The 72,089-nt window shown below is 38.1% G+C and overlaps 2 protein-coding genes across 2 annotated transcripts; one reads left to right on the forward strand and one right to left on the reverse strand.

Moving 5' to 3' along the window:
- The first annotated feature begins 1,381 nt into the window (after positions 1-1,381).
- Positions 1,382-37,185, forward strand: xpo6 (exportin 6). The gene is made up of 25 exons (XM_081370923.1): positions 1,382-1,856; positions 3,287-3,377; positions 11,461-11,573; positions 12,642-12,839; positions 12,924-13,083; positions 13,209-13,286; positions 17,025-17,505; positions 17,595-17,721; positions 25,796-25,905; positions 26,012-26,120; positions 26,216-26,308; positions 26,725-26,794; positions 27,857-28,016; positions 29,071-29,163; positions 29,260-29,407; positions 30,729-30,875; positions 30,959-31,130; positions 31,773-31,928; positions 32,103-32,217; positions 32,299-32,377; positions 32,797-32,889; positions 33,543-33,704; positions 34,960-35,058; positions 35,731-35,961; positions 36,461-37,185. The coding sequence occupies exons 1-25, from the start codon at positions 1,854-1,856 to the stop codon at positions 36,560-36,562; spliced, it is 3,390 nt and encodes a 1,129-aa protein (XP_081227049.1). The 5' UTR covers positions 1,382-1,853; the 3' UTR covers positions 36,563-37,185.
- Positions 37,186-41,964: 4,779 nt separating this feature from the next.
- Positions 41,965-53,984, reverse strand: LOC308684638 (butyrophilin subfamily 1 member A1-like). The gene is made up of 9 exons (XM_081355898.1): positions 53,903-53,984; positions 53,091-53,170; positions 52,614-52,967; positions 52,253-52,522; positions 51,857-51,964; positions 48,410-48,577; positions 47,983-48,027; positions 46,033-46,059; positions 41,965-43,285 (listed from the first exon to the last, which is right to left on the reverse strand). Exons 2-9 carry the CDS (start codon positions 53,146-53,148, stop codon positions 42,759-42,761), a joined length of 1,557 nt encoding a protein of 518 aa, XP_081212024.1. The 5' UTR covers positions 53,149-53,170; positions 53,903-53,984; the 3' UTR covers positions 41,965-42,758.
- Between the last annotated feature and the right edge of the window lie 18,105 nt (positions 53,985-72,089).

Here is a 72,089-nt window from a genome sequence, read left to right on the forward strand (position 1 = left end):
ATGCATCTTAATGATTAGAAGTACTCACACTACATTTATTCAAAATCACAAATATATATATATATATATATATATAAAAAAAACTGCTATCCATTGAGAAAGCCATTTGTATGTGTTGGAGCTTATGTCAAACGAAATCACTTCGTATTGACCATGGCAAATTATAATAGTGGAATACCACAAGATTAAGGAAATTAAACAAATAAATGATAAAAGAAAAATTGAATTGAGATAAACATCTAAAAGTACAATTCTATATATATAAGAAAAACGAATGTAACTGGAAAGAAAATAAATGTATTGTATAAATGGGGTCTTTATACAAGAAACTACATAGGACTCATCTAGATTAAGAAGCTCTGCTATTAGAGGATGCATTTGTGCAATAATGAGGCAATACCTGCACACATAGTGCATACTGTACTCAACATGTGTCTTGTTGCGGCAGGTTTCATCCGGCCCGAGATTAAGATTTCACTTCCGGTAGTTTAATGGTTTGAGCGAAAGCACCTAATAACTAGTTCCTAATTACAGTTTTCTGTCGAGCACATTAGTGTCTTCCTCCAGGGGCGCTTGACGGCTCACGACGCCGAGTCCCTTATCGAGACACTTCAAAACTCAGAACGTTTCATGCCTTAATTGGAGATATTTTCATCATTTAAAGTATAATAATTTAATTAAAATGATTATAAATATACATGATTGACATGCGAATGGAAATTTTCATCTGAATCAACTATGAAAGCATTTAAAGTACAAGCCGGATTAGCAATCACAAACGACTGTGACTGGGGGATTCTGACCAGCGCTGAGAAAAGTAACACGCACCACGTGACGTCTAAAGCGAAAGAAAAAGGTGTTTAAAATGAAACTCTTTTTTAAATGTTTTCATCTACTTTTAAAAAAAGTCATCTAATGTCCTGCAATACATTTTAAAACGTTTAAGTAGATTTTGGTATGATCTTGTGTAAGTTGTGTAGGTTGAAATTTTTGTTCTAAAATAAATAAATAAATAAACAGAAAAACAAAATAAATAAATAAATGCAAATCGTACACATAAATACAACTGTTACATTTTTTCGGAGCTTTTTTGTTTGTTTTTTGTCCAAAAAACCTTTATGTATAATTTTAAGTGTTTTATCATTTATAAAATCGAAGACATTTTGGTTTGCAAAGAGTCCACTTCTTCTCATATATATATATATGATATTTCCCAATAAAATAAATAATTGCAGAATGTATTGTTCGAAAAAAATAAAAACCTAACTAAAGACCCATCGCTCCTGACCAATTAGAGACGACTTCGACTCTTTAAGCCCCGCCCATCTAAGTAATCGCTCTTCCACACTATTTTCCGTTCTACCCTTTCATTTCTAATTCTGTGAAGAAGATGTCACTTCCGGTAGGTTAATGGGCAGAGGAGAGGAAGCTACGAGAGGCCTGCACGGAAAGAGAGATCCCACTAACCCAAGGAGTGGCACTGTCAGACTTTCTGAGGGCTCAAATTAAAGCTCCTAGTCCCACACAGCGCTAACACCACCCGAGGCGTGAAGAATAGAGTTCTGGCACATTTTCAAGACCGCTGTTTGGTTGATCTTCTCTCTGTTTCGCAGTAGTTTCATGCGCGTTGTCTCCGTGTATCCGGGCAGCGTCAGTTCCAGTCTCGCGCTAGATCAACAATAATAACAAGTGTCCCGGAGCCCGAAGCCGGGGTCCACCGGGCGTGTGCGGGACAGTGATGCGGGGTTTCGGTGCTTCCAGAAGGTGATACACAAAGGCCCCATAGGAAGCATGAGCGAGCAGATCCAGATTCACCTCATATCATAGCCGCATAAAAGCTCAAGAGCTCGGGCATGGTGAGTCAATATTAAATAAAAAAATATGTATATGTATAAGACACTTACTTTTATATTTGATCCAAAATTTCTCTTATGTAATCGTGAACTTTCTATATGTGCACCAATGCCTGGAGGTTGCATTGCTTTTGAAGCGTTATTGTGCTTCTTTGTTCATCTGTAAATTATCATACGACATTGTGTTAGAAGCTCTGATTTGATTTAAGCACCTGTCAGAAACACTTAATTTTATGTGCGTATTTCCGTAATGTGAAATGTGATTCTTATATTAGATTTTGAGACCTATAGCAGACATAGATCTGTCAGATAAGAAGGAAAATCAAATGCATGAGGTATTCTGTCTTTAAGGGATGAAACCAGATGCTAGTCTCATAAATGAAAGCACTAGGCTATTTCTCCTGCGTGTGAATGTAACGGTGTGTGTCCTCTCGAGTTATTGACAGTCTGATGAGTATGAGGAAATCAGAGGCATTCTTCTGCTGTCCTGTGACGTCACACACTGGAGCAATGCAACGTGTTGTGACTCATACGAAGAATTCAAACCCCGAGCATCCTCATCGTCGTCTTCATCATCGTCAGCCCACTTCCTGCATTCATCTTTCCTTTTACTTTTCAGAGCATTCTCACTCTTTTTGTAGTATTCTTTTTTGTTTTTTTGAGGCTGCGAGTGCACTGAAAAGGGAACTGTTAAGAAAACATAACATGATGCATCTTGCTTAGTATTTATAGAACAAATAACCCAATAAAATAAATTAACCCCCCAAAAATAAGTATTTCCATAATTTTCTCATCCTCATAATGGTCCAAACCTGTGTGCTTTTCTTTAAATTAAAAGATGTTTTGAAGAACAAACAACACAGAAACATTTTTCCCAAAACATCTTTTGTGTCCCACAGAACTCAGTCATACATGACGTGGGGGTAAATAATGCCAAACTTTTTATTTTTGAGTGAACAATCATTTTATGAGCTGTTAACAATTTCACAAAACATAAATAATAGTTACGACGACAACAACAGCGTGAATACAACCAGAAAAGCAGAAAACAGTCCAAAGCAGGAGGCTAACAATTTGGGAGCTTGCAAATCAATTGTGAAAACATTTGAGGAATATATTGGGGAGTCTAAAATGGGACTTTATGTATATTAACAGTAAAAAAAAATCATTGTATTGCGGATTCACAGTTCAATTATATGTGATTAGAGTGTTTGATGCATTGCATGGTTGCATTAAAAGTTCAGACTGAAATGCCTTATTTTGTCATATTTCATCTTTCTCTTCTGCCCTTCCCCCATCTCTCTCTCTCTCTCTCTCTCTCTCTCTCTCTCTCTCTCTCTCTCTCTCTCTCTCTCTCTCTCTCTCTCTCTCTCTCTCTCTCTCTCTCTCTCTCTCTCTCTCTCTCTCTCTCTCTCTCTCTCTCTCGTCTGCAGGCGTCAGAGGAGTCCTCCTTACGGGCTCTGGAGAGTCTTATGACAGAGTTTTTTCACAGCTGCACCACTAATGACCGCAAGAGAGAGATCGGTGAGCATACGCCTGACACCGGCCTTCACACCCTCATCATTTCCTGATTTGCAGAGTCATCCTTTGTGCTGTTATTAGCTGAATAGGCTTGTTATGTCTGTCTCGTATCAATAGACGTCCTTTTTTCTCTTCTGAAACTCAAACATACTGAAATGTTAACATGTGATCGCCTACATTCACTTTAATGATGCCTATTCAGTGTTTGAAAAATTGTCTAGTGTGGTGCGCTAGGAGGAGGACAGTTGCTGTTAAATCTAAGTGGCAAGACAAGTAACGACAAGTGTTAAATTTGGTGAAGTCTGTGAAACTTGCCACTGTTTCTGTCTGTGTGTAGCACCTACCGCTCTGCAGGTACACCTGAAAAAATACACATATGCTTTTCACACTATAAACGATGGTCTGTCTTTTTACTGGTAAGATGCTATTCAAACAACAGTACCAAAATATTTTTTTTCTCTGAATGACGAGCATTAGAGGATGATCACACAGAACATGATTTTGCTCCTAAAAACATGAGATGCATAATCGTTACTATAGTATCACAGTTAGTATAGTACGCAATAGTACTTGCAGAGCTGCGGTGCTGATGAAAGGAAAAGAAGGCAGGGTCTCAAGCATAAGACGTGGCAAAATGGTCAGACGTCCGTCTTTCATGTTTACATAGAAAAACAATTAAAAGCAGCAGAGCTTTATGACTGGCCCAAAGCAGGCTTCTTACGTCAGCACATTCAGACCTCGTACATGCTCATACTGGTAAACTTAATTTTTTGTTTACACACAGCATCATACCGGTAATTTACTGGTATCGTTACAACAATTTTTTTGTTAAAATTCAAGCTTAGATACCTTTTCTATTCCAGACCCCAAAAACAAAATCCAGACTTTAAAAGAGGGCATAATTAGTCCACTTTGAAGGCACAGCTGCACAAAAACAGAAAGACTGTAAAATATTACTGTTGTTGGTTCTGTGACAAATTGCTTGTGTTCCTTTATTGTAAATGTTTATACTTGTAGTTCGGTTCTAAAAACATTTAGTCCTGGTCCGAATAGTGTTCAGATTGCCATTTTTATCGCCAAACAAAAGATACCGAACTTAAAGGCATAGTGATGTGTTCACAACCCGATCGGTCGTCTTTTATGACGTATTGCCTATTTTGAAAGAGAACTTCCCGAACATCCAAAACGATGCTGTGCTGTGCTTAATGCACTCGCTGTATGTGCGTAGCTAAATATAATGGTATTTTGACCAGCTGAGAATTCGTGAAGAGCTTAAAAATGTGTAAAGGAGTCAAAACAGCGGCAGGAATAACGAGAAAAAACGATATGTGTGAGCATTCTGTCCTTTTTAGCATCTAGTCTTCCTGTTTTTGGTTTGTTTAGGCCTACATGTCTTTGGTTCGTGTCGTTCATATTTCAGTCGAACCGCACCAGAGTTTGTTTGGAAGCGGACCGAGACTCTTCTTTTCAGGAGTCTCAGTCTGCTTGTTTGGTGGCACCAGGGTTCAGATGGCAGCGTTCACACTTAGGCCTCGTTTACACTGCAGGTCTTGATGCCCAATTCTGATTTGTTACCTTTATCCGATTTATTTTTTTATTTTTTTTTTGACTGTCCGTTTACACGTTCTTTCAACTGTGACCCATGTCTGATTCATGTGTTTACACTTCCCATGCTATCTGAAACATCGCACATGCTTAAAGGGTTAAATTGTCTTGCACAGATGGATGGACGCGAAATAAGCTGATTTTGAAATCACCATGATTTTGAGGCGAAGGAGGACGAAATGTTGCACATATGCTTCAGTTATTGTGTGTGAGAGAGATCTCAGGACTGGTGGGAGCATATTGTGTTTAAATATTGGCTTTAAAAATTGGCTTTAAAGGGCACCTATTATGACTCTTATCACAAGATGTAAAATAAGTCTCTGATGTCCCCAGAGTATGTATGTGAAGTTTTAGCTCAAAATACCCAACAGATCATTTTTTACAGCATGTTTAAATTATTTTTTGGAGCTCAGAAAAACATGCTGTTTTAGTGTGTATCCCTTTAAATGCAAATGAGCTGCTGCTGGCAGCCCATAGGGCGGAGCCTCGCGTGCTCACGCTCAGAGCCAGGACAATCTCATCTCATAATATCAGAACAGAAACTCTCAGTTGCGGTGTTCATTTCGACTTGGGAGTCGGACAATAATGCCTACAGAGCCAGAGAATATATGCTGTATGGAGATAGAACAGGTATAGTTTAGTTTAATTATGGTTATAACTTAATTGTCATCTGCTTTTATCCACTATTAATACAAGCCTGCTGTAGCAAAACCCGTCCGAATGATGACCAAAATATACTGACGAGTTCAGTGAAGTTTATTGTACGTCACACAAAAGATGAGCGTTAGTTTTATTCCAGAGAATCTCTGTAAGAACAGCTGAATAAACACAGTATAAGAAGTGCGCATTAAAGTCTTATCCATAAACTCTCTCTCTCTCCCTTTCATTATCAACAACATACACAGCGAAGTACACAAAACACTCGTTACAACTAACAGTAAACAAATATATACACACCTTTTCAGTGGGTGCTAAATAAACTGGTAAACCTTATATCCGTAAAATGACTCGATGAGCTGTCATAAAGTGCACGCTCGCACTTTCATTTCTGCCGTGATCAGTAACGGTAGGCCTGTCGCTCCGGAGACTGATTTGGATCACAAACAGTACAGATCCATCCTTGAGTAACAACGGGAGTAAATGAAGACTGCTATGTTCATTCTTACATCCAACAACAACAACAACAACACACCTCAATCGCTTTGGAGACATTCTTGTCTACAGCTGCTCAAGCGTCGAAACTAGAGGTCGACCGATAGTGGATTTTACCGATAACGATAGCTAGGTTGGGCCATGCTTGCCGATAACCGATTAATCAACCGATAGTTTTTAAAATTGATACTGGATAAGAACAAATTGCACCTTGATCATTCATGTTAGTTTGATAGTGCATTAACTATGGTTAACAAATAAAAACCTTAATTTAAAAAATGTATTAGTACATGTTAATTAACAAACAATGAACAATCCTTATACAGCAGTTATTAACCTTAGTTAATGTTACATATGGAATTTTATTGTAAGTGTTATCACTTGAAGGGCTTGCATAGACTAGTCGAGTAGTCGGTAGATCGACTACTTCAACCACTAGTCGACGCTGTCGGAAACAATCGACTACTCGAGTGTCCATTAAACATAAATTAATTAAAAATGGCGAACGTCACCAACAGACAACACGCGTCAGATGTGTGGAAGAATTTCATCAAGGATGACAAAAATATTGCAATTTGGCCAACTCTGCAAGAGGCCGTTATTGCTTCTAAAAACGTGTGGAAAGCGTGCGCGGCCGTGCCGCTGTCTCCTACAAGCACTTACGCTCCCGTGGCGTCTGTCGTTGCTATGCAACCAAACTGCGCTCTACATGATGACGACGAAGAAGTATCATTCAGCAAAGGATTAATTTATTTATAGCCCTTGCATTAGCTTTACTACTAGATATATTTCTGGAGATGAGAAGGAAAAACCCGCCTGGACAAACTAGCGCACCACGTCCGTTGCTTTCATTATGAGCGTGCTCGCCGCGGCCGCGCGCCTACATTTGAAATAACGACCTTGAGAGCGGAAAAGACGCGATATGTGAACGGCCCCGTCTGAAATGAAAGGCAAGAACTGCTATTTATTTGGCTTTAGACTGTTACATGAAAATTTAAAAATGAAATGTCATAATTATAATGTTTTGAGAGTTTACTTATGTAATTGTTGCATTAGGCTATGAATTAATAAATGTTTATTGATAAGATCTAGCTATTTCATTTACAGTAGCATAAACGACGAGTAGTCGAGTAACTCGAGTATTGTTTTGATAAGAAATCGACTAGCAGAAATCTAATCTAAATCTAATCCCTAATCACTTCATATAAATCCAAACAGTCATGCTTAAAGGGTCATTTCACCCATTTGAACATTGTTTTTTATTTAAAGTGGGTCATATATGTAGTCGAAATGTAAAATAATTTTTGAATTCGGTGCCTTCGTGAACGAGAAAAGACAAAAAATAACTTCAGAACGCATTTGTATGAAAGACAACAACTCCCACAATGCACCACATTGCACAGCTCCGCAAGCCACTCCCACTAATCCAGAAAGCGCATATCTGATAAGAGAAATCACTCTTCCGTCTACAAGGCTAGCTACTACCAGAGCTTGAAATTCATTTCACATTCACACAAAATGTCTAGTTAGTTGGCGAACTCATATAGTGCATTACTCCTCGTTTGTATTTCTTTCGAAAAGGTGAATTATTGCATGGTACCTGGATGTTCAGTCAGAACATATGCGGTGCGAGACTAACTTAGGATAGTTCTCAACACAAACGTCCGTGTCCTCGTCTGATTCAGAGATTTCGTCCAGGAGAAATTGTCATCGTTGAAATTCTTTGCCGCAGACGGACTCTATCTCTGTGTTCGTAGCGGTTCGTAGCTGCATTGTGAGATCACCGGCGCCACCGGTCCGCCCTAACCCGAGCCAGTCCGGGCTCCTCGTCCGCGGCAGGCAGGTCTTCTGCCTCGGCTGCTCTTCGCTATAATGCGGCTTGTAAAGGTAGCCACAAACACCTGATTCAAGCATCAGACTTCCGAAATCCTCTTCTTCTATATCATATTGAGCACTCTCCTCCGCTATTGTCATAACTTTACATCTGTCTCCACAGCGCCTGTTAGCTTAGCTACAAACAAGATGGAGGATATTGCTTTCAGTTTCAGAGAGTAAAGTCCCACCCACTGATCTGTAATAGGTCTGTAGCGTGAGCGCGCCCCACCCTGGGAAAGATGAGAAACTAGTGTCTGTAGTCTTAACAGAAATCCCCCCCTCTAACACTTCCTCCTACAATGACGCAAAATGACGATTTTTGCGTCATTGTAGGAGGAAGTGTAAGAGGTAAATAACAGATTTCTCCCATCTCAGGGGAAAATGAGAGAGTGTTGCACGACCATTCAATAGTATGACTGGGTTTCTAACAATGCAAAGCTTAATGCAAATGGGTGAAGTGTCCCTTTAAAGATGGCCAACTTTAAATATCTACAATGCCAGAGCATTGAAATTGACATAAATATTACATGTATAGTCTCACACTTTTGCTTCTATTTTATAAACACTTGATGATTATCTGATCAAAATAACAAAAATATGTATTAAAGTGATGATGAAAAAAATAACCGAAATCGAATGCTTTTCTGATTTGTTTATATGTTTCTATCGGCTGTATAAACATATCAGTTTGCTATCTTACGTCTCTAGCTTTAAATATGCAACTTCTTTGCATATTTAATGCATAAAAGTGACCAGCTGGATATGAACTAATGCAAATAGATGGTAACAATTGTGACATTAAACATTCGGGTCGGACTTACGTTTATTTTTGTCAGTGTTTTAACCGCTTGAGGTACTAGAGTCCTCTCAGCCTCGAAGGCAAACAAACATCCTGTTGTGCTGTTCTTTCTCTACTAATGCAGCATTTAGTCAACAAATTAATCACTTTATAATGATATGACAAAATGTACTGTATACTGTACATACCTTTTAGCTGTCGGTGCTTTAAACGCGCATGTCAGCGCTCTCCACGCAGCGTGTGCTCTCAGTGCAGCACGCAGCATCACGTGTCGAAATAAACAACACGAGGCATCAGTGATAGTTTTTATTACACCTCTAGAGGCCGCTCTTGTACTGCATGATGCCAGCAGAGCCTTCTCAGCTCTCTCTTACTGTGTAATGAATGACAGCGCGCTTCTCAGCCGTTCCAGCAACGGACGCAACCAGGAAAAACTATCGGTATGCATTTTTGCCGATAACGATAGTTCCACCAATCAACTATCGGTGCCGATTAATCGGCAAAACCGATGAATCGGTCGACCTCTAGTCGAAACAATGGCAGACTCTGTGTCCAGCTCACTCAGGGCGGGTCTGGGCTCAAACTGAAGTGTCAATCAACCGTCGTGGGCGGGGCCTGTGCAAAGTGACGTCACATTGCGCCGAATCTGAGAACAGCTCGTTCTGAGACAGTGCTTATGATTTATGGGGATTATAAAAAAAGCACTGGGTGGATTTTTATCATTATAGAGTGGTTTTGCTCACACACTGCCAACACACATTTATGTTCAAACACCATGTAAAAGTGAATTTTGCATAACAGGTGCCCTTTAACGAGGAGCAGTGGGTCCGAAATTTTGTTGTGTACAACAATGTGTTGTGTCGGTGTTTGTTCACATTCCTCTCCTACGACGACACAATCTTTCGTTGGGCCATCCGTCCCTTTGCAGATGCACGTCAGGGTTTCCCTCATCATTAAACCGTGGAGACGTTGCCTAATGCCTCAGAAAATCCGATCTGCCTGTTTACATGACAGTCGCATTTGACTGTCGGAGCCCCAAATATCTATGTATCTAATATCTGTTTTTTTCCTGTTTACACTGTCATAGAACACATCGAATCTGTGTCACATATGAGCAAAAAATCAGAATTCGGTCACATTTCACTGACAGTGTAAACGAGGCCTTATTCAAATGAACCGCGCTAACAGAGCAATCGCACCAGGGTTCGTTTCAATCCAAACATGCCAAGTGTGACCACACTCTTAAGTCGCTTTGTGTAAATGCTCATGAAAAACAAAATATTGAGTGTTTTAATGCAACAAAGCCTGTAAAACTCATAAGTGAAACTCAAATAAAAACAAATGATCATGCGACCCCTTTAAGGTGATATTTCGTGGGTTGGAGACACTGATCTATATAATGACATTTATGTCATAATAATGTCATTTTATATAGATCAGTGGTTGGAGAACACATTCATGACATTTAGTTTTGTAAAATGCTTGGTATTTTGGTTTGTTTGGGAGCATTTGGCCAAAGATTTAGTCCAAATCCTGTGCCCAGACATGGTGCTTTGAAACTCAGGACATGTAGTTCAATGTATGGTCATTGTACGTTTCTCAGCAGTGACATTTCTGGAGAAAATAACCCTTTGTGAAACTGGTCAAAGTAAATAGACTGCCTGTGAATCAGACCCAGAATAAGTCACGCATTGCACCGGAAATGTTCAGTTTCAAAGTCCAGGGTTGATGGTATCTAAGATCTTAACACATGATGCCTCGTGTTATATTGTTTTACTTTTTTTGTAAATGTATTATTGATTTTTTCAACCCAAATATGATGACAAATGTATCCCTTTGAAATGGCTTGATTTATGTTAATCTCTACTTTAGACTACATAATCCAGTCCATAACGCAATAGAAAAATAAAGAAAAATGTAGGCTAGTTTTAGGAAGTTTAATTTATGAAGTGTGAACCAGATATTTACTGAAGCATTTTGTCACATTAGCGCATGTGGAAGTCGAGTGTACTTGTTGTCTTTTTAGAGCCTACATCTATATGATCTTTCACCCTGTTTCACACCATGTTTTCAGACAAAACCAGATGTTAAAAACTATCAGATGCGGCCCAGTTTCTCAGTTCCTAATTGTCACGAGAGCTGTTTTTCAAAATCTGCCATATTTAATGGAGGCAAAAAGGTAGTAATGTGCAGTGTTAAGTGTTCACTTCCAAGGGAACACAACAAGCGTATTGATTCAAGCCTTTAGATAAAACATCTATCAAATTTATATATGTAACTAATTAAATGATTGTGACGTAACTCTAACTAACCAACACACTGTAATTTGAACTCGACTGGTTTTTGAAATGCGCATATGTGTAGGTGTGCAACAAAGCTATGTTTTCTTTTTCATGCAAATATGCAAAACTCTGTGTACAAGAAGCATTTGTTAACTTTGAACCTGAATTGAGTTCAAGTTGTGGGAACAGTAGTTTGTACGAGCCCTCTTCATTGCATTTGAGTTCAACACTTGTGTTCGTCATTGAAGGAAGTTTCTGCTGAGTGTTTGTTTGGTGTTAATTGCAACAAACATTAATATTTCACTGCGTGCTTTGTTTCAATTAGATAAGAATGTGTTTTGTAATGAGTGTTTTGTGGTGTTGCTTATTGCAGAAGAGCTGCTGAACAGTTTCGCGGGGCAGCCCGGCTCGTGGAGGCACTGCCTCTACTTCCTCTCCAACAGCAGAAATGAATATGTCATGATGTACAGCCTTACTGTGTTCGAGGTAAAACTAATTTCAGTTCATTATCTCAGGTAGATTAACTTGCCAAGTCCATGTTCGAGTCATACACTAATGTTCAAAAGTTTGTTGTCAATTTTGGAGTCCTCTCTTCTGCTGACCATGGCTGCATTATTTGATAAAAAATACAGAAAAAATCAGTAATATTGTGAAATATGATTACAATTTTAAACAATTGTCTTCTATTTGAATATATTTTAAAATGTAATTTATTCTTGTGATGAAAGTAGAATTTTCAGTAAAATGATGTATAATTATTCTAATAAATCATTATAATATGCTGTTTTGCTGCTCAAGAAACAATTATTGTTTATAAATGTTGAAAACAGTTGTGTAATATATTTATTTAATATTTATAGAGATTCAAAAGCATTTATTTGAAATAGAAATCTTTATGAATTGAACATTATGAATTTAATGAACATTATGAATGTCATTCCTGTCACTTTTAATTTAATGTGTCCTTATTAAATTAAAAAAAATATATACATTTATTTTAAATGTATTTTATTTATTTTCATCTTCCTGACCACAAAAATTTAAACGGTAGTGTATTTCACCACAAAATCAGAAGGGAACAAATGTAAGAAATTTATTTAGCCTTTAGGATTTTTTGCTTTTTGTAAATTAGTTGTATTCACCCCCTAATTATCTTCACTCTATTTTCTTTTTTTAAAAGAAGAGATTATCATTATAATGATATATTTAAATCGTACCATGTGAACTGCATAGTAGCATTTATTTGTACTGCATTTATTTTTATTCTAATTTTAATTAAAAAAAAAAGTTTCCTTTGGAGGATTTTTTTTCATTAGTACAATAATGCCAGTCTTTTAGTTTTAAATTTTAAGGGGAATTGGCATGATGATAATATCACAATGAAAATAAACACACCTTACTGGAAAAAAAAACTAATAGGCTTAATTTTCTTGAAATTTGACCTGGATATATTTGTGTAATTGTCCTAAAATACAATATGCAAGCACCGGTATCCTCTGCTGTGTTTATGATATGAGATATGATGACAGTAAATTTGTCGCTCGTCCTCTGCAGAATCTTGTGAACAAGATGTGGGTCGGTGTAGCCAGTGAGGACAAAGCAGAACTTCGGAGCTGCTTGCCCAAGCTTCTGCTATCCCAGCATGCACTGCTGCCTTTCTTCATCCGAAACAAACTCTGCAAAGTCATCGTTGACATTGGACGCCAGGACTGGCCTATGTTCTACCATGACTTCTTCAGCAACACCTTACAGGTACCTGTTACTCTTTACTGCTGTTACTATTGAATCATATAAAGATGAACTGAACTGGCTTCATCTTTGTGGTGTGTGTTGCAGTTAGTGCAGTCGCCGTCTCTCGCGCCGCTGGGTTTGGTTCTGCTCAAGATGACCTCAGAAGAGCTGGTCTGTCCCAGAGAAGACTTGAGCGTCGCTCGTAAAGAGGAGCTGAAGAAACTCCTGCTGGATCAGATCCCCACCGTACTGAACCTTCTGACTGGTGAGACAATCATAACTGTTTCATTGAAAGTATATGTGGGTGTAACTATTCTTTAAGCACTGGAACCTGTATCATGTGATTAGGCTGATGCAGTTTCATTTTTAACAACTCTCTTTTACTTGCAGGTATTCTGGAGACGGTGTGGGACAAACACAGTGTTACAGTCACCACTCCCCCTCCATCCCCCACGTCAAGAGAGTCAGGTGAGCTTCTGCTTTCCTCTTTTGCCACTGGGCCACTTTGAAAAGTGAGGTCTACATCAGTGGTACCAATTAGTGCTCAAAATCTCACATTTTCATACGAATTCATTAGGGGTGGTTAATCTGTCTGATTTCCCGATTCGATTCGATTACGATTATTGAAGTCCCGATTCGCTTACAGTCGATTTTCGATTATTAACGATTCTCGATTAGCGATTATTGATTTTCCATTTCACAACAGTAAGCGAAAATACACTACAAAGTGATTGCAGTATTAAAAAAAGTCAGCTGCTGAATTACTTAAGTCTTTTATTGAGTAACAACAACTCAAAGCACTTTCTGTGTCGTGTAGTTATAACTTCAGAATTATCTGTATGTAGCTTATGTTCTGTAGAACACAGAAATGAATACATCATCACATTGTGTTGTGACTCATCAAGTTGAACTAAACAATAACAAATATATTAAAGGCTTATTTCTTTAGGAAGTAGATCAGAACCAACATACTGTAGAAATTGGACAATTTTCTTCTAGAAAGACAAGGTGTTCAGGTGGAAGAAGACTGCAGGTTGCAGTCGAAACATGTCAAGGTAAAGAAAAAGTTTTTTCTCCACCTGAACACCTTGTCTTTCTAGAAGAAAATTGTCCAATTTAATCATTAAGAAGACAAAATGAACATTTTTGAACAACTTACTGTAGCTTCAATTAGTAACATACAAAGCCACTCTTATACACAACTAAATAATAAAGAGTTCTGACTTGAAATGTTTGCTGTATACTACAATCAAAAACAGCTTATACAAAAAAAGTGAATGAACATCTGCAGAGAGCACAGTCAAAATGTAACTTTTTGTGACTGAAATTGCACATATTGCAGTATAACGTACGTATAACAGATCGGTTTACACAGTGTACTGATGTGAAAACTAAACAATACAGAAATCAGCTCTCATACAAAAATACTAAATAGGTAACAATGAAATTGCCAATTCTACATACGTTAGCTTTTAGCTCATACGTTCGAATTTGGCGCTCAGCCATCATGAGTCTGTTATGTATGTGCGCGACTCTGTTATGTACGCGCCACAGACTGTCCGCGCACTGCACGTCCGCGTATAGTGCCGCCTTTTGCGTTCCGGCAATATTACGTTATTAGAAAAAAAAATGTATATATTTTTTTTTAGAAAATTTTCGATTTTTTGACATTTGTGAATCGATTCAGAATCGTCCACGTCCGCATCGCGATGCATCGAAGAATCGATTTTTTCCCCCACCCCTAGAATTCATGCAAAATTGCCACCTAGTTGTTTTCTTGTGAGATTTGGTTGGGAAAAGTGTTTGAAAAATTGCTTGTCTGCAGCTTTTGCTTGTTTTTTGCCACTACATAACATACATTTGTGCATGTTCTATAATCCTGTAGCCTGAGCAATTTAATAGTAAAATTATTTTTCAATCATTTTTTTTTCCATCAAGTAATCAATTAATAAAACATTTAAATCTAATTTATATTTAAACTAAATTTAAACTAATTTCATTAGTAAACCTTAGCTAAAACAGTTCTGATGCCTAACAAAATTGTTGGAATTTAATTAACTGAAATTTTATTAGTGAAATTTGAGTACATGTATTAATAAATAAACCTTTCTATTTATTTATTTATAAACATTTATGCTGTCTTCACTTGCTGTTGGAAATGTCCTATTTCCCAGTTCTGAAGTCGTAAATTACGAGCTTGTCGCATTCAAGTGCTTAGTTGTCGGAAAGAATAGGAATCGTGGAGGACGCCTGTTTCATAGTGAATGTTATTAAAAAAAGTTGTACAGCCCAAATGTATTGAAGATATTTAATTTTTATGAACATTCACTGTGCTTTCTATGACCGAATTTCGGTCCAATACATGCTATTTTCGCTGTGTATAAAACATACAATATGCTTCAAGCAGTCACAGCAGCAATTGTTCTCCCCTCAGCCATTATGGCATGGATAACTCGGAAACTCAAAATTTGTATCTCAGTTTCCTAGTAGTAAATATGGCTTGACAGAGCGTTCATGTCCAGTTTCTTACTAGGAATCTCGTATTTACAATAATTCCGATAGCATGTGAACACAGCATTACTCAGAGTTTTCAATCAATTTTCGTAATTGATTTTCGGTTTTGATTTTGGCTTCCAGCGATTATAAAAACAAGATAATTAAGGTAAAATGATCATTGTGCGGCTGCTGCATCCCGTCCAGCGCACCTTCCTTTCCTATACCCAGCGGTGCACTTTAGCTCCTCCCTAAAAGCCCTAACTTAATATCCATATCAGCTAAATAAGTAAGTGTTGTAAAATGCAGTCTAATGTTGCTAAACTGCGTGACATGTTTTATATTAAAGAGAGTTATTAAAAGAGCATTAAACCGCAAAATAGACACTGTTCCTCAGGCGACTTTCTGTGTGTACGCTCTGAATTGGTCACGGATGAGAAAATGGGCTTCGGATACGTGCCCAGATGCATACACACAAAAATGTCAAAATGCCTTTTTGAAGAGTATTCGTGTAAAAACATTGGATTATTTCTTATTATGGGTTATGGAAACGTACACAGTCGAGGAAAAAAAATGCATGTGTAACAGTGTTGAATCTGTACATTAGCTAAGAACTAAGAAAATAGACAAATTAAACAAACAAAACAAAAACGGACAAAAAACAAAACAGACAAATTAATACAACAGAACGAAAATACAAATTAAATGAGCACAAGTTTTTTCAGGAAGATGTACTAACAGTGGTATTCAGATCAGTAATGACCTGCCCTACAGCAAAAAAAAAGAAAAGTATAATCAAATGTAAAATAATATTTCATAGTCTTACACAGTATAGTTTATCCTTATTAAAGCTACTTCAGTTTCTACTAGTTATTCGGTCAAGATCAGTGAGTAATATTCCTTTGTCATTTGTTGTTTGATTAACATTAATGACAGACAGCAGCAGGTTTATTAGGCTGCTGTCCCTTTAACGGTACGTTCACACGGTGCGTCAGCGTCAAAGCTTGACGGAAGGCGTGGCTGAAGTTTGGCACTGACGCCATGGTCATAGCAGCGTCAGCCAATGAAATTTAAAATGTATCCTCAGTTTGCTGCTCTTGAACAGGATGAACGTGATTGGCTGCCGCCTGGCTACTGTATTTGCATAGAGCGATCCTATTGGCTGACGCTTCCGTCTGCAGCGCTTCACTGGCGTTGCTCGCGGCAGAAGTTGAAAAATTCTCAACTTCTGCCGCGAGCAACGGCAGTGAAGCACCGCCGACGGATCCACAATTCCTTTCGTCAACGCTTGACGTCACCCATTCAAAGTCAATGGGAAGCGTTGACGCTGACGCCCCGTGTGAACGTACCGTAAGAGTGTATTGCTGATGTTTACTTGTCTTACGTAATTGTTTTCAGGACCTTTTTCTTACATTAGTTAACCTGGTATTAGTTTTTGCTGAAGTATTGAAAATTGTGAAATTTCACTGATATTTAAAATTACTCATATCGTGAAATAAGGCAATCATATCGCCCTCCAATTATTCAAATATACATACATATTGTGATTTCAACATTGACCAAAAATAATCTTGATTATGATTTTTGTCATAATAGAGCAGCCCTAGTCACCAACCAATACTGATATGATAACCACAAAATGGTCTGTCTCTAGTTGAAACTTGCCAATGAATGATTGTTGTGTTAATTGTTGTCGTTTGTCATGTTCTGTAGGTGTTTTGGGGGGCAACAGCACACAGATGATCCTGGAAGCTGAAAGTGCCGCTCTGTGTCTGCTAGCGCTGGAATGTTTGGCTCATCTCTTTAGCTGGATTCCTCTCTCCACTTCTATCACTCCATCCCTCCTCGCTTCTATTTTTCATTTCGCTCGCTTTGGATGCCAGCAGCCAATCAAAACAAAACCTCTGCCTACTTCGAACGGAGACTCCGCCCCTGGAAATCTCCCAGCCAATGGCGGCAGTGGACACGGCAGGACTGGTCAGATGGTGGGCCAATCCGATCGCGCCAGGCTGGGCGTCATGGCCATGAACTGTATCAACGAGTTAATGTGCAAAAACTGCGTCCCTGTGGACTTTGAGGAGTTTCTGCTACGCATGTTTCAACAGACGTTCTACTTACTTCAAAGACTCACAAATACACACTCACACAGCAACACACACACTATCAAAAGCAGATTGCAAGAATTAGATGAAAGGTAAGAGATAGATGCACTTGACTCAAACATTTAACTCATTGATGCTGCTGCTTTTTAACCCTCTCCATCTGTCTGTCTGTCTCTATCAGCTATGTGGAAAAGTTCACCGATTTCCTCAGGCTTTTTGTTAGTGTTCATCTGCGGAGGATCGAATCTAACGCCCAGTTTCCTCTTGTGGAATTTCTAGCTTTGCTCTTCAAATACACCTTTAACCAGGTAAAACTCTTTCATTTAATGTTCCTGGAAGCACCAACTCTAACACCATATTCATGTCTAATGATATTTCCTTTCCTGTACTTTGATTACCCAAACTTTCCTTGTTCCTCTTAATTTTTGACACCATCACCATCCTTTTTTTTTTTATTGTTTTTAACATATTTTAATGCACATACCTTGTTTTAGAGGTATTTTCAATAATGGTTTCCTGGTAATAGTTACATTTCTGTTGAAAAAGTCTAGACTGGGAGTAGGGCTGCACGATATATCGCACGATATTGTTATGCGCATCTCGTCAGTAAAGCCGGTTCCTTGATTAGTAGTAAATCACCATCACCTGCTTTCAGATGAAGCGGCATTTACTACAAAGAGCCGTAGTTAACTGACAAGCTGAGCCATATCGCATTAATATCGCGGACGTATCGTCAGCGATATTTAAAGCGATATGGCTCAGCTTGTCAGTTAACTACGGCTCTTTGTATACAGCAAAAACTCCACACTCAATATGGCTACGTTCACACTGCAGGCTGAAACGACCCAATTCGGATTTTTTTGCCCCTATGTGACCTGTATCTGATCTTTTCATGACAGTCTGAACGACACAGATCCGATCTTTTCAAATGCGACCCAGGCCACTTGGGTATGTGGTCCCAAATCCGATATATATCCGATCTTTTGAAATGCGACTTGAGTCTGAACGGCCAGGTCGCATGTATCCGACCCGCACGTCATTGATACGCGAAAAATGTCATTATTCTGCATTGAAGTAACGTTAGCAGCTAGCCGTCGGTTTGAAAACGGACTGCATATTCGTCGAGCTGAGGTAAATCTGCCGAACGGGTCGACCTCGACGAGCCCGTTAATTAAAAAAAAAAAAAAGCCCACGGCCATTATTATATACGTTATGTTAACTTATTTATGCTGAATCTGATATTAGATAGGTCAGCGGCTGCTGTCTGGCTCTTGTGTAACGGTCGCTGCGTGCGCTCGTGTGTGTGTGTGTGTGTGTGTGTGAGTGAGAAAATCACAGTTAGTTAAAGCAGAGACGGGCTCTGGTTAAAGTTTAGCTACTTCCGCAAACAACAAGTGACGTCGTTGACCGTTGAGTACTCTTCTGCGCATGCGGGTCACTTCTGGGTCATTTCACGTTCACACAGGAGATCACAAAAGGTCGCATTTAATTGGAAATGTGAACGGCCTTGCAAAAAAATCGAATTTTTAAAAAAAATCGGAATTGAGCATTAACCCTCTGGGGTCTGGGCTGTTTTTGGGGCCCTTGAGATGTTCTGACATGCCCTGACATTTGTGCTTTTTTCAGTTGCTTATAAACATATTAATGGCAAAGGTGTAAATTCACTCTATAAAGCACAAACAGGGCTACCATAATATGTGAGCCATGTGTATGTACATGTTTTCATTTTTGAGAGAATAATGTTTATGCGTGGTTATTGAAAAAAATAAAAAATAAAAATTCTGAAATAAGGCCACAAAACACATAGTAAATATGTGTCAATAAGACTTTTGACAAATGGATGTCCTCGCCTAGTGTTTTTTCTTCAAAATTATGTGAAAATAGTCTTGCTTTATCGTTCACATAAAACCATACATTGATTTAAATTGATGTAAAACAGGTTTTGCTTGGAAAGCCAATATGCGAGGGGGAGGAGTAGTTTACACCTTAGATTACAGTGTCCCACCCACTTTGCATAATGATGAGCCATTCACTCAGGTGTGAAACTGACTGAGCCACAATACAAGAACAACAGATATATTTAGAAGACTTATATTGACCATTTAAGATTTTGCTTACATCTATCTTGTAAATATGTTTTGCTATTTTATTAAAAAGGTTACAATTACAACAATAATTACAATTTCAACAATATTTCAAGTGTACTCTTTCTTTGTAAAAAAAAAAAAAAAAGATTATAGGCCTACATTTTATCTATGTATTCATATTTCAGTCGATTTTTACTCATCTCAGTAGCAATTCAGTTTGCTAAAACATCATCATTCATTCACACACGCGATTTAAATTTAACTTCTGGCAAAGATGAAGTTGACGATAGGCTATTGACTCGCGATCTTCGCAGTAGGCTAGTGTTTTGGATGGTTTGTTTAGAACCAGCTTTCTGTAAATATATTTCACATTTTTTAGACATGTGAGGCGAGTATAGGCTACGGTCTGGTTCATGATGATCTCCAGTTCAAGCACCTTATGTTGTGATTGCTAGCCTATATTTACTTTAAATCCAGGAAATTTGTTAATGAAAAAATTATTAAAATTAAGATACAATTGATACAAAACGAAATTCGTTTTAAAGAAAGGATTTGTACTTTCTGTTTTGAGGTCTCTGTGAAAGTTTGAAAGTCTTTTAGTGCTTTTTTTAGAGCGCTCGCGTCCATAATGGAAAACTGTCACGTAATATTGTTTTTTCCTCATAAATGCGAACACGAAAAATAAAAGACAAAAGACTTTTAAGTAAAACTTACTCTGAAATTGTGTTCTCGGCGGAATTCGCTCTTCAAAATGCTGCCGTTCGTCCTCTGAGGAAAAGGTGCATTCTTCCTCGCTGTCCAGAATCATCTGAAGGGAGTCTTTATTACCGGAGAAGCGTGTCATACTCAAAACGCGATGAACTATCAGTCTGAAGTCTGATGAACAAACTGTGTTTTTATGGCATTGATCGGGGGGCGTATGCGATGCATACTAGATCAGGTAAACTATTTACATGTGAATCGCGCCGGGGGCGGGGCGGCTGCAGCTCATTTAGAGATAATGAAGGGAGAAGGAAAAACGGTACCTCTCCTTGCTTTCAAAGGGATTACATGAGTTAAAAACATTTGTTTTTTATATAAATTACTTCATTTAAAAGAGGAGATTTCAAGCTTCATAAAGACATATCTCACGTGCCTGTGTGAGAAGTATTCGCTGAGTTATGATTCATTTTCGGACGCGTTTCAGAATTGACTACACGGACAGAGAGAAGGCAGAACTCGCTTCGTGATTATTTTTCTTTATTTGGCAAAAAGCACAACATTTTGTTTTTATTGTGAGTATACACAAAAATAATACACATTTAACAGAATCGATTGATGTATGAAACTTGTTTTATAAAATCAAAGTCAAAAGAGTATTTGGGGTCTCAATTCAACTCATAAGGAAAAAAGCGAGCAGATCACGCCGGCGTGATCTCCGACCTCTGAGGGTTAAGTCCTGCAGTGTGAACGTAGCCTATGAGTCCACACTCAAGAGTGTTAAAGTTAATGAGATAATTAAGTGATATTAAACCAAAAGATGTGCGTTATCATGACTGACATTAAAGGGGTCATGTCTTTTGACATGCAAGAGGTTATTGTACTATTAAAACATCCTGTAAGTTTCACAACTCAACTTCCTCATTAGTCCAAAACAGCTTTCATTGAATCCAAGCTTAGAAAACGACTTGTTTCGGATTGTCAAAGTATGTCCACGAAATACCGCCTCTGTAGAATCAGATCATTGCGTCTTTGGCCCCGCCCACTGGCGCGTTAGTGAGATGAAGTGAATAGTTAGTGAATAGATGGAGAAAAGAGAGATGCAGGATCACTGGAAAGATATTGTTAGTTTCTAAAGGATCCTAATGCTAGGAAAGTGGTTATTTATTTTCAACTATGTGAAAGTCTCAGTGGATCATTATTATTTTGTTCTGTACATTTCATTGTGGATTCTTTGGTAAATCAGTCGCAATTTGACGCAGGCTTGGCAAACAGACTGTTACAGAAAGATACAGACCCAACAGTAATGCGACAACATGTTAATAACAGTGTTCATTTTAATGCCTGATCTGTGATCAGTGAGTTTTATATGTGAGGGTTCATTCTCAGATGTTCTTTCACGAAATCCTTTATTGCTGCTTATACATCAATAAATCAAGCCAGTGACTAAACAGTCAACTTCACACTGTACCTTTTAGTACCATGAAAATAATTTCTTATTTAAATTGTGATTAAAGGTTCTCTAAGCGATGTCAGGAGACGTTACTTCTTGTTGACATTCGAATTATTGTCAAACAAAACGGAGGCTGGCTAGACCCTCCCTCCTCCTCATCCCGTCTCCTCCCTCCTCCCCTCCCTTCCCTTCCCTTCCGGCATAAAGGAAAGTCAAAATAGTCACTACAAAGTTGTTTTACTGATACCTGATACTTCATTCAATGTGTAATGTCGCCAAGTTAGATAAATGCTTTTATATATTGCAGAACAGAATACAGAAAAAGTTGTGTTGGTTTAGCGAACATGAACGTCAGTTTAGAAAGAAAAGTGGATTTACCTGTTCTGCAAAAACAGAGCAACTGAATGTCAGATAGTAGCTAATCCCTTCTGCCGGCGGAGTTCTCGCCACCTTTCAAAGGTTTTTCCGATGTAAATTCGGGACTTTGCGCGTTCCTTATCCTTGTCCCTCTTGCAAGTTGTTCTGTTCATCGAAACGTCGTCTCTTTGGTCGTGTGTCGGCCATAATTCAAACTAGTGATCGACCGATATATCGGCCGGCCGATATATCGGGCCGATATTTGCGTTTTTTACGTGAATCGGCATCGGCCGATACACTGCTGCGTTCGCCGATAGTTTTTTCCCGGCAGACTGGCGTCCACAGGCAGCTCTGTGTTGCTGGAGACGCTGCACTGCCCCTCCCCCACTAACAGAGTGCTGGAATCTGCTCTTCAAGACAACGATAAGTTTTAAACTTCCAAAGCATCTTTTAACTGTTTAACTTAGCTGAAATATTGACATACACTTTGAAAGTGTTAACACGTAGCTCTATATGTACTTGCAACTATAGCTAAGCAAGTTTGTGGGTCCAAATGGAAAACGCGAATGCCGAATGCCTCTATAAAACTGCTTGCCATTGTATTTAGGGAGCTGCAAATAGCTAAGTTGTAGGCTATTCGTATGCGTATGGAAGCTGTTACGAACACTGGTCATAGGATTAAGTAATGCCGACGTTGTTCCGTGGTATTTGTGGGAGTTTTATTCAGCGACCACCTGGCAGAGGTTTGGACGCGTGTGGTGTGTCTCTCTCCAGTGTTTCCCCACACATAGACTAATTCGTGGCAGTGCGCCACAGAATCAACACCGGCCGCCACATATTGCGTTTTTTTGCGGTCGCCAAAGCGAATTTTTATCTCGCCAAAGCCTTATTTGATCGCTGAGTGATGTTGATGACTGAAAACTGCGCTTGTGACAGGTCGCATGTTGCTGAAAGAACGAGCAGAGAGAGAGAGAGAGAGAGCGCGCCCCTCTTCTGGCCGCGCGCGCGCACACTCACCGTCTTCAAACTGTCTTGCACTCCCTCCCTCGCGCATATTTATCAAAATCAATTGAGAATGGACATGATGGTAAAAGGTCGGAAGAGCGAAGTTTCATGTGGAGGATTGGGACATTTTTTTTTTTCCTGAATTACCGCTGGATGTGATTTGTGCTAAAAAAAAACGTTTCCTTGTCTTCTCTGAAAAGCGTACGTTCCGCACATTCAGCTGACACAAACCACACTTTCAATAAACCCAAAAACCTATCCAGTGATGAAATGTTTTCTGTGTTGACACAAATCTTGTGCGATGTCCTAAACTGTCTGCCGGTATAATCACACGAACACGTACACGTCCACTAATGAAACCTCTGATTCACGCACTAATGACTCATTTGAACCGATTCTATTAAATGTATGGCAATACATTATAACAACTGATTTATCCAACACTGAACTCACCAGACGTCTGGATCGGTGTATAACAAATCAGTAACACTTTATAATAAAGTTCAGTGTATTAAACTAGTTAACTTCATTAGTTAACATTAACTATTAATAAACTGCACTTCTACAGCATTTGTTAATCTTAGATAATGTTAATTTAACCAATTATAGTAGCCTTATTGAAATCAAAAGTTGTATTTGTTAACATTAGTTAGCCTAATGCACTGTGAATAACATGAACGAATGAAAAGCTGAATGAACAGCTGTATTTTTATTAACTAAGATTACCAAAGATTAATAAATAATACAGTAACAAATGTACCTTTTGCTCATTTTAAATTATGCTTAAATAATTATTTTCAGTATTTTCAGCACTGAACTCTTTTTTTTGCTTGTTCTACCTCACCTGTTTTTACTATTTGTTAAATATATATTTTTTAAGTTCAATAAAGGATCCTTTTTTAAATTGAGACTTGCAACATGTTATCATCATGATCATTGTGTCATTTTTATGATGTAAATTGAGGGAGAAAAAGCAGTATCGGCTCCAAATATCGGCTCAAGAAGATCGGCAGCCCGTATCGGTCATCGGCTAAGGCTGATGGAAAAAAAATCGGTATCGGCACTAAAAAATCCATATCGGTCGATCTCTAATTCAAACTTCCCTCTTCGTGCTTCTCTCTCCTCCACACACCCCCTTCATGTGTACGCGCACAACCCCCCAAACCCCACCCTCAAATACTTCTTGCCAGTGATTGGCTGGAGCACAGTTTGTTATGTTTCGTGGTGCGGGTGAGCCCAGTTTGTTTTTGTTGACGTTTGTGGAGCCTGTGGTGTCTAGAGAGACCGCGTTTTTTTTACAGTGTGTTCAGGGGACAGGCAGCTAGCGGATAGTGAGGAGATGTTTGCTCTATGTGACAAAAAATGTTTTGGCCTAAAAAACGTGTGACATGAGCACCTTTTAAATTACATACAGAAAGCAAAGAACGCTCCCTTTATAATCACTGGAGCTGCCAATCACTTCAGTTCAACACGAGTAACTGAGTTTAGCATTCTTGCCCAAACTTTCATTATAATCAAAGACTTTGTCTACACTGCTCAATGAGTCTCTTATTTCCATTATGTTTGCACTGTGTTGGTTATTATGAAAGGTGATCTGTGATAGTGCAGAAACAGACATGACTGTGATTGGCTACAATGCTCAGCGCTTCAACCTTTTATGCAGTGGGAGTAGAAGTAATTATAATGCTGTAATTAACACTTCACAATTAGTTAATCTCAGCAGATGTGATTAGTAAAAATGCGGTGAAGGTTTTCAATAGAGTTTCATATGCAGAGATATTAACAAATCATAGCAGTGGCTGTTCACATTCGAGTCTTCAAGGGCACATGCCCCTTTAAATATTGTTTAATTTAAGTCTTTTCTTCCCTATTGTGACACACATCTGAGTGAAATGGCTTCTCAAACAAATGTAGAGGAGGACTTGATTTTGTTTATGTGGAATTGATTGGGTGGTTGTGGTTTGCTATTGGTGGATCTCATGTGAGTGACAGGTTGCCCCGCCCTCAAACCAGTAAACACATTGTCAGACAAGAGAAGAGATGTTAGAGGGAGGGGAAGTTATTTTGATTAAAGATTGCACATGAATTGAAATGGTTTTGGGGCAACGGTTCGATGGCAGTTCGGGACAACGGAATTGTTGATTTGATTTGTTGCTCTAATTGATAGATTGACCAATACTGTGCAGTAAAATGCAACAGCTGCTAGATAAAAGAAAAAAAATACAAACTAGGTGCCGCTTTCTGCCATCCCAGTTTCCTTTTCATGAAGTTTGTGGAGCGCGTCACAAAAATGTATTGAAACAGCGTATAGGTTACTAGCAAACTCTTGCGTGTCATCTGAACTCTGTTTTGGGGTAGTGCGTAGATCGTCTCTTCTTCTGCTCTTTTTCCTGTTGTGATGGTTAGCAAACAGTGTTGCATTACCGCATGCGTCCCCTTCTGGATTAAAGTGTGTATCGCCTGTGACTGACTGTATTCGTCGTCTGACTGTATGCACTGAACCGTGACGGTTCAAGGCGAATACATGTACCGTTACACCTCTAATGTGCACTGATAAATCATTTATAGTAAATACTGCAATGTTCCATAAAAAAACAAGAATTTTCAGTTTTTATTAAAGTTATTGCAGGTTTTGATGTATAAATCCTACTAACATTTATAAATGCACTTAAGGAAACTAAATTAAAAATGAAATTCATGACCACTGAATCAGCGCTGAAGTTCTTAAACTTGACATTTTTGTGCATCTCTTCATTTAATGGTCTGTTTATTTTGTTGTAGCCGAGTCACGAGGGTTACCTGGCCTGTCTTGACATCTGGAGTATATTCCTGGACTACCTGACCACCAAGATCAGAAGCCGATTGGCTGACAGAGACAGTGTCATTAACAGGTACATGTCTGTGGACTGTGTGAATGCAGTTTGTGTTATATAGGTTGCTCAAGCATTGAACGCTGTCGTAATCTGTGTGTGTGTGTGTGTGTGTGTGTGTGACCAGGTATAAAGATGCTCTAGTTCTGCTGCTGCGTGAAGTTCTCAACCGGATCCAGTTCAGGTTAAACCAGAGTCAACTTGAAGAACTCGATGATGAGACGCTTGACGATGATGTAAGGATCAATCAAACATGCACACGGTTAGCTAAAACATCTCTTTTTTTTTTTTGGCTGAATTTTTGGAACTCTTTCCCCTCTGGTTTCCATAGCAACAGACGGAATGGCAACGGTACCTGCGTCAGAGTTTGGAAGTGGTTGCCAGGGTGATGGAGCTGCTGCCGTCCCAAACCTTCTCTGTTCTGGTGGGTGTAGATGAGTGGGTGAACATGCTCCTCTCTCTCTCTCTCTCTCTCTCAGGTGGAGATGAGTGGGTGAACATGTTCCCTCTCTTTGAACTGAAAACAATGGACTCTCCATTGGCAATCCTAATAACTGTTTAATATGAAAGCAAAACTGATTTAAGTGAGTCTCAGTGAAGTCCAAAGCATTCATGGAGCATTTACGATTTTAAATCAAATTCTGCTGTAATCCACATGAGGAAGAGTATTAGAGCTGTCAATCAATATAAATGTTTCATCAAATGCCCAGTTTAAATTTGTCTGTCTGTAAATGTATTTTTTATCTATCTATGTATATTTCTTATCTGCCTGTCTGTCTATCTATCAATCACATTTTTCCTGTTATTATGAGCAGAGCATGATTATGTGTGTGTGTTTAGTTTCCGGTGCTCCAGGAGGATCTGGACGTTTATCTTGGGCTGCAGCAGTATATCGTGAGATCAGGATCAAGTGAGTTTCTCTTCATGGTCACAGTCTGAATATTCAGCAGTGTTATAGATAGTAGCTTTGTTTTCAAACCTGTTCAGCTGCACACCCAGATTACACTTTTAAATGCAAATGTAGATTTTGACAGAATTATTGGATGCATTGTTTTGGGTGAACTATTTGTCTTGGAGAATGCTAATGTGTCGTTTTCACTCCGTATCCAAATGTCACTGTTTGTATGTTAATCCACTGAATCATTAAGGGGAATTTGTTGGAAATATGATATCTTTGACACATTTCCTTGTTCTTCAGGCTGCACTGTTTTTTTTCTGTTTTTTCTTTTGCTATCTGACTTCCTTCTGTCAAATATCTTGTATAAATATGTTGCTGCCATTTTTTTGACCTAAGTGTGTAATAACCAGCCCAAGTAAGCAGGCTGTACAACTACAGACAAGATGAAATATAGAGAATATAGTGTTTGGGGCAGCAAGATTTCTTTTTAAATGTTTTTGAAAGAAGTCTCTTATGCTCACCAAGGCTAAATAAAAACAGTAATATTGATAAATATTACAATTAAAAATAACACATTTAAGTAATGTATTTAAATGTGTATTAAATTGTAATTTCTTCCTGTGATCAAAGCTGTATTTTCAGCATCATTACTCCAGTCTTCAGTGTCACATGATCCTTCAGAAATCATCCTGATATGATGATTTGATGATCAAGAAACATTCGTTATTATCATCAATGTTGAAAACAGTTGTGCTGCTTCATATTTTTGTGGAATCTATGATACATACATGTCTTTACTGACACTTTTGGTCAATTTAATGCATTCTTGCTGGAAAAAGTATTAATTTCTTCTTTTTTAAACTTACTGACCCCAAAACTTTGAACAGAAGGTTACCTTATTTTGATTGCTTGAGCACTTACTCAGTCAACCTAGTATTTTAGTAGTTTCTGGTCTTGTGATGTTCAGTCTGATGGTGCTTTGTGGCGGGTCTGTTCTCATGTGGCTTGTGAGCTGTTGTCAGCTGTTGTTGAGTGGTTTTACACCTCTCTCTCTCTCTGTGTGTGTGAGAACAGATCGCAGGCTGAACATCACAGCGGAGGCCGACTGCAGAAGACTTCACTGCGCTCTCAGAGACCTGAGCTCTCTCTTGCAGGCCGTGGGACGCCTGGCCGAGTTCTTCACAGGGGACGTTTTCACCGCCCGCTTTAATGACGCTCTCGCCATCGTGCAGAGGTCAGTTCCTGATTCCCAGTTCCTCATTTGACAACAACACTACCTCCTTATGTGTGCTCTTTAATGTCCTCTGTATTTGCTTATGCTTTATGCCATGTTTTTTATGCATATTATTAGTGGTCTTATTACTGGTTTTGCTATGTTGTGTAGTGTGCTTCACATGGCTATTTCATGACTTCTTTTTGCGTTACACCAAATTTAGTTTTTTTTTTTTTACACTTGTCATAAATAACTTTGTTATTATTCCCTTTTACAAAGTTTTGATTTTGTTTTTGGGATCTACTAGAATAGGTTGTCTTGCTTGAATGTTCAGAAACACATTATTTTTCTCATATTCTCCATTGTTGCAGCACCTCTCTTCTCAGTCTGTCAGTAACGCTCTGTTTAGTTCCTGTCTCTATGAAGCCCCTCCTTCTGAGAAGCCTAGATTGCTCTGATTGGTGGGCTGGATCAATGTGTTGTGATTGGTCAACCGCTTCGGCATTTTTTGGAAATGTCCCGTCCCTCACCATAACCGTGATTTTCAACACACTACTAACTAACTCAACCAGGCCCCGTCCTTTGTTTTTCGTATGCCTTGTGCGAGAATTATTTAAATAAGGAATATTGTGACGTGTTTGTTTCCGGGATAGACATTCTTCATGCTCAAACATTACACACTGAAGAAAGATGAACATGTAAAAAAAAAAAGGACCCCTTTGATATACTGTTTAAACCCTGGCTCAAAAAACACTTATCTCACTAAACAAATGATTGCTAATTTAACTGTGTGAACTTGTGCAGACTGTCCAAATATAAACTAAACCAAGCCTTTTTTCAAAAAGCAAAGGTTATGGTTTTGGTTTTACTTTCACAAGTGCAATGTATTTTCCTGTTAACGCCAACACTTTGTCAAAATAATATGCAAATAAATGCAAACAAATATCATATTATTTATTTAGGAATGAATAGCTTGAATTATTAATACAGATTGTATGATAGATGGTCAGATGTAAATATCTGACTGAAATATGTGATGTTTAATTCTTGGCCATTTTGTTTCTCCTTCTGTCAGATTGGTGGAAGTGTCGTGTTACGGTTCTCAGATCAGCCTGTACGATGTAGAGATGGCTGTTCCTACAGTGCTCAAACCAGACCTAATAGATGTGTAAGTAGTCATGAACACTAATGTGCTAGTTGATGCAGGTTAACCTAAATGAGAATAGTTTTAAAATAAAACCTAATAAGCGACTCTGTTTTGCAGCCATGCGCAGTCATTGGCCGCTCTGCAGGCGTATTCTCATTGGCTGGCTCAGTTCTGCGGCGAAGTGCAGCGGCAACAAGATCAAACGCAATTTGTGGATCTCATCAGGTCCAGCATGGACGCCACGACCCCTCTCATCAATGCCAAGGTCACTTGATTTTTATAAATAATATTTTGATGCTCATTTAAAGCAGAACACAGTCATTTCAAGTTTAAAGAATTGAAGACCTTTTTATAAATATATATGAAGACTGTTTTATTAAATATATATGTGTATTGGTATGGGTACTACTGATATTATACTATGTATAATTTCATACAATTAAGAAGTTGATTAATATTATTATCAACAATATTAGATTTAGCTGATATCATCAAGGAAACTATGAAAGCTTGTTTCTGCAATGGAATAAAAAAAAGTTAAAAAGGCAATTGTGACTCCCAATTGTAAGGGGAAAAAATGCAGACTTTTTTTCTCTCTCTCTCAGATTTGTGAGATATAAACTCGTAAATCTGAGGGAAAAAGTAAGAATTTTGAGATAAAACGTTAGTTACCTTTTTTATTTTTTATTCCGTGTCAGAAACAAGCTTTCATTATAAACATCTTAGTCTTTCCTTCCTGTGACGGGGCGGTCCAGAGACAAGTTACAATTGTTTGTTGAATTAAATGGCAGAGACTGTTTATTGTGTAACCAACACAACAATATCCAGAAAAAAAAGATTTTATGCAAAATGCTGTTATACTTTTAAGTATATCCCCATCAGCATTATTTTTTATTATTTTTTTTTTGGCCAGCATTTTTGATTATTTTCAAGTTTCATGGCCCCAGAATATTTTGTTGTTTGAATATACCGCTTTATTCCGCTTCATGCATTCTTTTTTTTAAATCAACATTTGAATGCATGTTCGTTTCTTAAAAAAATATTTTAACAAAAAGCTGACAACAGACTATAACGGGCATAAGCAATGCTTTTATTGCTAATTTTTTGCCTGTGTTTTGATCAGGAGTTTCTGTACTAATTCAGAAGTTTTTTAATAGCGCCCTCTACCGTATAACAGTGAAAATAATCACTGGATAATTCCATCAATGGCCGGGAAAGAGTAAATTATAAACAAGCCTGAAATACACAGGACTCTTATTTTGAAATGTATATGCTTTACTATTTCCAGCTGCTCATTCAAACAGATCAGGGAGATAAAATATGCACTCTTACAACCATCTACAAAATACTGCAATATAAACACCCTAAAGTAAACATTGTCATAATTTATTCAGCCATGTCTTCATAATAAGGTTTGTAGTAGAAATGTACAAAGCTATATATTTATTTGTGGTGTTGTCTTGAAACTGAAGCGTGTCTCTCGGCTGTGAGGTCTACAGTAGAGTTTCTGTTCTTCTGTTCAACCAGTTATTCTTCATTCTTTCTCTTTGATGAACTCTAATCCGCCCGATCTCTGTGTGTCACAGGTTCCAGAGAAGTTGCTGTTATCTGCGTGCCATCTCCTGGTCTCCATGTCCACCACCGTACGACCGGTGTTCCTGGTGTCGCTGCCGGCGGTGCAGAATATCTTCAACCTGATCACAGAGAATCATAACCACAGATTACCTCAGGAGGTGTGTGTGTGTGCATGGGTTTATGTACTTGGATCCCACTGTTGTTGTTTGTGATGTAATATTTGTTGTTTTTCTTCCTCAAGGCTCACGTCCTGGTGTGTCGAGCTCTGTCCAACATGTTGCTGTTGCCGTGGCCCAGTCTACCAGAAGCAGAGCAGCAGTGGCCGAGCCGTTCGTCCAATCACGCGCGGCTTCTCAGCAGTCTGACGCAGCAGTACCGCCTCCTGCCCCGCCCACCCAACCATCATCCCAACAGTGAGAGCAACAGATGAACACTGATAGCAATGTCAAATATTATAGTATATACCATATATAAATATATATAGCAGAGCAGTGATGCTTTAAATTGACTAAAAGTGACTGTAAAGACATTTATAATGTTACAGTTTCTAAATCGATTGAAATAGATTTCTGTTTCTTATCAATGCTGTTCTTTTGAACTTTCTATTCATCAAAGAATAAAAAAAAAATCACATTTGCACAAAAATATTATGCAGCACAACTGTTTTCAACATTGATAATAAGATATGTTTCTTGAAATCATCATATTAGAATAATATTTTAAATATTTAAAAAAATAAATTAAAATTTTAATAATATTTCACAATATTACTGTTTTTACGGTATTTTTGATAATAAATGCACCTTGGTGAGCATTTACACTGCAGGTCTTGATGCCCAATTCTGATTTGTTACCGACCCCAAACTTTTTGAATGGTATTTTTTATTTATATAAAGGTTATTTATATATGGGTTTATTTATAAATGGATTGTCATTTGAATTTTTTTTTTTTTTTTTTTTTTTTTTTTTTTTTGATACAGCCGTTTTTACCAGTTATTCTTTTCTAAGAGTATTTTCAGAAATGCCAGTAATGTAAGTAATGATGTGTCCCTCAGGTAAAGCGGTGATCCAGCAGACTCTGTGTGTGTTGAAGGATCTGGTGGACAGTATATCAGGAGAGGCCACTAAATCACGTCAGATCTGTTACCACAGCCTGCAGGAGTCAGTCCAGGTCACGCTCGCACTGTTCCCTCACTTCATCCAGCAGCCAGGTGAACAAATCATCATCATCATCATCAACATCAGCATTCATGACCACGACTCCTCCACTGCCTTCTGTTGCTGGAATGATCTTTACTGAGGATTCATATCTCTCTCTCTCTCTCTCTCTCTCTCTCTCTCTCTCTCTCTCTCTCTCTCTCTCTCTCTCTCTCTCTCTCTCTCAGATGTGACAGACGAGATGCTGAGTTTCTTTCTCACGCTGTTTCAAGCGCTGCGTGTTCAGATGGGTGTAGCTTTCACAGAGCAGATCATTCAGACGTTCCTCAGCATGTTCACCAGGTGACCTCGGCTTCCTCTTGTTCACTAATCGATCATGTGTCACTGTGTATACTGATGCTCACTGATCCTCATGTTCCTCAGGGATCAGCTGGCCGTCAGCATCTTACAGGAGGGCAGCTCGGGATCCAGAGTGGTTCAGAAGTTTCTCAAGATTCTGCAGGTTTCAGTGGTTATTAACCCTATAAAGCCCACTGTCATTTTTGATTCACATATGTCTAAGACCTCTAAATTATCAACAAGATAAAACTGTTGTACACAATCTAGTACATGCCCTATGTATGATTGATAGTTTATAGTTTTCTAGTAAGTAAAAGGCCTTTCAGTATATTTCTAAAAATGTCTCTTCAGGTGTTGTTGCTGTGAAATATTTACTGAAGGAAAAGCTTCATATTCTCACTATATCAGGCAATATGAGACAAAACCCTGAAGTATCAAATATGTTACTCAAAAAGCACAACTTTTATTCTCCCTCTAAAGGTTCAATTAACTCTTCCATTCAAAATATAGTTTTTTGTTCTGACTTATTTCATGTCAAACATTACAGGATTGAACATGTTCATCTTTGCTTTATTGTCTCAGGTTGTGGTTCAAGAGCCTGGCCAGACCTTCAAGCCTCTGTTACCCAGCATCCTCAGCCTTTGTTTGGACCAGGTTTACCCAATAGTGGCAGAGGTAAGAGACATGAGTTAAAGACACCCCACCTCAGAGTGCTTAAGGTTAAAATCCATTTCCCAGCATCATTTGATTTACGAAAAAAAAAAAAAAAACGGCACCTGTGGTTTCCAGAAATTTACTGTTTGGAATATATATATATACATTTTACTATTCGTTACAGTATATATGACCTAATTTTTCTTTTTTAACTTAGTTAACCAGTAAACTAATTAGTTGTTATAATATATATATATTTTTTTTCTGTAAAAATTACATTAACAATGACATGACAAACATTTTATAGTGTAGAAACCACAATGCAGAACATTTAATACATTAGCATTTACAAGACAAACACTAATCATTGTTTAGCTATTTAAAGGTACATTAAAGTCACCATGAGATCAAAATTGACTTTCTTTGTATGGAACATTGTAGTATTTATTATAAATGATTTATTCGTGCACACCATTTTTTTTTTGATCCAATCAATTACTAATGATTAAAATTAAGTCCATTTTTGAGAATTTGAGAAGCCATTTCACTATACATCACAATAGAGAAGAAAAGATTATTGCAACTTCTGTTTCATGCCGACTTTAAAAGTCCTCTAACGTTCTTCTTTCTTCAAGCTCTTTTAATTCGCTCATCTTCACGTCTGTGTTCTGCAGCGTTCCTGTCCGGATGTGAAAGCTGAGATGTTTGAGCTGCTCTTCCAGATTCTTCATCAGAACTGGAGGTTCTTCTTCAAGAGCTCAGTGTTGAGCAGCGTACAGAGAACCGGAGCGGAAGAACTCATGGAGAACCAAGCGCAGTTCACGGCTGCCATGCAGGTATCGACCGCACGTGTGTAACACACACATACAGTGAGGAAAATAAGTATTTGAACACCCTGCTATTTTGCAAGTTCTCCCACTTGGAAATCATGGAGGGGTCTGAAATTGTCATCGTAGGTGCATGTCAACTGTGAGAGACATAATCTAAAAAAAAAAATCCAGAAATCACAATATATGATTTTTTAACTATTTATTTGTATGATACAGCTGCAAATAAGTATTTGAACACCTGTCTATCAGCTAGAATTCTGACCCTCAAAGACCTGTTAGTCTGCCTTTAAAATGTCCACCTCCATTTATTATCCTAAATTAGATGCACCTGTTTGAGGTCGTTAGCTGCATAAAGACACCTGTCCACCCCATACAATCAGTAAGAATTCAACTACTAACAAGGCCAAGACCAAAGAGCTGTCCAAAGACACTAGAGACAAAATTGTACACCTCCACAAGGCTGGAAAGGGCTACGGGGAAATTGCCAAGCAGCTTGGTGAAAAAAGGTCCACTGTTGGAGCAATCATTAGAAAATGGAAGAAGCTAAACATGACTGTCAATCTCACTCAGACTGGGGCTCCATGCAAGATCTCACCTCGTGGGGTCTCAATGATCCTAAGAAAGGTGAGAAATCAGGCCATGCACAAAGATGTCCTTAAAACAACCCTTAACGTTCGTTTTCAAAACTGTTCAACTCATCGAGTGGTTAGTGGTGTTCATTGATGATTAAAAACAAATATATCGGCGCAATGTATGATTTCAATCCGTTTTTTTTTTTCTATAGTGGAACTATTTTTTCAGATACCTCACAACCGCGTATAAACTTCCGCTCTATTTTCTGTTTCCGGTAGCGCACTAATATCAACGAGCAATGAGTCCTCCATCAGAAATCAATGGGATTTTACAAAATGCCAAATAAAACATGACAGAAACTGTATTTCGCTACTCTACTTGTTTTGGAACATCAACGAACACCACTAACCACTCGGTGAGTTGAACAGTTTTGAAAACGAACGTTAAGGGTTGTTTTAAGGACATGTTTGTGCATGGCCATAGACTCTCATTCTAAAGCGGTCATGGGCAATTCTAAAATAGTCAAAAAGTCGAGACAGGAACCATTGTCAAAATTTCTTTGTCCACCACTCTTGTTCTACAAAATAGACTCAAAGTGTTAAATACCGGGATTATCCTTTAAATAGCGGAGCTGGAAACGCTGCTAAGCGTGATTCTTGTGTCTGAGTGTCGTGTCTTTGATTTGCAGGCATTTGGTCAGTCTTTCCTACAGCCGGATATTCACATCTTCAAACAAAACTTGAGTTACCTGGAGGTCCTGAACACCAAACACAAGTTGTACCACAGGGTAAGACACGCTGACATATGCTTACATTTGCTCAAATCTGATGATTGAATGTAGTGAAGATCCTGCAGCTTACGTTTTCATATGTACTTAAAACGTAGTAGGAGTGGAAAAATATGGCCAACTACTCCATTTAATGTTTTTTTTTTTTACAAAAACTAAACAAAATTAGTAATTTTCTGTCAGTGTTTAAATGTAGTAAAACCCCCACAGATATAGCAGAAAACATCTGAGTCATGTTTATTTTTTCCTCTGTCCCTGGCCATAATTCTAACCTTGAAACCAGGATCAGGCATGAGATAATGTCATGCATGTGAAAATCATATGAGAATTGAACAGATAGTTGTAACCTGCCTCAGAGTAAGATAGGAATATCTTATTTTAGGAATATATATATGACTTATGTCTTTATGGCAGTTTTTCTGCTCATTTAATGGATAATACAAGACTTTTTCACCTTACAAATAGTTGTCGAAAGCAAAAATGCTACAAAATGCATCATATTTTGTGCGCTAGAGCAATTTTTTGGAATCCGCACCCCAAAATTAGTGAGAAAAAAAGTATAATATTTCCTTCAGCAAATATGATGCAGGGCGGTGTGATCAAATGGCAGATCGTGTGCTGTGGTTTGGTCAGTGATGTGTGTGTGTGTGTGTGTGTGTGTGTGTATTTCAGAAGCTGTTCAGGAACTCCATGCTGTTCCACTTCATAAATGTTCTTCTGCAAGTCCTGCTTCACAAGAGTCACGACCTCCTCCAGGACGACATCACGCTGGCGCTCTACAACATGGCGGCTGTGGATTTCCAAGCGTTTTACTCGTCCTTCTTGCCAGAGTTTCTCAACGGCTGCCAAGGCCTCGACCCTCACCAGCGCACAACGCTTGCCCGAAACTTCACGCCAGAAAGAGTGAGTGAACGTGACCGATGGGATTCATTCCTGAAGCTCTAATTACTGGAGTGTTTTACTAATGTGAAGGACTGGAACATTTTCACTCTTAGCCAAGCTTTGCCTGGCAAACTAAATAATCTGTCACATGACCATAATTATTTTATATAGGCTATATCTTTTTTGAAGAAGTCTCTTGCTCACCAAGACTGCATTTATGTCAATGATCAAAAAAGCAGTACTACTGTGAAATATGATGAATTTTTCAATGTGAATATATTTTAAAATGTAATTTATTTCTGTGATCAAAGCTGAATTTTCAGCATCATTACTCCAGTCTTCAGTGTCACATGATCCTTCAGAAATCATTCTAATATGATGATTTGATGATCAAGAAACATTTCTTATTATTATTAATGTTAAAAACTGTTGTGCTGCTTCATATTTTTTCAGGATTCTTTGATAAATAGAAAGTTCAAATGCAAGTCACGTCTCTTTCTGTCTTTTCCGCCCCTCACAGGACCTGCCGTCGTTTTCTCAGGGAGTGTATCGTATCGTGAACGATCTGCGCTTCTACAGACTGTGCAATGGAAGTCTTCCACCGGGAACATTGAAACTATAGCAGCGCATCACCCCTGTCACAGCCAAACCACGGCCCGACTTCTTCTTGAGGACGCGCATCACTGCTTCAGTGGTCATGTGTCTCCTTTCACACGGGCCAGCCTGTGATCTCAGTGCCGGCGTGTTCTGAGAGCGGCACGGCTTCTAGCGTCAGCTTGTTTTATGTTTATTTCAGAGAGATTTTACACGTTGCCAATGATCAAGAGGCCAAAGTGGATGTTCAACAGATGCTGTCGAGAAACTCGTCCAGAATCAGCCGATGCGGTTCGGGTTTCACTGTTGCGTTATTTAAATACGAGCAGTGCTTTCCCAATGACCTGTTGTTTTAAAAGGACTGGTGTCACTGAAAGCACACTTATTTTGTTGAAATGAACAGCCGGCGTTTGACATGCAGTGGTGTAGAGTTAAACGAACACGTCTCAAGACGGCTTCATGTGGATGTTCATACGGGCTGTTGTTGTGCTCTGAATGCTTTTAAAGTGAACGGGTGCAACGCAGAGCACTGGATTTCTCTTTCTCTTAAATGTCTGGTTTTATCAGCCTCTGGCTCTCACGTCTTTTTCATATCATTCCATCCTGATCCAGGAGAAACAAACCTTCAATAAAGTTTTATAATAAAATGCATTATTTGTCTTTCTCATTCTGTTATTGTATGTGTTATCTTGTTTTACACACAGCAGCAATGCATGCTGGGAGCAATGGGTTTTAAAATATGCTGGCTCCCAGCATGCATTCAAATGCACATTATTGATTTCTGTGTGAGTCCAAATGAATCAGTGTTCAAAAGAAATCTTCAAACAAACAAAGTCAATGTACAGTAGCGATGTTACATTTGACACTGAAGCTTCAAAGCGCGGCGCATCGAATGATAGGCTTGTTCGACTTGAACCGGCGCTGCACAGACCGATCGGTTTATGACATCAAAGTACACGTCCGCGAGAGCAATGAGGAGCCAGAGCCCGTCTTCTGCTCTCTGTTCGCTCTCGCGGTATTTTGATATTCACTCACACATCGGTTTGTGCAGCGCCGGTTCAAGTCGAACAAGCCTGAAGCCTCACTTTCTTTCCAGTCACGCGAATGCTTCACTTTGCGTGTCGGAATGCTTGAACCCAGATCACTCTACAGGTTTTTGGAAGTTTAAGTCCATTTACTATAATTTTTAAAATATATAAATAAGCCTATAGCCTATGTTACATAATCATATATTCTGACACATAAACAGCATAGAAACCATAAAATAATTAGACCAACTTGCATCTAGCAACTCTGTTGGTAGTTTTATAATTAGTATTAATATAATTGTTACATTTATTTTATAATTAAACAGAAACAGTTTTAAGTGTTTACTTATTGTGTGAATGAAAAATAGTCTTTATATATATATATATATATATATATATATATATATTAGGGTGCATCAAAAAACACAATTCTTGAATTTTGATATGGCTGGGTGCTAAAAGTGTTCCAATATATGTAGAAACAACACATGCAAAATATTTTTCCAGTACATGATGATTTAGGGGTGCCACCGCACATCTGTTTTTGTTGGATAAAGTGGTCAACAGTGCTCAATGGTCACAATGGAGATCTGAGGTAAACAATACTACAGCTCAAGAAAACTGAGGTGATCTTTCTGTTTGAGGTGATCATTCTGTGTTGGGTATGTATTATTACACATTACTATCATATCTGTAGTTGTGTCTTTGTATACTTATTTATCATAAGCCATTTAAGTCATATTTATAGGTATTTGGTGCTCATTACATCTAGCTAACATTAGCTAGCAACAGTTTGCTAACCACAGTTAGCTATCTATGTTAGCTTAGCTATTAAGCTTAACATCAACAGTATTCTAGAGTGGAAAATGTCATATTCAGAGTATACAGTGGGGAGAACAAGTATTTGATACACTGCCGATTTTGCAGGTTTTCCTACTTACAAAGCATGTAGTGGTCTGTAATTTTTATCATAGGTACATTTTAACTATGAGAGACGGTATCTAAAACAAAAATCCAAAAAATCACATTGTATGATTTTTAAATAACTAATTTGCATTTTATTGCATGACATAAGTATTTGATCAACTACCAACCAGTAAGAATTCTGGCTCTCACAGACCTCTTAGTTTTTCTTTAAGAACCCCTCCTGTTCTCCACTCATTACCTGTATTAACTGCACCTGTTTGAACTTGTTACCTGTATAAAAGACACCTGTCCACACACTCAATCAAACAGACTCCAACCTCTCCACAATGGCCAAGACCAGAGAGCTGTGTAAGAACATCAGGGATAAAATTGTAGACCTGCACAAGGCTGGGATGAGCTACAGGACAATAGGCAAGCAGCTTGGTGAGGAGGCAACAACTGTTGGCGCAATTATTAGAAAATGGAAGAAGTTCAAGATGACGGTCAATCTCTCTCGGTCTGGGGCACCATGCAAGATCTCACCTCGTGGGGCATCAATGATCATGAGGAAGGTGAGGGATCAGCCCAGAACTACACGGCAGGACCTGGTCAATGACCTGAAGAGAGCTGGGACCCAAAGTCTCAAAGAACACCATTAGTAGTAACACACTATGCCGTCATGGATTAAAATCCTGCAGCGCACGCAAGGTCCCCCTGCTCAAGCCAGCACATGTCCAGGGCCATCTGAAGTTTGCCAATGCCCATCTGAAAATAGAGCTTTTTGGTCTAAACTCCACTCGCCGTGTTTGGAGGAAGAAGAAGGATGAGTACAACCCCAAGAACACCATCCCAACCGTGTAGCATGAGATGGAAACATCATTCTTTGGGGATGCTTTTCTGCAAAGGGGACAGGACGACTGCACCGTATTGAGGGGAGGATGGATGGGGCCATGTATCGCGAGATCTTGACCAACAACCTCCTTCCCTCAGTAAGTGCATTGAAGATAGGTCGTGGCTAGGTCTTCCAGCATGACAACGACCCGAAACACACAGCCAGGGCAACTAAGGAGTGTCTCCGTAAGAAGCATCTCAAGGTCCTGGAGTGGCCTAGCTAGTCTCCAGACTTAATAGAAAATCTTTGGAGGGAGCTTAATGTCCGTATTGCCCAGCGACAGCCCCGAAACCTGAAGGATCTGGAGAAGGTCTGTATGGAGGAGTGGGCCAGAATCCCTGCAGTGTGTGCAAACCTGGTCAAGAACTACAGGAAACGTATGATCTCTGTAATTGCAAACAAAGGTTTCTGTACCAAAAATTAAGTTCTGCTTTTCTGATGTATCAAATAATTATGTCATGCAATAAAATGCAAATTAATTACTTAAAAATCATACAATGTGATTTTCTGGATTTTTGTTTTAGATTCTGTCACTCAGAGTTGAAGAGTACCTAAATTACAGACTTCTAGATGCTTTGTAAGTGGGAAAACCTGAAAAATCTGCAGTGTATCAAATACTTGTTCTCCCCACTGTAGATGTCTTGTGTGTATTGAGAGTAGCATTGTAGTTGTTACAGTAAATTAACAGGGTAAGGCCACGTGAAAATGTCCCATTGACCTCCATTCATTTTGTCTATAGGACAAATGAATGGAGAATCTTGAAAGTTGAATTCTTTCTGAGAAATGCCCAAGTTGCCCAAAGGGCAAACAAACAACTTTTACTTTGATAACCCTATAGAACATGTTACTGTATAAAAGTTCACTGTACTCAACATTTCCAGGTCAACCTTTTAGCAATTAGACTAAAAATTGCACATTTTTCGAAATTTCGCCAAAGTTCATGTGTTAGGTGGCACCCCTAAATCTCAATGGAATTCCTCAAAACTTTGCAAAAGTCATTTTTATGTTAATTGGAACAAAATGCAATGCCAGCCAAATTGATATTTTGAAATTAAAATTTCCCATTCAAATTTGATGCACCCTAATATATATATATGATCTGAATTTTTCTTTTTTTCGAGAACCAAAAACAAAGGTTGGGTTTCACTGTAGCCTTACTTACATTTATGTACATTGAATTTAGCAAAAATGTAATTTATGATATAGTATTCTTTCCTTTCATTTGAGGGGATATTAGTAAAAGGGGTCAATGTTGTCAATTATAAATCTAGACAAATCTTTCCAAAATCTTCTTACATGGGTGCAATGCCAAAATAAACTAAACAAGGTTTCAGCAAAAGTGCAAATAGAATATTTCAGATCAATATCCTTTTAAATTTAACAAAAACTACTGGGTAGTGCTTGTGTACGATGTTGAAAGTTATTTCCATAATTTTATTTACCAATAAATATTTGTTTGGTAAAGTCCAGATGATCTTCCATAACAAACCTTTAACCAGAATATTCCAATAAACAATACAGTTTGGCCTGGAGACAATGTGTTTTTGAAATAATTAACCAATAGTTTTATTAACATTTAAGACTCCGGGGGCAAAACAAAGTTTTCCAATTGCAGTATCAAATAAATCAAAGGAAGAAAGAGGCAATACTGGTTTGAGTATTGGTTCTGAATAACGCCAAGACTCCTGTGGGAATCGCATCCCACAATAGAAAACTCTCCTGGTGTCACTGGAATTTATGGAAATCTAGAAACTCAGAATAAAACATCCCTTCTTGATTTAATTGATCTACTCGTATTATACCTGCTGAACACCATCTTTCAAAAAAGAAGGATTTAAAAAAATATATATTGCAATTGTTCCAAATGAAATATCTATGGGGTGAAAAATGATGCTTATATAACAGGGACCAAGCAACCAACAGCCGGTTAGAAATGTGTCTGAGTGCGGTCCGCATTATATATATATATATATATATATATATATATATATATATATATATATATATATATATATATATATATATATATATATATATATATATATATATATATATATATATATATATATATATATATATATATATATATATATATATATATATATATATATTATTATTATTAATTATTATATATTTTTGAAAGATGGTTTTCAGCAGGTATTATACGAGTGCGGTCCGCCTTGCTCTGATGTCACGCTGACGTATGTCAACAAACTCTGGCGACGGCGAGGCGGACATGTCGGATTCTGCAGTCGGAAACAGTTGCTCTCCACCGACTGCGCTGAACTAAAGCATGATGGGAAACGACTTACTGAGACAAAGCCTAATGCTCATTGGTTTAAACAGCCATGTATTGCTCTCTTTTAAAATGTTTGATTTTAAAACTCTGATATCAAGTTTTATGTATATAAATTATGTGTGAATATCCCCAAATATTCTCCATATCGGCTATTTTATTGTCATATAAATAAATAAATAAATAAATAAATAAATAAATAAATAAATAAATAAATAAATAAATAAATAAAAAACATGTCTGTAATTAAAGTAAAAAGGATTTATAAACAGGTCTTGCGAAGGGAAATAAATAACAGTACTTTGGGTGTCTGTTATTGGGTGTTCATTATATTTATTTTCATATAAAAGCAACAGAACTTAAATTGCATCATCAACACCGTACATGAGTGTGAATCCTGTGATATCCGTCCACTACAGACATTATTAACTCAGAACACACATTATTATGAGACTAATTTAGTCCTTCAAGAGCTTGACAGTAAAAATCAACTGTGTATACAATGACTGATAACATCTCAATATTTAGTTTAATAGAACAATAAAAACAAGATTGGAAAGACATGAAAATGTTCTTTTTGGGTGAACGATATTCATCCTAATAATAAAAGAATGAAAATGAAGAATACAAGTGATTACTTAAGAATATATGAATACATGAATAAACTTAAACTCATCTATTCATCTGTGTCGGATCAGAAGTTTGGACACGGCTAATTCGCTATCCACATATAAGTCATGAAAACTGAATAACACAAATGGCATTGTGGGAATGATGTAGTGAGCAAAACGTTACACACATGAAAATGTCTTATATTTGAGCTTGTTCTTTGATTCCAGCTTTACTCAATCTGGACATTCATCAACAAACACCAAACACTATTGAGGGTGAAACAGTGAACTGTGCGATCAGCACTTCATGATGACTTTCATTCACTATCTAGTGGAGATGAGGAGGTGCTGATGGAGAACAGTGATGAACCCCTCACACACACTTCTGTGTCCACATTTGTGAATAATAGTTTGTATCTGTGGCTGTTACACTTAATGTATTGTATTTCCTTTTATTTCACTTGATCAAGTAAATTCATTCACTGAAGTCATTAATAATCATCACAGATAATCAGTGGTGTGGAGTTTTCATTCCACCCCAAACAAACAAATGGATAAAGTTTCTCATTAAAAGACTGATGAGTGTAAGTGTAGATATGAGACATGGAATTCACATCATAAAAGGAGACGAGACCCTCATCATAATCCACAAACACACCGACCCTCTGAGGCTTCACTCTCAGAGAAAGAGGGACAGGTGAAGAGTCACAAGCCCAATAACTCTCATCACTCCGTCTCACAGTCCAGTATCCATTATCAGGACTCAGACTGAACAAGCCCTTCCTGTTACTGGATTCTCTGGCCACTCCTAAATCCCACTCAGTTTGATCCTTCACCTGCACCTCATAGTAAAAACTCCCTGAGGAGAATCCGTCCTTCCCGAGAACACTAAGATATACATCAAACCTGTCTTTTCCCCCATCCACTGCGTTCAGGCTGTTTCCATCTCTCACTTGTTTCCCATCATGAGATACGATGAGACGTGGATGAGCCGTATCAGCATCCAGAGTCACATTCACTGCAGAAAATATTGAAAAGTCTGCTTTACAGATGAGCATATAACAAAATAAAGAATTATATTTTATAATTAGGAATCATAGTAATTTTAGAACAAGATAATAAATAATAAAAATATTGCATTAATTGTAAACTAGATTAAAATGTTTGTAAGCAAATGTTGAAGTTGACTTGAGAAAACCTGAACAGAAAGTCTGAAGTAGTTTAAAAAGCTTTAAGTTGCTATAGGGTGTTCTGGGGTTTTGCTATGAGGTTGCTGGGTATTTTGGGTGGTTGCTAGTATGTTGCTAGGCGGTTGCTAGAGTGTTCTGGGTGGTTGCTAGGGTATTTTGGCTGATGGTTGCTAGGCATTAGCCTGGGTGGTGCTATGCAGTTGCTAGGGCATTCTGGGTGGTTGTTAGGTTGTTGCTACACTCACAAAAAAAATTGTGTCTAAAAATTAGATTTATGTATTTAAATTGCATAACAAATTCCCATGCATTTGGATTACATAGTTTTAACATAAACCAATCAATAATCTGAATGTGATTCATATTTTTAAGTCATATCTAAATGAAACAGATAAGATGTATGTAATTGTATTAATAAACTGAATGTGATTTATATTTGTCAGTCGTATGTAAATGAAACAGGTAAGATTTATGTAATAGTACACAGAAAAACGCCCATGTTAAATTAACACTGCTCAGTGTTCACACTATAGAGTTAAAGCGGTGTTGAAGTTAATGAGATAATTAACTGATGATTGAGCATTAATTATGAACACCTGCTGTTAACAAGCAGAATCGCTGAAGGAAAGAGAAACACAAGAACTACAACTGACTTCAGACACAGCCTTAGATGAAATCAACTGAAGAGAAAAGAAGACATTAAATCTGTGAAGATCTCAGCAGAGGAGGATTAAACAACTCCACAAACAGCATTACCAGCTTCACTTATTACTAACCAGACTGACTTTCATTTCCGTTTGAATGAAATCAATAGTTGTATTTTAAAGTCACCATGATGGTGGTTAGCGTTTGCTTTAGTTGGGCTCTTGACCATTGACTTTTTAATATAACATTTTCTCTTGCTGCTATAATTATGTGTTTATAAGACACATTTGTTGCAGCGAAAAAGCCAAGAGAAAAAGAGATCAAGTGATATTGGCTGATTATTGATGAAGGTGTAATCATCATATTGTGGCCTGAATCAGTTATCTTTTTCAGTGACTAATGCTTTGATTATTGGGCTTATGTGATTTTGTTATATTTATTATAGTAGCTGTGAGACCTGACAGCATTAGATCCAACAGTTAATCAAATAATATAAAGAATTTTAAAAAACATTTAGTGCATTAAACTTTTTCTACATTATTACTTAGACATCAAGAATCAGTGTATGACTCTCAACAATGGTGACAATCAATGAAATGCTTCATGCTGCAGTGCATGCTGGGTACCACCAATCAAAACTCACCCATATCTCCCAGCATGCATTGCGGCATTAATAAATTATGCATCAGGATTTTTTGTATCTTTTGTCACCATTGTTGAGATTCATAAGCTGTTTCTTGATGTCTGTGTGAGTCGAAGTAATGCCATAGATGAAAGGTTTTTGTGCACTAACTATTAAAAAAATATATATATTGTTTGATAAACAACACGGTTACATTTCATGCTGTAAAATCAAATGACTTCTGTTATGAATAAAACAATATTAAAAAACATTAGACACTGAACAAGATCAGTGAATCAGGCAATTACATGATGATGACTTTGTCGTCGTCATCATCATCATCAATAAACAGCCAACATCACCTGATCTCTTTTTCTCTTGGCTTTTTTTGCTGCAACAAATGTGTTTTATAAACACATAATTATAGCAGCCAGAGTAAATGTTATATTAAAAAGTCATTGGTCAAGAGCCCAACTAAAGCAAACGCTAACCACCATCATGGTGACTTTAAAATACAACTATTGATTTCATTCAAACGGAAATGAAATAAAGTCAGTCTGGTTAGTAATAAGTGAAGCTGGTAATGCTGTTTGTGGAGTTGTTTAATCCTCCTCTGCTGAGATCTTCACAGATTTAATGTATTTTTTTCTCTTCAGTTGATTTCATCTAAGACTGTGTCTGAAGTCAGTTGTAGTTCTTGTGTTTCTCTTTCCTTCAGTGATTCTGCTTGTTAACAGCAGGTGTTCATAATTAATGCTAAATCATCACTTAATTATCTCATTAACTTCAACACCCTTTACCTCTGTAGTGTGAACACTGAGCAGTGTTAATTTAACATGGGCGTTTTTCTGTGTACTATTACATAAATCTTACCTGTTTCATTTACATACGACTGACAAATATAAATCACATTCAGTTTATTAATACAATTACATAAATCTTATCTGTTTCATTTATGTATGACTTAAACATATGAATCACATTCAGGAGTATTGATTGGTTTATGTTAAAACTATGTAAACCAAATGCATGGGAATTTGTTATGCAATTTAAATACATAAATCTTATTTTTAGACACAATTTTTTTTGTGTGTATGGTAAGTACATGTAACATATGTAACGAGGACGCTGTAAAATAACGTGTTACCCAAAATTCTTATGCAAGAATAGTAGGGAAAACATCCTTGATCATTTAGTATATGAATCATTTGATAGCATATTTGCAGTGCATTATACCAAAAACTCAAAAACATTATAAATGAATAAATGTTTGACATGATGGGTAATTTAAAATAAATACTTTTAACTCACCTCTGTAGGTTCTTAAATGTGGGACAGCTAAGTATGAAACAAAGTATGAAGTTATAAAGCGTTCATAACAGAATTCATCTTTAGATCAATAATGAGATCAATAATTTTAATCACTGCTTGAAGAGCAACAAAATCCTAGAAGACTTTACACAGTTTATACTGTATATCCTATAATAAAATATAATGAATAGTATAGACATATATGAATGCACACACTGTCAGAAATAGGGGTACAGTAGGAGTCCATTTCTGTTCCCCAAGGTACAATCTACACTAACGTACCCCATAGGGCTTATTATTGGACCTCAAGGTACATATATGTGTTAAGCCATTTTTTTTTTTTTTTGTAAAAGTTGTTGTTTAAAGGTTTTAATGATACCTTAATTATTTAAGGTAGATTTTAACATATCGCTATATTTGAGTAGCCTTGAAATAAGTAGCCTTGAATTAAAGGAAATAAAAGTTTGTCACAAGAGTACAAATATGTACACAGCAAAAAGTCCAGTGTTAAATTAACTCTCCTGGGAGTTTATATGGCTCCAGAGTCAGTGTTACAATATGAGTGTTAAATTAACACTCAAGAGTGTTAAAGTTAATGAGCTCATTAAGTGATTCATTGAGTGATAATTGACCAATATTGAAGACACCTGATGTTAGCAAGCAGAATCACCAAAGGAGAAAATCAATTTTTTTAAGACACCGTTATGGTGATCAGTGTTTGCTTTAGTTGGGCTCTTGACCCATAAAACATTAACTTTAGATTTTGTTTGTCTGTTGTATCTGAGTTATAATTCTCAGATGAACAAAGAGAAAAGGTGATCAGGTGGTGTTGGTTATGATTTGATAATCATAATTCGACCTGAATATCAACTCTCATTTAGAGAGTCAGGTTTACCTTGTTGATTACAGCAGCCTGTGATTCTACAGCAAATGATTTGTTTATCATTATCAATATAGTCCAAAATATTTCTTAAAATTTGTTCTGATAAAAAGACTTAGAAACTTACTTTATTTAGACACATTGACATCAATAATCAGCCTGTGAATCTCAACAATGGTGACAATAATAAAGCATGTTGCAGTGCATTCTGGGTGCCACCAATCAAAACTCATTCATGGCTCCCATCATGCATTGCGGTATGAATAAATTATGATCTGAATTGTCTTACTAATTTCCTTTTCCTAATTGAATATTCTGTTTGTCACCATAGTTGAGATTGATACACTGATTCTTGATGTCTGTGTGTGTCTAAAAGAAAGATTTTGTTTTATCAGAACAACTTTTAAGAAATCCTTTACACTAGTTAGAAAAAAAGATCTTATGCTGTAGAATCACAGTGATGATGTAATCAACAATATACATTTAAATCAGAGATTAGACTATAAATGAGATCAGTGATTCAGGTGAAATTATGATTATTTCAAAACATAACCAACAAAACCTGATCAACTTTCTCTTTGTTCATCTGGCAGTTATAACTCAGATACAACAGCCAAAGATAATCTAATGTTTACAGTTTAAGGGTCAAGAGCCCAACTAAAGCAAACACTGATCTCCATAACGGTGTCTTAAAAAATTTGATTTTCTCCTTCAGTGATTCTGCTTGCTAACATCAGGTGTCTTCAATAATGCTCAATCATCACTCAATTAATCACTTAATGAGCTCATTAAGTTTAACACTCTTGAGTGTTAATTTAACACTCATATTTTAACACTGACTCTGGAGCCATATAAACTCCCAGGAGAGTTAATTTAACACTGGACTTTTTGCTGTGTACCCTATGCCAAGAGTACAAAAGCTGTACCCTCGAGGGTACAGCCCCAGTGACAAGCCATTGTACCCCTAAAGGTACAGTTTATTTTCTGAGAGTGCAGTGTATTAATTCATTGTTTTGCAAAAATAATTCAAAAGTAATGAACATTTTAATAAAGGATATAAACAAATTCACCTTTTGGTAGAATAATCTTCTGCATTTGTAAAAGTTGATCACGTTCTGGAGAAATTTCAGAAATAGACGAGAAAATAACATTATAGATCTGCACAGTAGAATCAAACTTTGCTGCATTATTTTCCTGTTATCTCTGTAAAGCTGCTTGACACAATCTGTATTGTAAAAAGCACTATATAAATAAAGATGACTTGACTTGACATTGAAATTACAAACAAGTTACAATCATTAGTTGTGTTTAGGCTGTGTTAACATCACACAAGTACATCAGTGACTGAATAAATATACATTATAAACAACTAATAACCATTCATAGGAGCCAAGATATACACAAACTAAATGAATACACAGTCTGTTAAGTAGATATTTGGCAGTAAACAGACTTTAAATGAGCAATTAATTAATAACTTAATAAAGACAGATTCACCTCGTTGTATTCGGCTCTTCTCATCCTGTAGTGTCCCGTGCTCATTCTGTAGTGTCCCGTGCTCATCCTGTAGTGTCCCGTGCTCATTCTGTAGTGTCCCGTGCTCATTCTGTAGTGTCCTGTGCTCATCCTGTAGTGTCCTGTGCTCATTCGGTAGTTGATCGAGTGCTGAAGAAAATTCAGGATATAAAGAAGAGAAAATAGCATTAAATATATAGCTGATATACATACATTTCCTTTCTTCATAGTGTTTGGGACAAAGACATTTTCCTCAGTTCTTCACATCATCAATGAACATGTTGCCAATATCTTACACTGTCAACACTTTACTTTACTTCTTTTTACATGGACTCAGTTAAGCTGTTTACTTAGTATTTTCAACCCGAAAATGTTTGTTATATTATCTTGTTTATAAATAACTATGAAAGTATTTGTAAATAACTAAGTAAAGAGAACTTTTTATACCAAAGTTCATGTTCATTTCACCTTATTTGGCTCATTTTCTTAGTTCAACCAAATAAATACTTATTTTATTTCAGTTGTTTTTTATTTAAATTGTAAATGATTATTTTATTTCAAATGTTTCAGTTGACAACTTTTTTATTACCATTTAAATTCATTTCTACGGCAAATAATAAGCAATCTGATGTCAGCCATTGAAACATATAAACTGCAAATCAAATAAATTAAATCTGTGAAGATCTCAGCTGAGGATTAAACAACTCCACGAACAGCATTACCAGCTTCACTTATTACTAACCAGATTCACTTTCCACAAGTTTATAAAAGCTGTTTCTGAGATTTAACAGAGACTGAGCTCTATGTTTATTTTTTTTCTATTGAAAACTACTGTATCATTTAGGATCACACAGATAACGAATAAACATGAATCTCAACAATGGTGACAACAGAAAAGCGTCATGCTGCAGTGCATTCTGGGTGCACCAATCAAAACTCATCCATGGATCCCAGCATGCATTGACATGAATTTTAGCAGCTTGTTTTGTGATGTTTGGAGTTGATCAGTTTATCTGAATATCTTGTTGAGTGTCATCATTGTTTGTATGATGAGTGTTGATGTCTAACCCAGCGGGCACCTTGACGTCAATTTGACATCAACAAATAGTCAAGATTTTGACCACCATGTATGACATGCATGAATATGCATATTTTCATTATATTTTGTAATTATTTCCTTGTGGTTGTAAAGATGCCTAACAAAGGTATCAATCTGACATGTTTTTTCTGGTCCCTACATCTCAGGTCAATATCATTGACATTAAATCGATTGATTTGATGTCAGAAAACAAGACGTCAAATTGATGTGAAATTTATGTGAAAACAATGTCTGAAATGTCTGAAAAAAGTATATATATTACTCATTGTAAATCAATGTGACTCATTTTCAACGTCTAAAAGACCTATAGCCTGAATGATCTTGAAGTAGACCTAGGTCTATGTATTTTGCATGTGTGTTTTTATTTATTTAAATCCTAGCATATTTACATTTAGTTCACGTTTAAAATGACAGCAGACACTATAACTGCATATACTATAAAAGGTCAATTTAATCTGATCTGAATCTTAAAGCTTGATATTGAATGATATCAAAATAGCATTAAAATGACATCAACATCATGGCATCCTGATGTCAAATAGATGCCCAGCAGGCACAGGATATAGACTATAACATCGGTCAGACATTGGATTTTGGTTGAAAATGAGAGTCGGGTTGACGTCTAAATCCAATGTTTGTTTGACGTCAAGCTCCAGCGTTGGGCAGTCGTTCAATTTTAGTTGGAATAAACCAAACAAAAAGGTGAAATGCATGGCCGTACACTTATTACCAGCTTCACTTAAAGCTAACCAGATTTACTTTATTTAATTTCCGGTTTAAAGAAATAATATTTTGTATTTTAAAGTCACCATGATGGTGGTTAGCGTTTGCTTTAGTTGTGCTCTTGACCCTTGACTTTTTAAAGTAAACTTTTCTCTGGCTGCTATAATTGTGTTTATAAAGCACAACTGTTGTAGCTAAAAAAGCCATGAGAAAATTAGATCAGGAGATCTATGTTTTTGTTTGATTTATACCAACCAAAATTCAACAAATGCCCAACGCTGGAGCTTGACGTCAAACAAACATTGAGTTTAGACATCAACCCATTTTATTTTCAACCAAAATCCAACATCTGACCGTCGCTGTAGTCTATATTCTGTGCCTGCTGGGATCAACATCATGACATCTTGACGTCAAATAAATGTTGAATTGACATCAAATACCAACAAAGTATGACATCAAAATAACATCAAAATTACATCAGCAGAGGTCAAAATCTTCACATCAAATTGACATCGACACTTTGACATCAATATGACTTTCATTTTTGACCTATTTCGTGACGTAATTTTGACATCAATGTTTGATGTCACATTGATGTTAAATTGACATCAAATGCCCACTGGGTATTCATCTTGTGGTCTTGTGATCATCTTGTGATTCACACATCCAGTGTTCAATTCATTCAATTCAATTCAATTCATTATTAACACACTTAAACTTTACATTACCATCAGTGTTAAACTACAGTAAGAGTTCCAACAGCAATCAGAAATAATGAAGGATTTTAAAAACACATCATGCACAAATGCAGTTACAGCATCATTTAGACTCACACAGACATAAAAAATCAGCCCATGAATCTCAACAATGGTGACAATCAAATAAGTAAATAAAAATACTCTGAACATCACAAAACAGGCTACAAAAAAAGTTAACACCAGCAAAAATACAAGCAAATAAAGAAAATGGTAAGACCATAGCTGTATAATTTATTCATGATGCAGTGCATGCTGGGAGTTTTGTACTAAGTTGGCACCCAGCATGCACTGCGACATGAAACTATTGATTGTCACAATTGTTGAGATTCATGTGCTGATTGTTGATGTCTGTGTGTTTAAGTGATGCAGAAATTCATATTTAGACATGAGTGAAACAATTATCCCCAGTCTGTCTTGTTTATTATATAAACTTTCATCCTGATTATGTGCTTCTTCCTTCAGGCCCAAATGTTGACTGAACCGGTTTGAAAACTATTTAGTGCCTGTCTCCATTGGACTTTTAAATGGCAAGGACAAAGGCCTATGATTGTCTCTGGTTAGCACTAATTACTTAAAATTATTTATTGCTTTATATTATAATTCTTATTTACTGTTGGTTATTGTTATTTTATTGCTGTTCTTAAGGTTTATGCGACTGTTATTTGTGTTATTTGTGATTTAGAATTTATTTATAAATTCTTATCTATTTATTTATTCTTTATTCTGAAAATGCAGCATAAACTGAGCCCAATAAAATTTCCCTAAGGGGACAATAAAGTATGTTGTATTGTATTGTAAACATATAAAATACGAACTTACAAAAAATACGTAAGAAAACAAGAACTTTACCTCTGTTTTTATGAGTGAACACAGCTATCAGTATTCCAGCAATCACAACAAGCACAACAAAAACTGAAATCAGGATGATTGATGTCCTCCAAGAAATAAACCTATTATCTGCAAAACAAAACAGTAAATAAGCACACTGTGAAAATCAAACATATTTTTTCCAAGTGTTTACATATGAACATTATGTAAACACCTGAATGAACATTATGTAAACACCTGAATGGCACATACACAGTAAAATGTTACTCGTAAAACTCGTAAAATGTAAAACTGTATTATAAACCTAATGCTGCTATTGCTTTTAGCTTTACATAATAATCGGATAATCATTCATTGTTTTTACTAAAAATATCATTAGAACATGACATGTACATTAACAGATGTATCAGTACTTACTTGTGGTGTTAATCAGTGTCTCCAGCATGTGATGTCTCAGTTTGACTCTGCAGTGAATCTTGCCACTGTGATAAACAATGATGGTGTGTTTGACACTGAATCTGTCCGAGTTTCTGTGTGTCTCTGTAGTTTCTGAACTCAAACTGACTCCTTCACTGTCCAGCCACTCAAGATCAGGTTCAGGATTCCAACCTTCAGATTCACACTGTAGATGAAGCCCTCCTGAACGATCAAACCCATCTACAGTGATCACTGGAGGACGTCCTACAGCTGCAGATCAACAAGAACATTCTGTAGTTATTCTGGCTTTTTTGAGTTTGTTCTGTGAAAAGAGCATGCTAGTTATCACTGGTTTCCTCACCTTCAACTCTGACATCAACAGTGGCGTCGTCAAACCAGGATTTAGACTGAATAAAACACTTATAACGTCCTTCGTCAGATATTTGGACTGTTGAGAGTTTGAGTGATGCGTTTCCTCTCTGTAGTTCTTGATGGATCAGTTTTGTTCTTCCTCTGTAGGACTGAATCTGCTTTGTGTTTCTGTCTTCATGATCCTCATAGAGATGCACTAGTGGTGAGTCTTTCAGATCAGGTCTAAACCACTCCACTCTCATGTCCACAACACTGATGTTGGGTTTGACTGAACAGGGCAGAGTCACTTCTTCTCCAGCTACAGCAAATACAGGATCTGCAGGTCCCACAACTGTATACTGCTCTGTTACAAGAGAAAGAGCAGATCTGAACTACACATCCTAAAGGTTTTTACTCTAATGTTGTTCCAGATAAACAGTGCTGTGCAATAAATATAAAGTATTATTCACAATGATGAATAAATTACCTGATCTTGAATCTGTAATTCCACTAACAAGCAGGAGAGTCAAACAAATGAACTTCATCTCTGAGACACAGATGCTAAAACTAAAATATGATAAAAGAGAAAACATTACAGCAAAGTGTGTCAGCATACATGCTTTTTGCCTTAGACTAATACTTACACTAAACCTTCTGTCCAAAAGCGAGATACACATTTACAATCACTTTCTGTTCAAAGAAATCTGTATACAAATATACAACATGCATCTACAAGTAGCACTTATAAATACATATTGTAACAATGAGGTAAGGACGAAGCGGAGAGAATCCACATGCAAGCACTACTTTAATAAAACAAACAGGAAATCCAGGGCAAACAACAAAACTCAGGACAGGAACATGGTACAGTTAACAGCAACAAGCAACAGCAACAACGACCAACAAACAACAACTGAAGCACTGGTTTAAATACACAGGCAAACAAGCTAAACATGATAACACGGGGGCGTGGTTAAGAAACACCTGGGAGAATAATACACAAAAAACTACAAAGAACTACAAAACATGGCACAGAACAGGAAATAACAAAAGTCCACACAAGACAAGGGGAACACAAGACAGGAATCATGACACATATAAACACATGTTGAAGGTTGTTGAATCAGGATTTCTTTGTCAAAAATGCAAATATAGCTATAATTTTGATTCAAAAACCTTTCATTTATTTACAAGATTAACTATTATATGCATTAAACCTGTTGAACTCAAACATGATCCTCAAAGTCACACTCATGCTAGACTTCAGGTAAATGTGTTTCTGATTCTTCCATGACTTACCTTCAACTCAACATTCACTGTGTTCTCAAGAGAGTCTTAATAAATTGTGTCCATATGAGAGTTTGTACAATCGTAAGGAAATCCTTCCTGGGCTGGTTTAGTTTCACTTTCTCTTGTAACCGAACACCTGAACAGACACAGTCCCTCCCATCATTCAGGCTGATAAACCTGCTGTAGTTTCTTCTGTCACACACACTGACACTCCTCACTTTAATCTGATGTGAAATATATGACAGACATGTTAATTAAAAGAAAATGCAAACACAAATGTGGATGATGACACACTGCATCCACAAATATAGAGAGAACTGTGACCCCACTACTGACAATACCAGAAATAAATGTCAAAAGACAGTTTATCACAAATAATATTTATTCTTAAAAATAAACAAAAAATAAAAACCATCATTATATAATATAAAGCTCATATAACTATATTTAATGTAAATTAAAAATAAAATGAATAAGTTTAGATAGATACAAAGTATCACAAAGTTTTAGACATTCATCCAAATTAATCAAGCTAAAGTCATTCATTTACAAATCATCACAAAAGTTTAGTGTATTTATTTTAGTTTGCTGGAAACTAAAAAAAAAAAAAAAAACTTAAAGGTGAGCTTAAGTCATTTATTCCTCTTTGAAAAGTTTTGTTTAACATCATGTTGGCTATACTCTCACATTGACTCATATCAGTGTATTGTTACTAATTACTAGCCTAACTATTAGTACTAATTGACATTGTTTATATTTGCAAAAAAATCATGACTAAGTAGAACAGAGCATTTCTACAATGGCTTTGGCCCTATTCGGACATGGGATTCGTTTTACAAGGGTGGATGGAGTAATGTAATTTTACCACAAGACGTCTGTAATAGTAATGGCCAATTCGCACGGGATAAGAGATCCCGTTAGAGAGATAAGAGAAGTGGGAGGGGTAACTCGATTTGCACATCGCCTTCCTGTCAGTGTGTATTAAGTTGCTTCCTGATATCACGTGTGCAAACAACCTATATATATATATATATATATATATATATATATATATATATATATATATATATATATATAATAAATAAATAAAACAGTTATGTCCGGTTGAACAATATTAATTTATTGTTATAAACTGGCGAGACACGGCAGGCAAAAACATAGATTTTTCATGCAGTGGTCAGTTTTGAGATTTTGGACTAGTTTACTCCTTCAATATGTGTTCTTTCAAGCTGATATAAAGAAAACGTTGAAAATATACATTAAGATGTTTATTTTATTACATTTTGTTTACTTGCGGCAGTAAGTTTCTCCCGAATTTACCAGGAATTCGCATTCCAACGCGACATGCCGAGATCCGTCTCCCAGTGGGCATTTGATGTCAATTTAACATCAATGTGACATCAAACATTGATGTCAAAATTACATCACGAAATAGGTCAAAAATGAAAGTCATATTGACGTCAAAGTGTCGATGTCAATTTGATGTCAAGATTTTGACCTCTGCTGATGTCATTTTGATGTTATTTTGATGTCATGCTTTGTTGGCATTTGATGTCAATTCAACATTTATTTTATGTCAAGATGTCATGATGTTATTCCAGCAGGCACAGGATATAGACTACAGCGTCAGACGTTGGATTTTGGTTGAAAATGAAAGTCGGGTTGATGTCTAAATCCAATGTTTGTTTGACGTCAAGCTCCAACGTTGGGCATTTGTTGAATTTTGGTTGGTATCCCTCTGAGTTTTTATATTCATCTCGTGTGTAAACAAAATGAAAAAAGAATTTTGCACCTGGCTTTATCATATGTTCAGATCTGTCTACCGAAAATATATTATGCAAAATCGTGCATATTTAATGAGATAATGCCTAATTTGCATAATTAAACATACAAATTTCTAAAACTTGAAATACATTTTTTTTATATATATACTTGTGTAAGTAATCAACTGAGGAAGTTTCATGGTGATATCTATTATTTTAAAATTTTACCCTATTCACCTGTAGTGTCTCGCCTTAAAGGAGAACTCCGGTCAATTTTAAAATTGAGCTAATTTTTTTGTACATTTGGAGTGCTGTCAATACAGAGAACAACGACAAAAATCGTTGTTGCCTACACCGAGTTATTCTATTTTAAAAATTTGCACCCTGTTGACTTCAATGGGGCAAGTACTAAACCTGCTTTTAGCCTCTTAACATCCTTGATGTGTCTTTACAAGTGCACAGAAAATGTGAGTGATTCCTACAGAGTGAACACAAGTTAATCTGACTGCAGTAGATGTGAAAGAAATGTATAAAAATGATGTTATTTAAGCCAGCGCAAATACCTGTGTTTACATCCTGTTTTTGGGTGAAGTCCAAAGTAGTCAATTGCCGAGTTCACGCGCGTGATCATAGGTACTAAACCTATGCGCGTGAACTCGGCAATCAATTACTTTGGACTTCACCTGAAAACAGGATGTTAAATGACGCAACATTTATAAAAACCCCATTTTTACCCCATGCATGAACATGATTTTTTTATTCCCGTCTGGCTGATTTACATCCACGGTGGAATTTAAAACAACAGTTCCCATCATTCCACACTCCTTCATATCGTCATCAAGCTACGCCATTGTTGTTGTTTGGAATGTAGCGCCCTCTAGCGGAAAAAAAATTCTTGCATATTGTAGCTTTAAAGTCCCTGTAAAGTCAAAATTAAGTATGTGTTCTGAGTTTGTCACACCACAGAAACATGTGTTATTAGCCACCCAGCCAAATTTGAATGATAAAAAAGCCGGCAAGTACATAAAATAAGTGATCAAAATCTTGAAAAAATGAGCAGTAGTCTCTGCTCTCAAACGCTGGGGGCGTGTCCACTGGCTGCGCTGAAACCACGCCCACTCGCTGGAAAGCTGCCGTCACCACACTCAACTGTCACCGCTACAGCCGGAAAGGATGCTCCTAGCAGCTTAATTTGTTTTACAAAGCCATACATGTTCGAGTCTGGACTACCTACTAGACATGTGCCGGTATTCGGTAATGCGATAAATCGCGGTAATGAATATGCACGATATTGTTATCGCGGGCACTTCAAAATACCGTGAAAAATAATACTTCCGAATTTTGATTTTTAGAACGCGCTTTATAGCTTATTTTCCATCAACCGCTTAAACAAACACTGCGTATTTATGCTGCGCGAAACACGTGCGCACTCTGATGTAAACAATCGTCACGTGTATAAGCATGCGGCCGTTGCGCACTTCTAGTCTAATGTAAACAGTCGTCACATGAAGAAGCAGCATGGTGGAAGGAGGAACGCCGCCGCCTACAGTCTATGGCCGCCGCCGATCTAACCGGATCCATCCCGCTTCTAAAAGCAGAGCTGCCAACTCGACGCATTCAGCGCGAGACTCTTCACACGCGACGACACATCCGTTTTCTCACGCAGAGAAAAATAGCGGAGCAAAGAGGACACGAAGACCGTCAAACAAGACAGAGCAGGTTACTTTTGATATGAAACAGGAGAACAATTGTGTCACAGAACGTTACATTTAAACAATTTAATGACCAGCAGCATGTTAGATGACTAAAACAAATAGATAAAGAAGAGTATTTTGCTGAATATGTGCACTGCAATTTTTTTTTACATATTTATTATATTTTTACTTGTGTCATTACATAATTGTTATTATAATGAAAACCACATTATATTTGATTTAATTAGTTATTTGTAACCTTTAATAATACCAGCTGATATAGGGCTCTATATGGTTTCATAGCATTGTGAGATATTTTTTTGAGAAAAAAATAACATGTGGGCTATCTAATATTTATCCAAAATTAGTCAATATTGAATCAAGATTTAAATCAAATCCCAAGTATTGAATTGAAATCGTTAAATTTGTGTTAAGCAATACAAACAGTATAGCCTACCAGTCATTGTACCATGTAATCATTGTAACATGTTGTCACTAAACTTAATAAAATTCAGTTTAGTTACCAAAATTTGGTATTGTTTTGACAATCACAATTACACCTTGTGATGCAAGTTTTATTTAATTTTTTACATCCCCCCCCAATCCATCTGTTTCTCATGTGCAATTAAAATATCGTGATAATACCGTATACCGTGATAAAAGATCACTCAATTAATCGCAGCATGAAAATGTGATACCGGCACATGCCTACTACCTACTATAGCCTAATTATAACATAAGCACACAAGGCAACTTACACTCATTGGTGGGCACGCACTGCCGATGATGGCACCAGTTGTCGGCGCGACGGGAGGATGAAGGCCGAGGCGGGAGATAGTCGGTTCGGCCACATTCACCAGTAACAGCGGATTATCAGTCAATGAATCCCAGTTGTCTCCGACGAAAGTTAATAAAACTATCCCGTGTAAAATGATCACTACAGAGGCAGAAAGAAAGATGGTAAGAGAAAGAAAGAAAGAAAGAAAGAAAGAAAGAAAGAAAGAAAGAAAGAAGGAAAGAAAGAAAGAGAAAGAAGGAAAGAAAGAAAGAAAGAAAGAAAGAAGGAAAGAAAGATGGTAAGAAAGAAAGAAAGAAAGAAAGAAAGAAAGAAAGAAAGAAAGAAAGAAAGAAAGAAAGAAAGTTAGAAAGAAAGTTAGAAAGAAGGAAAGAAAGATGGTAAGAAAGAAAGAAAGATGGTAAGAGAAAGACAGAAAGAAATAAAGAAAGAAAGGAAGAAGGTAAGAAAGAAAGAAAGAAAGAAAGAAAGAAAGAAAGAAAGAAAGAAAGAAAGAAAGATGGTAAGAAAGAAAGAAAGAAAGAAGGAAAGAAAGATGGTAAGAGAAAGAAAGAAAGATTGTAAGAGAAAGAAAGATGGTAAGAGAAAGAAAGAAAGAAAGAAAGAAGGTTAGAAAGAAGGAAAGAAAGATGGTAAGAAAGAAAGAAAGATGGTAAGAGAAAGACAGAAAGAAATAAAGAAAGAAAGGAAGAAGGTAAGAAAGAAAGAAAGAAAGAAAGAAAGAAAGAAAGAAAGAAAGAAAGAAAGAAAGAAAGAAAGATGGTTAGAAAGAAAGAAAGGTGGTAAGAAAGAAAGAAAGAAAGAAAGAAGGAAAGAAAGATGGTAAGAGAAAGAAAGAAAGATGGTAAGAGAAAGAAAGAAAGAAAGAAGAAAGAAGGAAAGAAAGAAAGAAAGAAAGAAAGAAAGAAAGAAAGAAAGAAAGAAAGAAGGAAAGAAAGATGGTAAGAAAGAAAGAAAGAAAGAAAGAAAGAAAGAAAGAAAGAAAGAAAGAAAGAAAGAAAGAAAGAAGGTTAGAAAGAAGGAAAGAAAGATGGTAAGAAAGAAAGAAAGATGGTAGGAGAAAGACAGAAAGAAATAAAGAAAGAAAGGAAGAAGGTAAGAAAGAAAGAAAGAAAGAAAGAAAGAAAGAAAGAAAGAAAGAAAGAAAGAAAGAAAGAAAGATGGTTAGAAAGAAAGAAAGATGGTAAGAAAGAAAGAAAGAAAGAAGGAAAGAAAGATGGTAAGAGAAAGAAAGAAAGATTGTAAGAGAAAGAAAGAAAGATGGTAAGAGAAAGAAAGAAAGAAAGAAAGAAAGAAAGAAAGAAAGAAAGAAAGAAAGAAAGAAAGAAAGAAAGAAAGAAGGTTAGAAAGAAGGAAAGAAAGATGGTAAGAAAGAAAGAAAGATGGTAAGAGAAAGACAGAAAGAAATAAAGAAAGAAAGGAAGAAGGTAAGAAAGAAAGAAAGAAAGAAAGAAAGAAAGAAAGAAAGAAAGAAAGATGGTTAGAAAGAAAGAAAGATGGTTAGAAAGAAAGAAAGATGGTAAGAAAGAAAGAAAGATTGTAAGAGAAAGAAAGAAAGAAGGAAAGAAAGATGGTAAGAAAGAAAGAAAGAAAGAAAGAAAGAAAGAAAGAAAGAAAGAAAGAAAGAAAGAAAGAAAGAAGGTTAGAAAGAAGGAAAGAAAGATGGTAAGAAAGAAAGAAAGATGGTAAGAGAAAGACAGAAAGAAATAAAGAAAGAAAGGAAGAAGGTAAGAAAGAAAGAAAGAAAGAAAGAAAGAAAGAAAGAAAGAAAGAAAGAAAGAAAGATGGTTAGAAAGAAAGAAAGATGGTAAGAAAGAAAGAAAGATTGTAAGAGAAAGAAAGAAAGAAGGAAAGAAAGAAAGAAAGAAAGAAAGAAAGAAAGAAAGAAAGAAAGAAAGAAAGAAAGAAAGAAGGTTAGAAAGAAGGAAAGAAAGATGGTAAGAAAGAAAGAAAGAAAGAAAGAAAGAAAGAAAGAAAGAAAGAAAGAAAGAAAGAAAGAAAGAAAGAAAGAAAGAGAAAGAAAGAAAGAAAGAAAGATGGTAAGAAAGAAAGAAAGATGGTAAGAGAAAGAAAGAAAGAAATATGGTAGGAAGGAAGGAAGGAAGGAAGGAAGGAAAGAAAGAAAGAAAGAAAGAAAGAAAGAAAGAAAGAAAGAAAGAAAGAAAGAAAGAAAGAAAGAAAGAAAGAAAGAGAAAGAAAGAAAGAAAGAAATATGGTAGATAGTGTGTGTGTGTAAACACTCAGAGTTTATGAGTTCATGAGTTTATAAGTTAATTACTTTATAAGTGTATGAGTTTAGAGTGCATTAGTTTAAATGAGTCTCAATGGCTCATATAGTATATAGAACGGCAGTTTGGTTTAGTCTTCAAGGTATTTTGATTTGAATTTTCGTCGGTTGGTCAGTTTGAATCTAAATTTGAATTTTTTAGAACTCCCTAATGTAAGTCAATGGGAGTTTTTCCGAGTTTTGATCGTCATTTTTAGGAAAACCGTAAGTCCGATCAGTCTGAAAAGACATAGAAACTAACTTCAGATCAGTTTGAGTGTCTGAGCCGAGTTTGGAGTATGTAGAGTTAAAGCTCTAGGATGAGTTTGAGTCAACAGTTTTTAACAGAAGATTAATAATAACTAGAATGTACATTTCCTGAAGAAAATGTGAAGTGGTGCTTGCAGTGGCAAAATTCGGCACTCGGTTGCTAGGGTGTTGTACATGATCGCATACGAGCCAACAACCATGTCTGTACGCTGTTGTGGAGCTGAAATATGGCTTCTTTATGTTGCAATATGGTTGCTAGGTGGCTGTAAACGGTTGCTAGGGTGTGAATACAAAGTTACCATGGTGAAATTTACAGACTGTTTCCCAACCAAAACTAAAGAGCCAACCCCCATCTCTATATGATGTTCTGATGCAGAGACATGGGTCTTGATAAACGGTTGCTAGGGTCCTCTGTTTGGTTGCCAGGGAGTGACTTGGCAGATACCAATGATGAAACTGCAAAGGCTTCTTGTCACTCTGAATGATATAAACCAACTCCCATGACTCTATGACATTCAGAATGGAAGATATCCCTCCTTGGATTTTGGTTGCTAGGGTACTCTGTTTGGTTGCTAGAGAGTGGCTTGGCAGCTGCCAATGATGAAATTCCAAAGGCTTCTTGTCAGTATGGATGATATAAACCAACTCCCATGCCTGTGTGATATTCAGAAAGGAAGATATTCCTCTTTGGAATTTGGTTGCTAGGGTACTCTGTTTGGTTGATATGGAGTTGCTTGGCAGCTGCCAATCATGAAACACCAAAGGCTTCTTGTCAATATGAATGATATAAACCAACTCCCATCCCTCTGTGACAGTCAGAATGGAAGATATCCCTCTCTGGAGTTTGGTTGCTAGGGTCCTCTGTTTGGTTGCTATGGAGTGGCTTGGCAGCCGTTAATGATGAAACTGCATAAGTTTCTTGTCAGTATGAATGAAAATAAACCAACTCCCATCTCTATACGATGTTCTGATGCAGAGATATAGGTCTTGCTAAACGGTTGCTAGGGTACTCTGTTTGGTTGCTAGGGAGTGGCTTGGCAGCTGCCAATGATGAAATTAAAAAGGCTTCTTGTCACTATGAATGATAAAAAACCAACTCCCATGCATCTGTGACATACAGAATGGAAGATATCCCTCTTTGGATTTTTGTTGCTAGGGTACTCTGTTTGGTTGCTAGGGAGTAGCTTGGCAGCTGCCAACCATAAAACTCCAGAGGCTGCTTGTCAGTTTGAATGATATAAACCAACTCCCAGCTCTATACGATGTTCTGATACAGAGAAATTATTTTTGCTAAATGGTTGCTAGGGTACTCTGTTTGGTTGCTAGGGAGTGGCTTGGCAGCTGCCAGTGATGAAACTGCAAAGGCTTCTTGTCACTATGAATGATATAAACCAACTCCCATTTCTTTGTGACATTCAAAATGGAAGATAACCCTCTTTGGATTTTGGTTGTTAGGGTACTCTGTTTGGTTGCTATGGAGTGGCTTGGCAGCTGCCAATAATGAAACTCCAAAGGCTGGTTGTCAGTATGAACGAAACAAACCAACTCCCATGCCTCTGTGACATTCAGAATGGAAGATATCCCTCTTTGCATTTTGGTTGCTAGGGTACTCTGTTTGGTTGCTATGGAGTTGTTTGGCAGCTGCTAATGATGAAACTGTAAAGGCTTATTGTCAGTATGAATGATATAAACCAACTCCCATCTCTATACGATGTTCTGATGCGGAGATATAGGTCTTGCAAAACGGTTGCTAGGGTACTCAAGTTTGGTTGCTATGGAGTGGCTTGGCAGCTGCCAATGATGAAACTGAAAAGGCTTTGTGTCACTATGAATGATATAAACCAACTCCCATTTCTCTGTGACATTCAGAATGGCAGATATCCCTCTTTGGATTTTGGTTGCTAGGGTACTCTGTTTGGTTGCTATGGAGTGGCTTGGCAGCTGCCAATGACGAAACTGCAAAGCCTTCTTGTCACTATGAATGATATAAACCAACTCCCATGCCTCTGTGACATTCAGAATGGAAGATATCCCTCTCGGATTTTGGTTGCTAAGGTGCTCGACAATGGTTGCTAGGGAGGGGCTAGGAAGAGTTGAGGTGATTCATGATTGGCTGTTTGCTGCCCCAAGTCAAACGAGACCACCCTCTAGTTTCTATGACAATTCAGTCCGGAGATATCCCTTTGAACTCTTTCAATGGAAGTCTATGGGACTTGTTGCTAAGGTGCTCTAAATGGTTGCTAGGGCGTGGCTTGATAGCTTCACAATGATCCTGAGAGACTGATTGGTCGTCTGAGTAAAATGAGCCCACCCCCTTGTCTCTATGATACTGTGATCCAGAGCTACGTTCATTACAAAATCCCTATGCAATTTACCATAGTAGGAAAAGCATGTGTGTTTCACGGGACATTCCTTCCCCATAGTAAGTCAATGGGGCAACTTTGGGACGCTCCTGCCCCCCAGGGGTGCAACTTTTACCCCATTGTGAGGTATGTTCTTACAGGGCCTGTCAGCCTCTTCAAATGTGGCAAATCACACGTTTCTGCGAAATCCTCGCTCAGAGCTATGAGTGCTCAAAGTTCGTCGCAATGTTAAGTCAATGGAACTTTTTGGGCCGCTTTTTCGCCCCCTGGGGTGAACACCGCACCCCCGATCGCTTATAAAAGTCATAGCACACCTCTCCTCAATGAGCCGGTCGATTTGACACCTCATTCATGGGTCTGTGACAAACGGTGTGGGGCGAGTTACGCGCCAAACTTTGTCCAGAATAATAATAATAACTAGAATGTACATTTCCTGAAGAAAATGTGAAATGGTGCTTGCAGTGGCAAAACTCGCCACTCGGTTGCTAGAGTGTGGTACATGATTGCATACGAGCCAACAAACATGTCTGTACGATGTTCTGCTGCTGAGATATGGCTTATTCATGTTGTTCAGGTGGTTGCTAGGGTGTTCTGGGTGGTTGCTAGGCAGTTGCTAGGGTATTATGGGTGGTTGCTAGGGTGTTGCTAGGCAGTTGCTATGGTGTTCTGGGTGGTTGCTTGGCGGTTGCTAGGGTATTCTGGGTGGTTGATAGGACGTTGCTAGGCAGTTGCCTTGGGTGTTCTGGGTGGTTGCTAGGCGGTTGCTAGGGTGTTCTGGGTGGTTGCTATGGTGTTGCTAAGCGGTGCATTCTGGGTGGTTGCTAGGGCGTTGCTAGGCAGTTGCTTGGGTGTTCTGGGTGGTTGCTAGGGCATTGCTAGGCAGTTGCTAGGGTGTTCTGGGTGGTTGCTATGGTGTTGCTAGGCGGTTGCTAGGGTGTTCTGGGTGGTTGCTAGGGCGTTGCTAGGCAGTTGCTAGGGTGTTCTGGGTGGTTACTAGGCGGTTGCTAGGGTGTTCTGGGTGGTTGCTAGGCAGTTGCTAGGGTGTTCTGGGTGGTTGCTATGGTGTTGCTGGGTGGTTGCTAGGGTATTCTGGGTGGTTGCTAGGGCGTTGCTAGGCGGTTGCTAGGGTGTTCTGGGTGGTTGCTATGGTGTTGCTAGGCGGTTGCTAGGGTATTCTGGGTGGTTGCTAGGGCGTTGCTAGGGTGTTCTGGGTGGTTGCTATGGTGTTGCTAGGTGGTTGGTAGGGTATTCTGGGTGGTTGCTAGGGCGTTGCTAGGGTGTTCTGGGTGGTTGCTAGGCAGTTGCTAGGGTGTTCTGGGTGGTTGCTATGGTGTTGCTAGATGGTTGCTAGGGTATTCTGGGTGGTTGCTATGGTGTTGCTAGGTGGTTGCTAGGGTATTATGGGTGGTCGCTATGGTGTTGCTAGGCGGTTGCTAGGGTATTCTGGGTGGTTGCTAGGGCGTTGTTAGGGTATTCTTGGTGGTTGCTAGGGTGTTCTGGGTGGTTGCTATGGTGTTGCTAGGCAGTTGCTATGGTATTTTGGGTGGATGCTAGGGCGTTGCTAGGCAGTTGCTAGGGTGTTCTGGGTGGTTGCTAGGCAGTTGCTAGGTGTTCTGGGGGGTTGCTAGACAGTTGCTAGGGTGTTCTGGGTGGTTGCTACGGTATTTTTGGTGGTTACTAGAGCGTTTCTAGATGTTGCTAGGGTGTTCAGGATGGTTGCTAAGGTATTTTTTTAGTTGCTATGGTGTTACTAGGTGGTTGGTAGTTGTCAAAGATGGTTACTATGGAGTTTTTATAGAGTTATTAAAATCTTTAATAACGAGTGCCTTCAGTACGGCACTCGGCCTGCGGCCTCGTGCCTATGGCCGAATAGGCACAAGCATGGAGCAATGTCGCAAGGCCACGAGTGTAATATTGCGTTAAAAAATACAAAAAAATGTAAAAAACATTTTTTTTTGGTTTAGGGTGGTTGCTAGGGAGCTCTTAGTGGTTGCTAGGGTGCTGAAACTGGTTGCTAGGGTGTGGCTATGAAGATTTTAGGCCATTACTTATTGGCTGCTTGATAATATAAATCCTCTGAGGGAGAGAGAGAGGGAGAGACGCAGGGCTGTCAGGCCCTTTGGAGTCTGTGTGTGTGAAAACGGCAGTTGGGATTCAAATATTTTTAGAACTCCCAATGTAAAGTCAATGGGACTTTTTTGGCCGCTTTTTCGTCCGCTGTGCGAACATCGTACACCCGATCGCTTAGAAAAGTCATAGCACACCTCTCCTCAATGAGCCGGTCGATTTGACACCTCACTCAGGGGTCTGTGACAAACGGTGCGGGGCGAGTTTCGCGCCAAACTTTGTCCAGAATAATAATAAGAATAACTAGAATGTACATTTCCTGAAGAAAATGTGAAGTGGTGCTTGCAGTGGCAAAACTCGCCACTCGGTTGCTAGGGTGTTGTACATGTTTGCATTCGAGCCAACAACCATGTCTGTACGATGTTGTGGAGCTGAAATATGGCTTCTATATGTTGCAATATGGTTGCTAGGTGGCTCTAAATGGTTGCTAGGGTGTGAACACACAGTTACCATGGTGATATTTACAGACTGTTTTCCAACTGAAACTAATGAGCCAACCCCCATCTCTATACAATATTCTGATGCAGAGATGTAGGTCTTGTAAAATGGTTGCTAGGGTACTCTGTTTGGTTGCTATGGAGATGCTTGTCAGCTGCTAATGATGAAACTGCAAAGGCTTCTTGTCAGTATGAGTGATATAAACCAACTCCCATCTCTATACGATGTTCTGATGCAGAGATATACGTTTTGCTAAACGGTTGCTAGGGTACTCTGTTTGGTTGCTATGGAGTTACTTGGCAGCTGCCAATGATGCAATTCCAAAGGCTCCTTGTCACTATGAATGATATAAACCAACTCCCATGCCTCTGTGACATTCAGAATGGAAGATATCCCTCTTTGGATTTTGGTTGCTAGGGTACTCTGTTTGGTTGCTAGGGAGTGGCTTGTCAGCTGCCAATCATGAAACTCCAAAGGCTGCTTGTCAGTATGAATGATATAAACCAACTCCCATGCCTCTGTGACATTCAGAATGGAAGATATCCCTCTTTGGATTTTGGTTGCTAGGGTACTCTGTTTGGTTGCTAGGGAGTGGCTTGTCAGCTGTCAATGAAGAAATTCCAAAGGCTTCTTGTCAGTATGAATTATATTATCCAACTCCCATGCCTCTGTGACATTCAGAATGGAAGATATGCCTCTTTGGATATTGGTTGCTAGGGTACTCTGTTTGGTTGCTATGGAGTTACTTGGCAGCTGCCAATGATGCAATTCCAAAGGCTCCTTGTCACTATAAATGATATAAACCAACTCCCATGCCTCTGTGACATTCAGAATGGAAGATATCCCTCTTTGGATTTTGGTTGCTAGGGTACTCTGTTTTGTTGCTAGGGAGTGGCTTTCCAGCTGCCAATCATGAAACTCCAAAGGCTGCTTGTCAGTATGAATGATATAAACCAACTCCCATGCCTCTGCGACATTCAGAATGGAAGATATCCCTCTTTGGATTTTGGTTGCTAGGGTACTCTGTTTGGTTGCTATGGAGTGGCTTGTCAGCTGCCAATCATGAAACTCCAAAGGCTTCTTGTCAGTATGAATGATATAAACCAACTCCCATGCCTCTGTGACATTCAGAATGGAAGATATCCCTCTTTGGATTTTGGTTGCTAGGGTACTCTGTTTGGTTACTAGGGAGTGGCTTGTCAGCTGCCAATGATGAAACTCCAAAGGTTTTTTGTCACTATGAATGATATAAACCAACTCCCATGCCTCTGGGACATTCAGAATGGAAGATATCCCTCTTTGGATTTTGGTTGCTAAGGTGCTCGACAATGGTTGCTAGGGAGGGGCTTGGAAGTGTTGAGGTGATTCATGATTGGCTGTTTGCTGCCCCGAGTCAAATGAGACCACCCCCATGTTTCTATGACAATTTAGTCTGGAGATATCTCTTTGAACTCTTTCAATGGAAGTCTATGGAACTTGTTGCTAAGGGGCTCTAAATGGTTGCTAGGGCGTGGTTTGATAGCTTCACAATGATCCTGAGAGACTGATTGGTCTTCTGAGTAAAATGAGCCCTCCCCCTTGTCTCTATGACACTGTGATCCAGAGCTACGTTCAATACAAAATCTCTATGCAATTTACCATAGTAGGAAAAGCATGTGTGTTTCACGGGACGTTCCTTCCCCATAGTAAGTCAATGGGGCAACTTTGGGACGCTCCTGCCCCCCAGGGGTGCAACTTTTACCCCATTGTGAGGTATGTTATTACAGAGCCTGTCAGCCTCTTCAAATGTGGCAAATCACACATTTCTGCGAAATCCTCGCTCAGAGCTACGTGTGGTCAAAGTTTGTCTCAATGTTAAGTCAATGGGACTTTTTTGGCCGCTTTTTCGCCCCTGGGGCGAACACCGCACCCCTGATCGCTTATAAAAGTCATAGCACACCTCTCCTCAATGAGCCGGTCGATTTGACACCTCATTCATGGATCTGTGACAAACGGTGCGGGACGAGTTACGCGCCAAACTTTTGTCCGGAATAATAAGAAGAATAATAATAATAACTAGAATGTACATTTCCTGAAGAAAATGTGAAATGGTGCTTGCAGTGGCAAAACTCTCCACTCGGTTGCTAGGGTGTTGTACATGATTGCATACGAGCCAACAACCATGTCTGTACGATGTTGTGGAGCTGAAATATGGCTTCTATATGTTGCAATATGGTTGCTAGGTGGCTCTAAATGGTTGCTAGGGTGTGAATACACAGTTACCATGGTGATATTTACAGACTGTTTTACAACTGAAACTAATGAGCCAACCCCCATCTCTATACAATATTCTGATGCAGAGATGTAGGTCTTGTAAAATGGTTGCTAGGGTACTCTGTTTGGTTGCTATGGAGTTGCTTGGCAGCTGCTGATGATGAAACTGCAAAGGCTTCTTGTCAGTATGAATGATATAAACCAACTCCCATCTCTATACGATGTTCTGATGCAGAGATATATTTTTTGCTAAACGGTTGCTAGGGTACTCTGTTTGGTTGCTAGGGAGTAGCGTGGCAGCTGCCAATCATGAAACTCCAAAGGCTGCTTGTCAGTATGAATGATATAATCCAACTCTCATGCCTCTGCGACATACAGAATGGAAGATATCCCTCTTTGGATATTGGTTGCTAGGGTACTCTGTTTGGTTGCTAGGGAGTGGCTTGTCAGCTGCCAATCATGAAACTCCAAAGGCTGCTTGTCAGTATGAATGATATAAACCAACTCCCATGCCTCTGCGACATTCAGAATGGAAGATATGCCTCTTTGGGTTTTGGTTGCTAGGGTACTCTGTTTGGTTGCTATGGAGTTACTTGGCAGCTGCCAATGATGCAATTCCAAAGGCTTCTTGTCACTATGAATGATATAAACCAACTCCCATGCCTCTGTGACATTCAGAATGGAAGATATCCCTCTTTGGATTTTGGTTGCTAGGATACTCTGTTTGGTTGCTAGGGAGTGGCTTGGCAGCTGCCACTGATGAAACTGCAAAGGCTTCTTGTCATTATGAATTATATAAACCAACTCCCATGCCTCTGTGACATTCAGAATGGAAGATATCCCTCTTTGTATTTTGGTTGCTAGGGTACTCTGTTGGTTGCTAGGGAGTGGCTTGGCAGCTGCCAATCATGAAACTTCAAAGGCTGCTTGTCAGTATGAATGATATAAACCAACTCCAATCTCTATACGATGTTCTGATACAGAGATATTCGTTTTGCTAAACGGTTGCTAGGGTACTCTGTTTGGTTGCTAGGGAGTGGCTTGGCAGTTGTCAATGATGCAATTCCAAAGGCTTCTTGTCACTATGAATGATATAAACCATCTCCCATTTCTCTGTGACATTCAGAATGGCAGATATCCCTCTTTGGATTTTGGTTGCTAAGGTACTCTGTTTGGTTGCTATAGAGTGGCTTGGCAGATGCCAATTATGAAACTGCAAAAGCTTCTTGTCACTATGAATGATATAAACCAACTCCCATGCCTCTGCGACATACAGAATGGAAGATATCCCTCTTTGGATATTGGTTGCTAGGGTACTCTGTTTGGTTGCTAGGGAGTGGCTTGTCAGCTGCCAATCATGAAACTCCAAAGGCTGCTTGTCAGTCTGAATGATATAAACCAACTCCCATGCCTCTGCGACATTCAGAATGGAAGATATGCCTCTTTGGGTTTTGGTTGCTAGGGTACTCTGTTTGGTTGCTATGGAGTTACTTGGCAGCTGCCAATGATGCAATTCCAAAGGCTTCTTGTCACTATGAATGATATAAACCAACTCCCATGCCTCTGTGACATTCAGAATGGAAGATATCCCTCTTTGGATTTTGGTTGCTAGGATACTCTGTTTGGTTGCTAGGGAGTGGCTTGGCAGCTGCCACTGATGAAACTGCAAAGGCTTCTTGTCATTATGAATTATATAAACCAACTCCCATGCCTCTGTGACATTCAGAATGGAAGATATCCCTCTTTGTATTTTGCTTGCTAGGGTACTCTGTTGGTTGCTAGGGAGTGGCTTGGCAGCTGCCAATCATGAAACTTCAAAGGCTGCTTGTCAGTATGAATGATATAAACCAACTCCAATCTCTATACGATGTTCTGATACAGAGATATTCGTTTTGCTAAACGGTTGCTAGGGTACTCTGTTTGGTTGCTAGGGAGTGGCTTGGCAGTTGTCAATGATGCAATTTCAAAGGCTTCTTGTCACTATGAATGATATAAACCATCTCCCATTTCTCTGTGACATTGAGAATGGCAGATATCCCTCTTTGGATTTTGGTTGCTAAGGTACTCTGTTTGGTTGCTATAGAGTGGCTTGGCAGATGCCAATTATGAAACTGCAAAAGCTTCTTGTCACTATGAATGATATAAACCAACTCCCATGCCTCTGTGATATTCATAATGGAAGATATCCCTCTTTGGATTTTGGTTGCTAAGGTGTTCGACAATGGTTGCTAGGGAGGGGCTAAGAAGTGTTGAGGTGATTCGTGATTGGCTGTTTGCTGCCACGAGTCAAATGAGACCACCCCCATGTTTCTATGACAATTCAGTCTGGAGATATCTCTTTGAACTCTTTCAATGGAAGTCTATGGAACTTGTTGCTAAGGGGCTCTAAATGGTTGCTAGGGCGTGGCTTGATAGCTTCACAATGATCCTGAGAGACTGATTGGTCGTCTGAGTAAAATGAGCTCGCCCCCTTGTCTCTATGACACTGTGATCAGGAGCTATGTTCAATACAAAATCCCTATGCAATTTACCATAGTAGGAAAAGCATGTGAGTTTCACAGGATGTTCCTTCCCCATAGTAAGTCAATGGGGCAACTTTGGGCAGCTTCTGCCCCCCAGGGCTACAACTTTTACCCCATTGTGAGGTATGTTCTTACAGAGCCTGTCAGCCTCTTCAAATGTGGCAAATCACAAGTTTATGTGAAATCCTCGCTCTGAGCTAGGAGTCGTCAAAGTTTGTCGCAATGTTAAGTCTATGGGACTTTTTTGGCCGCTTTTTCGCCCCTGGGGCAAACATCGCACCCCCGATCGCTTATAAAAGTCATAGCACACCTCTCCTCAATGAGCCGGTCGATTTGACACCTCACTCAGGGGTCTGAGACAAACGGTGCGGGACGAGTTACGCGCCAAACTTTGTCCAGAATAAAAATAAGAATAATAACTAGAATGTACATTTCCTGAAGAAAATGTGAAATGGTGCTTGCAGTGGCAAAACTCTCCACTCGGTTGCTAGGGTGTTGTACATGATTGCATACGAGCCAACAACCATGTCTGTACGATGTTGTGGAGCTGAAATATGGCTTCTATATGTTGCAATATGGTTGCTAGGTGGCTCTAAATGGTTGCTAGGGTGTGAATACACAGTTACCATGGTGATATTTACAGACTGTTTTACAACTGAAACTAATGAGCCAACCCCCATCTCTATACAATATTCTGATGCAGAGATGTAGGTCTTGTAAAATGGTTGCTAGGGTACTCTGTTTGGTTGCTATGGAGTTGCTTGGCAGCTGCTGATGATGAAACTGCAAAGGCTTCTTGTCAGTATGAATGATATAAACCAACTCCCATCTCTATACAATGTTCTGATGCAGAGATATACGTTTTGCTAAACGGTTGCTAGGGTACTCTGTTTGGTTGCTAGGGAGTAGCGTGGCAGCTGCCAATCATGAAACTCCAAAGGCTGCTTGTCAGTATGAATGATATAATCCAACTCTCATGCCTCTGCGACATACAGAATGGAAGATATCCCTCTTTGGATATTGGTTGCTAGGGTACTCTGTTTGGTTGCTAGGGAGTGGCTTGTCAGCTGCCAATCATGAAACTCCAAAGGCTGCTTGTCAGTATGAATGATATAAACCAACTCCCATGCCTCTGTGACATTCAGAATGGAAGATATGCCTCTTTGGGTTTTGGTTGCTAGGGTACTCTGTTTGGTTGCTATGGAGTTACTTGGCAGCTGCCAATGATGCAATTCCAAAGGCTTCTTGTCACTATGAATGATATAAACCAACTCCCATGCCTCTGTGACATTCAGAATGGAAGATATCCCTCTTTGGATTTTGGTTGCTAGGATACTCTGTTTGGTTGCTAGGGAGTGGCTTGGCAGCTGCCACTGATGAAACTGCAAAGGCTTCTTGTCATTATGAATTATATAAACCAACTCCCATGCCTCTGTGACATTCAGAATGGAAGATATCCCTCTTTGTATTTTGGTTGCTAGGGTACTCTGTTGGTTGCTAGGGAGTGGCTTGGCAGCTGCCAATCATGAAACTTCAAAGGCTGCTTGTCAGTATGAATGATATAAACCAACTCCAATCTCTATACGATGTTCTGATACAGAGATATTCGTTTTGCTAAACGGTTGCTAGGGTACTCTGTTTGGTTGCTAGGGAGTGGCTTGGTAGTTGTCAATGATGCAATTCCAAAGGCTTCTTGTCACTATG

Source organism: Scardinius erythrophthalmus (genome assembly GCF_964197995.2).
Source record: "Scardinius erythrophthalmus genome assembly, chromosome: 1".
Lineage (NCBI taxonomy): Eukaryota > Metazoa > Chordata > Actinopteri > Cypriniformes > Leuciscidae > Scardinius > Scardinius erythrophthalmus.

Excerpts from the sequence above, each read along its gene's own strand:
- xpo6 (XM_081370923.1), top strand. Across the intron at positions 32,378-32,796 it reads AGTTTCTCAAGATTCTGCAG|GTTGTGGTTCAAGAGCCTGG; the intron begins GTTTCAGTGGTT and ends TTATTGTCTCAG. Across the intron at positions 33,705-34,959 it reads AGTTCACGGCTGCCATGCAG|GCATTTGGTCAGTCTTTCCT; the intron begins GTATCGACCGCA and ends TTTGATTTGCAG.
- LOC308684638 (XM_081355898.1), bottom strand. The coding sequence starts at position 53,148 with ATGAAGTTCATTTGTTTGACTCTCCTGCTTGTTAGTGGAATTACAGAT. Across the intron at positions 52,968-53,090 it reads AATTACAGATTCAAGATCAG|AGCAGTATACAGTTGTGGGA; the intron begins GTAATTTATTCA and ends CTCTTGTAACAG. Across the intron at positions 51,965-52,252 it reads GACACTGATTAACACCACAA|ATAATAGGTTTATTTCTTGG; the intron begins GTAAGTACTGAT and ends TTTGTTTTGCAG.